This window comes from Lolium perenne, chromosome 4, assembly GCF_019359855.2.
Source record: "Lolium perenne isolate Kyuss_39 chromosome 4, Kyuss_2.0, whole genome shotgun sequence".
Lineage (NCBI taxonomy): Eukaryota > Viridiplantae > Streptophyta > Magnoliopsida > Poales > Poaceae > Lolium > Lolium perenne.
The window spans coordinates 18,494,953-18,567,041 of NC_067247.2; the positions used below are offsets into that span (position 1 = coordinate 18,494,953).

The 72,089-nt window shown below is 42.8% G+C and overlaps 1 protein-coding gene and 1 long non-coding RNA gene across 7 annotated transcripts; one reads left to right on the forward strand and one right to left on the reverse strand.

The window, feature by feature from the left end:
• Positions 1-25,652: 25,652 nt before the first annotated feature.
• On the reverse strand, positions 25,653-30,542 carry LOC127323665 (uncharacterized). 6 transcript variants are annotated; one of them, XR_011742373.1, is made up of 3 exons: positions 30,124-30,542; positions 27,955-29,310; positions 25,653-27,888 (listed from the first exon to the last, which is right to left on the reverse strand). It is a non-coding gene; the product is annotated as an uncharacterized lncRNA (long non-coding RNA). The 6 variants fall into 6 exon arrangements; XR_011742369.1 differs by having other exon boundaries at positions 27,955-29,051; positions 29,186-30,542; XR_011742370.1 differs by having other exon boundaries at positions 27,955-28,078; positions 28,250-30,542.
• Positions 30,543-48,398: 17,856 nt separating this feature from the next.
• On the forward strand, positions 48,399-50,328 carry LOC127323685 (uncharacterized). The gene has a single exon (XM_051351791.1). The coding sequence runs from the start codon at positions 48,434-48,436 to the stop codon at positions 50,072-50,074; it is 1,641 nt and encodes a 546-aa protein (XP_051207751.1). The 5' UTR covers positions 48,399-48,433; the 3' UTR covers positions 50,075-50,328.
• The last annotated feature ends 21,761 nt before the right edge of the window (positions 50,329-72,089 follow it).

Consider the following 72,089-nt stretch of genomic DNA (forward strand, 5'->3'; position numbering starts at 1 on the left):
GCATGATCATGCCCTAGTTTAATTAGTGGATCATATGGCTAGTTTAACTAGATGATATTGTCCAAAACTATTAAGTAATTCATAGGAAGTATTATACTTCATTTAAACTTTGTCTCAAATGAATTCATGTGATGTTTGGACCCCTGGCCAAACTCACTTATATGAATTACTTGGAGATTTAAATCATATGTAGCACTATTAAATAGTATGAGGTGGTCTACCTCATTTAAATCATTTTCTCAAATGATAATGATGAATATTGGACTTAGGTCAATATAAGTTCATCTATGATGGTTTGAGAAATTAAATCTTAAGAAGATTTCCATGAGAGGAAATTATTTGTCAAGAACCCTATGGAAACTATCATTTACATATTTAATAAAAAGAAGTAAATTCTCCTCAAAGCAACACACCCCATGCACCCTAATTAGATTATTTGTGTGCATAGAATAGTTGTGTGTTTGTATGTGATACATGGAATAGCCATTGAATTAGTGAGTAATTATACTCGTATTCAAATTTAGACGCTAGCACCGGAGAGTACACCGAAGAAGAAGGTTGCTACCAAGAGGAGGAGGAGCATTTTGAGAACTACCAAGGCAAGCTAATATTTTTGCAAAGTGCAAAGCCCCTTGGGGCAAGGCACCATGAATCTTACCTTTTCTTACATAAGCCTATCCCAAGTTTATACATTACAAGTTTTTACTTGTTTTCTCAAGAAGTTACTTTTATCGTTAACTTTGGTCAAAGTACAAGAGGTTATTAGAGTAGTGAAGTTATTCTCAACCAAGCTAAGCAAGATAGCACCCCTCATGAATTAGAGCTAGTGCTAATGAAATAAAACTTGACTACTCTAGATGGGAACAATGTGAATTGAAATGAATTTGAAACCTTGGAGTGATGATGCATTCCATTGAATGATTTTTGAAAGTGAATATGACCAAGAGAAGATAGTGATTTTTTGATAAACATGATATTGGTTTGAATGCGATACCTTTCCAATTAGTAAGTACCCCCCACAATACCTGATTATGGGTAGGGCTTAACTGGAAGTTTATGCATCTTAGTATGGGTTCCCTCTGAACACACGTCATAGGGGTTACGCTTGAGGCTGCCTCCGTTGTTGAAAGATGATGTGAAATTGAGGTGAATTGTACGGCCAAGCCCTGTGCAGTTCCCAGGTTGACAGTTGGTCTTCACTGGGAGGCCAAGCTCATGGGGAGAGGTGCTCATACTAGGGTTTGTAAGTGAAAGGTTGTGGTTGATGATCCGCGTACTGTGTTACGATGATTCGGGGTAATCCCGACGGATGAAATCAAATGTTGTGGCACAAGTGTGCAACCTCTGCAGAGTGTAAATCTATTCGAATAGCCGCGTCCACGGTTACGGATGGTTGGAAAGGCCATACAGTTTCCGATGTCATATCTTTGAAAATGATGTTAAAATAAGATGGTGAAATGACTTGTGGTGAATTGAATTGAAATCACCACTTGAATGGTGGGAATGACACTAATGTTTCCACTTGAGTTAGTTAGCACTTGAATAAGCTTTTTCTCAAATACTTGTGAACTAAAATTGGCTGTATGCAAATAAACTAGAGCTTAGCAAACCATACTAGAGATTGTCTAGCACTTACATTAGTATTAGTTTGCGAGTACTTGAAGTACTCACGGCTTTGTCCCTGGCTATTCAAATGGCCAGAGTATGAAGATAAACAAGGAGATGACCAGCAGGACGCCTACGACAACTAGGAGTCTTCCGACGTCAAGCGTTGGCCTGTGGACTAAAGAGTCCTTGTATCTTACGCTTCCGCTATGAACTTGTGTTTGTTCGTTGATCAATAGATCAACTATTCGTGTAATATGGATCATGTGATTCCAATTTGTATGACCTTATGGTTTGTAATGAATGATGACTGTGATACTTAACTATTATGCCTCGCAACAACAATATTCCTGGGATTGCGATGTATGACATAATAGGCATCCGGACTTAAAAATCCGGGTGTTGACAAGTTGGTATCAGAGCCTTTGTTTGACCTTAGAAGACCTTAGTTAGAATGGGCGTTCTAAAAAAAAAACTTAACTTTGAAATCAAATGAAAGAAAATATTTGTGAAAATTTACTTACACTCTTGTCTTTAAGACTTTGCCAAAATTTGATGAATCATGTTCTATCGTATTTGAATCAACTTAAAATTTTGCCACACTTTGCACTCTCTAACTTACTCATCCAATTCTCTTTCAGATGGAGCCGAATGAACCCATCAACACCAAGTTTTACCAGCTTGGGAACGGAGGGAGCTTGATCTTCGAGCACGACCTCAACGCCGTCTCTGACTTCCTTGGGCGCCCACACCCCGAGTTCCACGGGGTTCAGTTGGACGACACGCCCGGAGGAGAGTTGCAGTGGGTGATCACTGCCGACTTGAGGGGCAAGATGGAGCCTCCCATCAACACCAAGAAAGTTAGGTACTAAAGAGATCTGGGTACTCCTTCTTCATGAAGTCTTCGCGTTCCCATGTAGCTTCATCCTCGGTATGATTGCTCCATTGTATCTTCAGAAACTTGATGCTTCGGGTGCGGGTGGTTTGGTAAGCTTCCTCCAGGATGCGAATAGGCACTTCGCGGTAAGTCAAGTCCTTGTTGATATCCACCGATCGGTGATCGATGTTCTTGAACACTTCGGTCTTCTCGGGGACTTCAAGGCATTTCCGGAGGAGTGAGATATGAAACACGTCGTGCACAGCCGACATCTATTCAGGTAGCTCCAGTTGATAAGATACTTCTCCTCGGCGGCTGAGGACTTTGAAAGGTCCGACATATCGGGGTGCGAGCTTTCCTTTCAGTTGAAATCTCTGCATTCCTTTCAAGGGGGATACCTTGAGATAGACGAAGTCTCCGATCTCGAAGGTCATCTCCCGACGTCTCTTGTCGGCGTAGCTCTTCTGTCTTGATTGCGCCGTCTTGAGGTACTCTCGGATCTTGTGGACTTTCTCTTCGGCTTCACGAAGAACATCTGGGCCAAAGACTTGGCTTTCTCCGACTTCCGACCAGTTCAGGGGGGTACGACATTTCCTTCCGTACAAGGCTTCAAAGGGGGCCATCTGTAGGCTAGCTTGGTAGCTGTTGTTGTAAGAGAATTCTGCGTAAGGTAAGCAGTCTTCCCACTTGGATCCGTATTCCAGTACACATGCTCTCAGCATGTCCTCCAGTATCTGGTTGACTCTCTCAGTCTGTCCGTCGGTCTGAGGGTGATAGGCGGTGCTGAAATTCAGACGGGTTCCTAGTCCTTCGTGCACTTTCTGCCAGAATCTTGAGGTGAACTGTGATCCTCTATCTGACACTATCGATTTCGGGGTTCCGTGCAGGGCGACTATTCTGGAAATGTACAGTTCAACTAACTTTGGGCCTTGGTATGTGGTCTTGACGGCGATGAAATGGGCGACTTTGGTCAGTCTATCGACAACTACCCATATTGAATCATTGCCTTTCCTGGATTTGGGCAGTCCAGTGATAAAGTCCATTCCTACGGAGTCCCATTTCCATTCTGGAATCTGGAGGGGTTGTAACAGTCCGGCGGGTCGTTGATGTTCTGCCTTGACTCTTTGACAGATGTCACACTTGGTGATGTAGCTGCCGATTTCTCTCTTCATTCCATGCCACCAGAATTTCTCCTTCAAGTCTTGGTACATCTTGGTACCTCCGGGGTGGATTGAATAAAGGGTGTCATGGGCTTCTTGCAAAATGACCTGCTTCAAGTCTGAGTCCGATGGTACGCAGAGACGTTCTTTGTACCAAAGAACTTCGGCTTCATCTACGGTGAATCCAGGGGCTTTTCCTGCGGCTATCTGTTTCTTGATTCCGACAATGCTAGCGTTGTCCTTCTGGGCTTCCTTGATTTGGCTAACCAAGGTGGGTTGTAGTTCTATGCTGGCTAGGAATCCTTCACTAACAAGTTCAAGTCTGAACTGTTCAAACTCTTGATGCAAGCTGGGTTGTTCAGTTGCGAGCATGGAGTTCAACTGACACGGCAGCCGACTCAAAGCATCCGCTACCACATTGGCCTTGCCGGGGTGGTAGTGAATCTCCATGTCGTAATCCTTGATCAATTCAATCCATCGGCGTTGTCTCATGTTCAGCTCCTTCTGGGTGAATATGTATTTGAGGCTCTTGTGGTTGGAGTAGATCTCGCATCGATTACCCATGAGGTAATGACGCCAAACTTTCAAGGCTAAGACCATGGCTGCAAGCTCGAGGTCATGGGTTGGGTAGTTCTGTTCATGTTGCTTTAGCTGTCTTGAAAGGTAAGATACCACCTTGCCTTCTTGCATAAGCACACATCCAAGACCAGTCTTGGAGGCGTCGCAATATACGGAAAAGGGCTTGGCAATGTCTGGCATGATCAGGATTGGGGCTGTGGTCAGTCTACTCTTGAGTTGTTGAAAGCTCTCTTCACATTTATCGGTCCACTCAAACTTTCTATCCTTCTTCAACAATTGGGTCATTGGTCGAGCGATGCTCGAAAAGCCTTCTACAAATCTGCGGTAATATCCGGCTAATCCAAGAAAAGCGCGGACCTCGGTTTGGGTGGTTGGGGCTTGCCATTCCATAACAGTTTTGATTTTGGCGGGATCTACGGCAATTCCTCCTGCAGACAAGATGTGTCCTAGGAATCCAACTTCTTCCAACCAAAACTCACACTTGCTGAACTTGGCATACAACTGGTGATGCCTAAGGGTTTCTAGGACAGTCTCCAAATGTTGTTCATGTTCCTCTTCGGACTTGGAGTACACAAGTATGTCATCGATGAAAACAACGACAAACTTGTCCAAAAAGTTCATGAAGATCTTATTCATGAGATTCATGAAATAAGCGGGGGCATTGGTTAGTCCAAATGACATGACGTTGTACTCATACAACCCATATCTGGTGGTGAAGGCAGTTTTTGGAATGTCGGTGGCTCGGATTTTCAGCTGATGATATCCAGTTCTAAGATCTATCTTGGAGAAAACTCTGGCTCCGGTGAGTTGATCAAACAAGTCCTCTATCTTGGGTAAGGGGTATTTGTTTTTGATGGTGACATCGTTAAGCTTACGATAGTCCGTACATAAACGATTTGCACCATCCTTCTTGTCCACAAACAAAACGGGTGATCTCCAGGGGGATGCACTTGGTCTAATCAGACCTTTGGCTAACATATCATCTATTTGTTTCTTCAGCTCCACAAACTCTGTTGCGTTCATGTTGTAGGCTCTCTGGGCTATGGGTCCAGTTCCGGGGATTAACTCGATGATGAACTCGATATCCCTATCCGGGGGCATACCGGGTAGATCATCCGGAAACACATCAGGGTAGCGACAAACGACCCTGATTTGATCCAGAGTTGGCTTGGATACACTTTGGTTGCAGGTGAATTTTCTGGGTAGTTTTTCAGAGACGTGCTCTACTACGATACCGGTGCTGCTAGTCATGGTTATGGCTTTCTTGGCACAGTCTATCAATCCATTGTGCTTGGACGTCCAGTCCATTCCTAGTACGACTTCCAAACCTTTGGTTCCCAGAATGATTAGATTGGCATAGAAATCTACATCATGGATTTTGATAGGTACATTTTTGCAAAATTTTCTGGCTTTGGTGGTTGATCCGGGAATTTGAACTATCATGACATGCTTCAAACTGAGGGGTTGAATTTTACTTGTTGATGCAAAGTCTTCGGTGACAAAAGAATGAGATGCTCCGGAATCAAACAACACTCTGGCAGGGATGTGGTTGACAGAAAACATACCCAGTACAACGTCTGGTGCTTCCTGGGCTTCTTCGGCGTTCATGTGGTAGAGGCGGCCGTTGCGGTTATTGGGGTTGTTGGGGGAGAACTTCTTGCCGGTGGAGACACAGCGTTGCTGCTGAGCAGGTGCTGCAGTGTTGCCGGCGAGCTTGGCGAGTCGCTTGGGACACTCGTTGGAGTAGTGCCCCACTACCCCACACTCATAACAAGTGATGGTGGTCTTGTCCTGCTTGTTCGCAACGGGGACGGCGTTGCTTCCGGTCCTGGGAGCGGTGTTGGTGTTGTTGTTGTTGTTGTTGTTGGGGGCTCTGGGCGGAGCTCGGTTGTAGTTGTTGTTGTTGTTGTAGTTGTTGTTGTTGTAGCCTCCTGGCTTGGAGTTTGCTCCACTCCGGTTCTGATAACCGGGGCGCGAGTTCTGCATCAGGGGTTTGTTGTTTCTCGGAGTGAAACCTCCGCTTGAGCTGGGGCGAAACTTCTGAGTATGGCTAGACCCACTTTGATTCGCCATGCGGCGCTTGCGGTTCTCATTGGCTTGGTTCAGCTTGCCCTCCATCTGGATGGCGGAGTCAACAAGGGCTTCGAGGTCGGCGAAGGGGATGTTGACGAGGACAGTCTGCATCTCATCATGCAGTCCGTTCAGGAATCTCTCCTTCCTCTTCTCAACGGTGTCGGTCTCATCAGGGGCATACCTCGACAGGGTGAGAAACTTGTCGCGGTATTCTACCACCGTCATGCGACCTTGTTTTAGTTCACGGAACTCATCCCTCATCTTTTTGATAAGACCCGGGGGTACATGGTACTTGCTGAACTTGAGCTTGAAATCCTCCCAAGTCATGAACTGACCTCCGTTCATGGCACGGGTGCTTGTCCACCAAGCGCGGGCTGGTCCAGCGAGATAGTGGGTTGCAAACAAGACTTTCTCGTTGGCTTCCACTCCGGCTACTTCCAGGTTGTTCTCCATAGTTTGGAGCCAGTCGTCGGCATTGAGGGGCTCCTCGGTCTTGCTAAACACCGGAGGGTTGGTGTTCTGGAAGTTCTTGAGCTTGGATCCAGGGTGGTCATGATTTCCATGGCCTTGATTGGCGATGTTCTGCAAAGCGTTGAGGTTGGCTTGGCGTTCGGCTCTTTCTGTCTCCCTGTCGGCAAGCAAGGTTTGCAGCAGTTGCATCATCGCGTCGTTGGTGCGATTGGGAGGGGCCATCTGAAGATATAGAAGATCATGAGATGAGAGGGAACATTCTATGGTTCATTTTGGTTATGTTTGAAAACATTTGAAAACTTGTAATCTTTTCATGACAAACATAACATTCATTCATTCATTCAACACATAGTACAAACTAACACACACATACTCCAATGGTTTTAATAACCATTCTCATGCTACGATACAAGGGACGGGATACAACTCACACCTACATAAGTGAAACTAGTGCAACTACTCCTCATCCTCGACATCGATCGGGACGTAGTCGTCCGGTCCTGCCTCCAGGAACTCGTAGTCCTCCTCGGTGAACTCGTCCTCCTCAAAGTCGTCGTCGTCACTCAAGAAGGCTCCTCCTCCCTGAAGGTCAATGCCTCCGTCGTCATTGATACGTCTCCGACGTATCGATAATTTCTTATGTTCCATGCCACATTATTGATGATATCTACATGTTTTATGCACACTTTATGTCATATTCGTGCATTTTCTGGAACTAACCTATTAACAAGATGCCGAAGAGCCGATTCTTTGTTTTACGCTGTTTTTGGTTTCAGAAATCCTAGTAAGGAAATATTCTCGGAATTGGACGAAATCAACGCCCAGGGTCCTATTTTGCCACGAAGCTTCCAGAAGACCGAAGAGTCAACGAAGTGGGGCCACGAGGTGGCCAGGAGGGTAGGCGGCGCGGCCCCACCCTTGGCCGCGCCGACCTGTCTCCTGGGCCCCTCGCGACGCCCCCTGACCTACCCTTCCGCCTACAAATAGCCTTCATCGCGAAACCCCCAGTATCGAGAGCACGATACGGAAAACCTTTCAGAGACGCCGCCGCCGCCAATCCCATCTCGCGGGATTCAGGAGATCGCCTCCGGCACCCTGCCGGAGAGGGGAATCATCTCCCGGAGGACTCTACGCCGCCATGGTCGCCTCCGGAGTGATGTGTGAGTAGTCTACCCCTGGACTATGGGTCCATAGCAGTAGCTAGATGGTTGTCTTCTCCTCATTGTGCTTAATTGTCGGGTCTTGTGAGCTGCCGAACATGATCAAGATCATCTATCTGTAATTCTATATGTTGTGTTTGTTGGGATCCGATGAATAGAGAATACCATGTTATGTTGATTATCAATTTATATCTATGTGTTGTTTATGATCTTGCATGCTTTCCGTTATTAGTAGATGTTCTGGCCAAGTTGATGCTAGTAACTCCAAGAGGGAGTATTTATGCTCGATAGTGGGTTCATGTCTCTGTGAATCTGGGGGAGTGACAGAAACCTCTAAGGTTATGGATGTGCTGTTGCCACTAGGGATAAAACATTGATGCTATGTCCGAGGATGTAGTTATTGATTACATTACGCGCAATACTTAATGCAATTGTCTGTTGTTAGCAACTTAATACTGGAAGGGGTTCGGATGATAATCTGAAGGTGGACTTTTTAGGCATAGATGCATGCTGGATAGCGGTCTATGTACTTTGTCGTAATGCCCAATTAAATCTCACTATACTCATCATAATATGTATGTGCATGGTCATGCCCTCTCTATTTGTCAATTGCCCAACTGTAATTTGTTCACCCAACATGCTGTTTATCTTATGGGAGAGACACCTCTAGTGAACTGTGGACCCCGGTCCAATTCTCTATACTGAAATACAATTTACTGCAATACTTGTTCTACTGTTTTCTGCAAACAATCATCATCCACACTATACATCTAATCCTTTGTTACAGCAAGCCAGTGAGATTGACAACCTCACTGTTTCGTTGGGGCAAAGTACTTGGTTTGTGTTGTGCAGGTTCCACGTTGGCGCCGGAATCCCTGGTGTTGCGCCGCACTACATCTCGCCGCCATCAACCTTAAACGTGCTTCTTGGCTCCTACTGGTTCGATAAACCTTGGTTTCATACTGAGGGAAAACTTGCCGCTGTACGTATCACACCTTCCTCTTGGGGTTCCCAACGGACGCGTGATGTACGCGTATCAAGCTCTTTTTCTGGCGTCGTTGCCGGGGAGATCAAGACACGCTGCAAGGGGAGTCTCCACATCCCAATCTCTTTACTTTGTTTTTGTCTTGCTTAGTTTTATTTACTACTTTGTTTGCTGCACTAAATCAAAATACAAAAAAAAATTAGTTGCTAGTTTTACTTTATTTGCTATCTTGTTTGCTATATCAAAAACACAAAAAAATTAGTTACTTGCATTTACTTTATCTAGTTTGCTTTATTTACTGTTGCTAAAATGGGTACTCCTGAAAATACTAAGTTGTGTGACTTCACAACCACAAATAATAATGATTTCTTATGCACACCTATTGCTCCACCTGCTGCTACAGCAGAATTCTTTGAAATTAAACCTGCTTTACTAAATCTTGTTATGCGAGAGCAATTTTCTGGTGTTAGTTCTGATGATGCTGCTGCCCATCTCAATAATTTTGTTGAACTTTGTGAAATGCAAAAGTATAAAGATGTAGATGGTGACATTATAAAATTAAAATTGTTCCCTTTCTCATTAAGAGGAAGAGCTAAAGATTGGTTGCTATCTCTGCCTAAGAATAGTATCGATTCATGGACTAAATGCAAGGATGCTTTTATTGGTAGATATTATCCCCCTGCTAAAATTATATCTTTGAGGAGTAGCATAATGAATTTTAAACAATTAGATACTGAGCATGTTGCACAAGCATGGTAAAGAATGAAATCTTTGGTTAAAAATTGCCCAACCCATGGACTGACTACTTGGATGATCATCCAAACCTTTTATGCAGGACTGAATTTTTCTTCGCGGAACCTATTGGATTCAGCTGCTGGAGGTACCTTTATGTCCATCACTCTTGGTGAAGCAACAAAGCTTCTTGATAATATGATGATCAATTACTCTGAATGGCACACGGAAAGAGCTCCACAAGGTAAGATGGTAAATTCTGTCGAAGAAACCTCTTCCTTGAGTGATAAGATTGATGTTATTATGTCTATGCTTGTGAATGGTAGGACTAATGTTGATCCTAATAATGTTCCGTTAGCTTCATTGGTTGCACAAGAAGAACATGTTGATGTAAACTTCATTAAAAATAATAATTTCAACAACAATGCTTACCGGAACAATTCTAGTAACAACTATAGGCCATATCCTTATAATAATGGCAACGGCTATGGTAATTCTTATGGGAATTCTTACAACAATAATAGGAACACACCCCCTCGACTTGAAGCCATGCTTAAAGAATTTATTAGTACACAAACTGCTTTTAACAAATCCGTTGAAGAAAAGCTTGGGAAAATAGATATACTTGCTTCTAAAGTCGATAGTCTTGCTGCTGATGTTGATCTTTTGAAATCGAAAGTTATGCCTCATGAGAATCATAATAATAAAATTGTTACTACAGCAAATGCCATCCAAGTTAGAATTAATGAGAATATAAGATTGATGGCCGAATTGCGTGCTAGGTGGGAAAAAAAAGAAAATGAAAAAGAAGATAATATAGCTAAAGTTTGGACTATTACCACCACTAGTAATGCTAATGCTACACAAGTTGCTGCACCTCCTACTATTACTAATAAAAGAATTGGTGTTAGCAATGTTTCCACTTCTAATGCAAAGCGCGAAAAACTGCCTGAAACTGCTAAAACTGCTGAAACTGCCTGTGATAAAACTGCTGAAATTTTTTCCAACATTGGGGATGATGATCCCATTGCATTAGATTATAATGGTATGAATTTTGATGATTGCCAAATCTCTGAAGTTATAAAGTTCTTACAAAAACTTGCTAAAAGTCCTAATGCTAGTGCTATAAATTTGGCTTTCACGAAACATATTACAAATGCTCTCATAAAAGCTAGAGAAGAGAAATTAGAACGCGAAGCTTCTATTCCTAGGAAGCTAGAGGATGGTTGGGAGCCCATCATTAAGATGAAGGTCAATGAATTTGATTGTAATGCTTTATGTGATCTTAGTGCAAGTATTTCTGTTATGCCTAAGAAAATCTATAATATGCTTGACTTGCCACCATTGAAAAATTGTTATTTGGATGTTAATCTTGCTGATCATTCTACAAAGAAACCTTTGGGGAAAGTTGATAATGTTCGCATTACCGTTAACAATAATCTTGTCCCCGTTGATTTTTTTGTCTTGGATATTGAATGCAATGCATCTTGTCCCATTATATTGGGAAGACCTTTTTCTTCGAACTGTTGGTGCTATCATTGATATGAAGGAAGGTAATATTAAATATCAATTTCCTCTCAAGAAAGGTATGGAACACTTCCCTAGAAAGAGAATGAAGTTACCTTTTGATTCTATTATTAGAACAAATTATGATGTTGACACTTCGTCTCTTGATAATACTTGATGCACACTTTCTGCGCCTAGCTGAAAGGCGTTAAAGAAAAGCGCTTATGGGAGACAACCCATGTTTTTACTACAATACTTTGTTTTTATTTTGTGTCTTGGAAGTTGTTTACTACTGTAGCAACCTCTCCTTATCTTAGTTTTGTGTTTTGTTGTGCCAAGTAAAGTCGTTGATAGTAAGGTTCATACTAGATTTGGATTACTGCGCAGAAACAGATTTCTTTTCTGTCACGAATCTGGGCAAAATTCTCTGTTGGTAACTCAGAAAATTATGCCAATTTACGTGAGTGATCCTCAGATATGTACGCAACTTTCATTCAATTTGAGCATTTTCATTTGAGCAAGTCTGGTGCCTCAATAAAATTCGTCATTACGAACTGTTCTGTTTTGACAGATTCTGCCTTTTATTTCGCATTGCCTGTTTTGTTATGTTCGATGGATATTTTGATTCCATTGACTTTCAGTAGCTTTGTGCAATGTCCAGAAATGTTAAGAATAATTATGTCACCTCTGAACATGTATATTTTGATTGTGCACTAACCCTCTAATGAGTTGTTTTGAGTTTGGTGTGGAGGAAGTTTTCAAGGATCAAGAGAGGGAGATGATACAACATGATCAAGGAGAGTGAAAGCTCTAAGCTTGGGGATGCCCCGGTGGTTCACCCCTGCATATATCAAGAAGAATCAAGCATCTAAGCTTGGGGATGCCCAAGGCATCCCCTTCTTCATCGACAACATTATCAGGTTCCTCCCCTGAAACTATATTTTTATTCCATCACATCTTATGTGCTTTGCTTGGAGCGTCGGTTTGTTTTTGTTTTTGTTTTGTTTGAATAAAATGGATCCTAGCATTCTTTGTGTGGGAGAGAGACACGCTCCGCTGTAGCATATGGACAAATATGTCCTTAGGCTCTACTCATAATATTCATGGCGAAGTTTCTTCTTCGTTAAATTGTTATATGGTTGGAATTGGAAAATGATACATGTAGTAATTTGCTATAATGTCTTGGATAATGTGATACTTGGCAATTGTTGTGCTCATGTTTAAGCTTTTGCATCATATACTTTGCACCCATTAATGAAGAAATACATAGAGCATGCTAAAATTTGGTTTGCATATTTGGTCTCTCCAAGGTCTAGATAATTTCTAGTATTGAGTTTGAACAACAAGGAAGACGGTGTAGAGTCTTATAATGTTTTCAATATGTCTTTTATGTGAGTTTTGCTGCACCGGTTCATCCTTGTGTTTGTTTCAAATAGCCTTGCTAGCCTAAACCTTGTATCGAGAGGGAATACTTCTCATGCATCCAAATACTTGAGCCAACCACTATGCCATTTGTGTCCACCATACCTACCTACTACATGGTATTTCTACGCCATTCCAAAGTAAATTGCTTGAGTGCTACCTTTAAATTTCTATCCTCTACCTTTACAATATATAGCTCATGGGACAAATAGCTTAAAAACTATTGTGGTATTGAATATGTACTTATGCACTTTATCTCTTATTAAGTTGCTTGTTGTGCGATAACCATGTTCCTGGGGACGCCATCAACTACTCCTTGTTGAATATCATGTGAGTTGCTATGCATGTTCGTCTTGTCTGAAGTAAGGGAGATTTACCACCTAATGGTTAGAGCATGCATGTTGTTAGAGAAGAACATTGGGCTGCTAACTAAAGCCATGATCCATGGTGGAAGTTTCAGTTTTGGACATATATCCTCAATCTCATATGAGAAAATTAATTGTTGCTACATGCTTATGCATAAAAGAGGAGTCCATTATCTGTTGTCTATGTTGTCCCGGTATGGATGTCTAAGTTGAGAATAATCAATAGCGAGAAATCCAATGCGAGCTTTCTCCTTAGACCTTTGTACAGGCGGCATAGAGGTACCCCTTTGTGACACTTGGTTAAAACATGTGCATTGCGATAATCCCGGTAATCCAAGCTAATTAGGACAAGGTGCGGGCACTATTAGTATACTATGCATGAGGCTTGCAACTTGTAAGATATAATTTACATAACACATATGCTTTATTACTACCGTTGACAAAATTGTTTCTTGTTTTCAAAATCAAAGCTCTAGCACAAATATAGCGATCGATGCTTTCCTCTTTGAAGGACCATTCTTTTACTTTTATTGTTGAGTCAGTTCACCTATCTCTCTCCACCTCAAGAAGCAAACACTTGTGTGAACTGTGCATTGATTCCTACATACTTGCATATTGCACTTGTTATATTACTTTACATTGACAATATCCATGAGATATACATGTTATAAGTCGAAAGCAACCGCCGAAACTTCATCTTCCTTTGTGTTGCTTCAATGCCTTTACTTTGAATTATTGCTTTATGAGTTAACACTTATGCAAGACTTATTGATGCTTGTCTTGAAGTACTATTCATGAAAAGTCTTTGCTATATGATTCACTTGTTTACTCATGTCATATATATTGTTTTGATCGCTGCATTCATTACATATGCTTACAATAGTATGATCAAGGTTATGATGGCATGTCACTCCAGAAATTATCTTTGTTTATCGTTTACCTGCTCGGGACGAGCAGAAACTAAGCTTGGGGATGCTGATACGTCTCCGACGTATCGATAATTTCTTATGTTCCATGCCACATTATTGATGATATCTACATGTTTTATGCACACTTTATGTCATATTCGTGCATTTTCTGGAACTAACCTATTAACAAGATGCCGAAGAGCCAGTTGCTGTTTTCTGCTGTTTTTGGTTTCAGAAATCCTAGTAAGGAAATATTCTCGGAATTGGACGAAATCAACGCCGAGGGTCCTATTTTGCCACGAAGCTTCCAGAAGACCGAAGAGTCAACGAAGTGGGGCCACGAGGTGGCCAGGAGGGTAGGCGGTGCGGCCCCACCCTTGGCCGCGCCGACCTGTCTCCTGGGCCCCTCGCGATGCCCCCTGACCTACCCTTCCGCCTACAAATAGCCTTCGTCGCGAAACCCCCAGTACCGAGAGCACGATACGGAAAACCTTCCAGAGACGCCGCCGCCGCCAATCCCATCTCGGGGGATTCAGGAGATCGCCTCCGGCACCCTGCCGGAGAGGGGAATCATCTCCCGGAGGACTCTACGCCGCCATGGTCGCCTCCGGAGTGATGTGTGAGTAGTCTACCCCTGGACTATGGGTCCATAGCAGTAGCTAGATGGTTGTCTTCTCCTCATTGTGCTTAATTGTCGGGTCTTGTGAGCTGCCGAACATGATCAAGATCATCTATCTGTAATTCTATATGTTGTGTTTGTTGGGATCCGATGAATAGAGAATACCATGTTATGTTGATTATCAATTTATATCTATGTGTTGTTTATGATCTTGCATGCTCTCCGTTATTAGTAGATGCTCTGGCCAAGTTGATGCTAGTAACTCCAAGAGGGAGTATTTATGCTCGATAGTGGGTTCATGTCTCCGTGAATCTGGGGGAGTGACAGAAACCTCTAAGGTTATGGATGTGCTGTTGCCACTAGGGATAAAACATTGATTCTATGTCCGAGGATGTAGTTATTGATTACATTACGCGCAATACTTAATGCAATTGTCTGTTGTTAGCAACTTAATACTGGAAGGGGTTCAGATGATAACTTGAAGGTGGACTTTTTAGGCATAGATGCATGCTGGATAGCGGTCTATGTACTTTATCGTAATGCCCAATTAAATCTCACTATACTCATCATAATATGTATGTGCATGGTCATGCCCTCTCTATTTGTCAATTGCCCAACTGTAATTTGTTCACCCAACATGCTGTTTATCTTATGGGAGAGACACCTCTAGTGAACTGTGGACCCCAGTCCAATTCTCTATACTGAAATACAATCTACTGCAATACTTGTTCTACTGTTTTCTGCAAACAATCATCATCCACACTATACATCTAATCCTTTGTTACAGCAAACCGGTGAGATTGACAACCTCACTGTTTCGTTGGGGCAAAGTACTTGGTTTGTGTTGTGCAGGTTCCACGTTGGCGCCGAAATCCCTGGTGTTGCGCCGCACTACATCTCGCCGCCATCAACCTTCAACGTGCTTCTTGGCTCCTACTGGTTCCATAAACCTTGGTTTCATACTGAGGGAAAACTTGCCGCTGTACGCATCACACCTTCCTCTTGGGGTTCCCAACGGACGCGTGCTGTACGCGTATCAGTCATCCTCCAGCTCTCTGATCTGATCCTCCTGGGCCTTGACAGTGGCCTCGAGGGACGCGATCTTGGCGCGAAGGCGCACAATCGTAGCGTCCTTCTTGGCACGCTGCTGGCGAAGGCTCTTGCGGTCGTTGTTGAGTAGCTTGATCGCCTCACCCTGCTCGATGATGTGAGCATGGGTCTGGTTTGCGTAAGCGCGAGTGGTGTCGAGGTCCTTCTGAGTCTGATAGAGCATGAAGTCCAGGTGCTCAGCATGGTGCCTCAACTCCGGGTGCGGCTGCAGCTCCATGGGCACTCCCATGGCATCACGCCTCCCGAGATGCGTGTAGCGCGAAGCGAGGATGCGCACCACGTTCTGTCCACAGAGGCGCGCAAGTGCCTCCTGAAGGCCATGTGCGAGTCCGTCGAGCCAGTTGCTCTCGCGGAAGGAGAAGAGGATCCTCTCCATCATTATCATTTGAGAAAATGATTTAAATGAGGTAGACCACCTCATACTATTTAATAGTGCTACATATGATTTAAATCTCCAAGTAATTCATATAAGTGAGTTTGGCCAGGGGTCCAAACATCACATGAATTCATTTGAGACAAAGTTTAAATGAAGTATAAGACTTCCTATGTATTACTTAATAGTTTTGGACAATATCATCTAGTTAAACTAGCCATATGATCCACTAATTAAACTAGGGCATGATCATGCAAAGTGACCACACCATTTTATTGCATAAACAATTAGTGTAAGTCAAATGTGAGCTATTAGAGTTGGAATTAACTTAATATCTATTTTGGTTTATTTTTAATAATTATTTGAATATGGAAAAGTCCCTGCCTTCTTCTTTTTATCAAATTAATTCTACAACTCATCTGGTCATGGGAACAGTGGCATTGTGTAGATATTTTCCATAGCTTTCCAACCATATAAAGTTCATTGAATTTGGTTAAGCCAATTTAAATCTATTGAATTTCAAAGTTTGGGCAGTATTGAATTTGTTTGGAAATGTTTAAATCGAATTTGAATGAAAAAGGCCGGCGGGAAAACTAACTGGGCCTAACTGATTTAAAACGGCCCAAGGCCAGCCCACCACGCATCTGTGCCCGCGTGGGCTGCCTGACAAGGGGCTCCACCCGTCAGCGACGTTTAAATGCCGAAGCGGTATGTTTCAACGTGGAGCGTAGGATTAGATCAGGATCTAACGGCTCAGGTTCATCGTCTCGCCGGCGAGAGAGGGAGTTCGCCGGCGGCTCAGGTAGGGGGTGGGAGAGCTTACGGCGGCTCCAGCAAGGGTTGGCAGTATGCGTGACGAGGTTGTGGACGACGGCGAGTCTCCTGGTAGCAGTGGCGTCGCCTGGGGTGGTCGGGATCGTCGGAGATTGCTGCAGAGCTTCCGCGGCGGTGAGCTTCCGATTGGCCTTGCACCGGCGATGATTGAGGTAGCTAATGGTGCTGGGCGAAGCGGTGGTGAGTGGTGATCGTGATGGTGTGCTTGGATTGCTCAGGGGAGCTTGGTATTTATAGGCGCGAGAGGGTGCTGCGGGGCAGTGAGGTGGTCGACATGCTCGCGGCGTCTCCGGTGAGCTAGCAAGCTAGGCGAGGGTGTGGCGCTGTTCTGCGGTTCCTGGCGAAGCGTTTGGCGGCGACAGCTTGGTCGGGCGGTGGCTAAATCGATCGCATTGTTTCCATGTCTGTCGCGTCCGCGGCGGATCGGGGTCTCCTTCTCCGGCGACGGCGGGCATGGGTCGCGGTCGAGGGCATGTCTGGTGGCTTCCTGGTCGCCAGGCGATGCTCAACATGCAGCGAGGTGGTCCAGGGCGTGCGTGTACGGGCGAGGTGGCGCGTGGCCAGTGCGCGTCTGGGGCGCGCCACGCGTGACATGAGCGGCATACTGGCCGCCATGGGCGCGAGCTGGTCTGGCGCGTCCAGTGCTCCTCTTTGACAATGCCGGTTGCTAGGTGGCGTAGGAGTGCGAGGTGGCACTAGAGGGCATGGTGGCCGTGGCTGAGGGAGAAGGGAGAGAAGGGGAGCTCGACGTGTGGAGCATGGCCGGCATGGCCATGTCCAGGCATGGTTAGCTCCCTTGCTAGGGTTTCTATTTGGCATTGATTGGTTAGAGGGAACCAGGGGACAATTTGGTGTAGGTTTGATGTAGATTAGATGGGTAGATCACTATTTGCAATAGTGTCAAATAGTGCCATATTTGTAATTTGCCAAATTTGTCCAAATTTGATTGAATTCACATGGTTGCAAGTTTTGAATTGTAAGCATCTCAATGAGTTAGAAATGACCAGAGGTGGTGAAGTGGGGTGGTGGCATTGTTGAATTCATGTTTTTGCAAAATTGGCTAAGTGTGAGATTGTTACATATGTTAAAATGTTGCAACTTTGGTTGAGCATAGCTAATGATCCAGAAATAATTTGGCATGGTGACCTTTACAAAAAAGTGTTCACCTTGATGTTGACTTGGATGTGGTGCAAAGAGTTAGCAAGGTTTGGTTTGAAAAATTTGAATTGCAAAGGCTCAAAGTAGTGATCAGACTATAATTGGCAGTTTTGACCATTATCATATGTGAGCAAGTTTTTCATTTGAACTCCATTTGATTTGTGATTCTTTTGTTCCAAAAGTTGTAATAAGTGTTTAGTAACATTATTCAACTAATGGTGAAGACCAAATAGGTCTAGGGTCAAAATTTATAAAAATGCCATAGAGCATATGTGAGGGTTTTTAGGGTTTTGCATTTATTTGATTTTCTTCCTCTTTGTGATTTAATTGGTTTGTGATCTTCTCATGATCACCTTAGGGTTTTAGGGTTTAACTTATACTCCTAATAACAATCATCATGGCATATCAATCAAATGCACAAATCCTATGCATGGCACTATATGTAATTTAAAAAGTTTTGTTGGTTTGAAATTTTGCTCTCTGGAATTCTTCTAACTTTCTTTTATTGAAATTGAATATTGGACTTAGGTCAATATAAGTTCATCTATGATGGTTTGAGAAATTAAATCTTAAGAAGATTTCCATGAGAGGAAATTATTTGTCAAGAACCCTATGGAAACTATCATTTACATATTAAATAAAAAGAAGTAAATTCTCCTCAAAGCAACACACCCCATGCACCCTAATTAGATTATTTGTGTGCATAGAATAGTTGTGTGTTTGTATGTGATACATGGAATAGACATTGAATTAGTGAGTAATTATACTCGTATTCAAATTTAGACGCTAGCACCGGAGAGTACACCGAAGAAGAAGGTTGCTACCAAGAGGAGGAGGAGGAGCATTTTGAGAACTACCAAGGCAAGCTAATATTCTTGCAAAGTGCAAAGCCCCTTGGGGCAAGGCACCATGAATCTTACCTTTTCTTACATAAGCCTATCCCAAGTTTATACATTACAAGTTTTTACTTGTTTTCTCAAGAAGTTACTTTTATCGTTAACTTTGGTCAAAGTACAAGAGGTTATTAGAGTAGTGAAGTTATTCTCAACCAAGCAAAGCAAGATAGCACCCCTCATGAATTAGAGCTAGTGCTAATGAAATAAAACTTGACTACTCTAGATGGGAACAATGTGAATTGAAATGAATTTGAAACCTTGGAGTGATGATGCATTCCATTGAATGATTTTTGAAAGTGAATATGACCAAGAGAAGATAGTGATTTTTTGATAAACATGATATTGGTTTGAATGCGATACCTTTCCAATTAGTAAGTACCCCCACAATACCTGATTATGGGTAGGGCTTAACTGGAAGTTTATGCATCTTAGTATGGGTTCCCTCTGAACACACGTCATAGGGGTTACGCTTGAGGCTGCCTCCGTTGTTGAAAGATGATGTGAAATTGAGGTGAACTGTACAGCCAAGCCCTGTGCAGTTCCCAGGTTGACAGTTGGTCTTCACTGGGAGGCCAAGCTCATGGGGAGAGGTGCTCATACTAGGGTTTGTAAGTGAAAGGTTATGGTTGATGATCCGCGTACTGTGTTACGATGATTCGGGGTAATCCCGATGGATGAATTCAAATGTTGTGGCACAAGTGTGCAACCTCTGCAGAGTGTAAATCTATTCGAATAGCCGCGTCCACGGTTACGGACGGTTGGAAAGGCCATACAGTTTCCGATGTCATATCTTTGAAAATGATGTTAAAATAAGATGGTGAAATGACTTGTGGTGAATTGAATTGAAATCACCACTTGAATGGTGGGAATGACACTAATGTTCCCACTTGAGTTAGTTAGCACTTGAATAAGCTTTTTCTCAAATACTTGTGAACTAAAATTGGCTGTATGCAAATAAACTAGAGCTTAGCAAACCATACTAGAGATTGTCTAGCACTTACATTAGTATTAGTTTGCGAGTACTTGAAGTACTCACGGCTTTGTTCCTGGCTATTCAAATGGCCAGAGTATGAAGATGAACAAGGAGATGACCAGCAGGACGCGTACGACAACTAGGAGTCTTCCGACGTCAAGCGTTGGCATGTGGACTAAAGAGTCCTTGTATCTTACGCTTCCGCTATGAACTTGTGTTTGTTCGTTGATCAATAGATCAACTATTCGTGTAATATGGATCATGTGATTCCAATTTGTAAGACCTTATGGTTTGTAATGAATGATGACTGTGATACTTAACTATTATGCCTCGCAACAACAATATTCCTGGGATTGCGATGTATGCCATAATAGGCATCCGGACTTAAAAATCCGGGTGTTGACAACTAGTTCGGCAAAGAGATAGTGAAATACAGGTGGTATGAATATGTATGAGCAGTAGTAACGGCGCCAGAAAAGTGCTTTGCTGCCCAGGACTGGCGTGTAGTTGATGGTGGTAATATTGCATGCAGTACAAATACAGTAGAACAGTAAACAAGCAGCGATAGCAGTATTTAGGAACAAGGCCTAGGGATCATACTTTCACTAGTGGACACTCTCAACATTGATCACATAACAGAATAGATAAATGCTATACTCTACACTCTCTTGTTGGATGATGAACACCACTAATTGTGTAGGATTACACGAACCCTCAATGCCGGAGTTAACAAGCTCCACAATATTCGATATTCATATTTAAATAACCTTAGAGTGCATGATAGATCATTGCAATTACACCAAGTACTAACATAGCATGCACACTGTCACCATCACACTATGAAGGAGGCATAGATCACATCAATACTATCATAGCAATAATTAACTTCATAATCTACAAGAGATCATAATCATAACCTACGCCAAGTACTACACGATGCACACACTGTCACCATTACACCGTGCAGGAGGAATAGACTACTTTAATAACATCACTAGAGTAGCACATAGATGAATTGTGATACAAAACACATTGCAATCATAAAGGGATATAAATAAGCACTTCAATATGCTATTCATAACAGTGAATAAGTATTCTGTGAAATATAGCCTAAGAGACCCACACGGTGCACACACTGTCACCTTTACACACGTGGGACAAGGAGTCTCCGGAGATCACATAAGTAAAATTCACTTGACTAGCATAACGACATCTAGATTACAAGCATCATCATATGGATCTCAATCATGTAAGGGAGCTCATGAGATCATTGTATTGAAGTACATATGAGAGAGATTAACCACATAGCTACCGGTACAGCCCTTAGCCTCGATGGAGAACTACTCCCTCCTCATGGGAGACAACAGCGTTGATGAAGATGGCGGTGGTGTCGATGGAGGAGCCTTCCGGGGGCACTTTCCCGTCCCGGCGGCGTGCCGGAACAGAGACTTCTGTCCCCCAGATCTTGGCTTCGCGATGGCGGCGGCTCTGGAAGGTTTCTCGTACCGTGGCTTTTTTCGTGTCGAAGACTTAGGTCAGGGGCTTCTTATAGGCGAAGAGGCGGCGTCAGAAGGGGTCTGGGGCCACCAGACACTAGGGCGGCGCGCCCCCCCTGGGCCGCGCCGCCACCATGTGTGGGCCCCCTGTGGCCCCTCTCTGGCGGCTCTCGGGTGTTCTGGAAGCTTCATGCAATCCTAAGATGCTGGGCGTTGATTTCGTCCGATTCCGAGAATATTTCCTTACTAGGATTTCTGAAACCAAAAACAGCAGAAAACAGCAACTGGCCCTTCGGCATCTCGTCAATAGGTTAGTTCCGGAAAACGCATAAATATGACATAAAGTATGCATAAAACATGTAGATATCATCAATAATGTGGCATGGAACATAAGAAATTATCGATACGTCGGAGACGTATCAGTTACTAAGAGCAAGCCAATCGTTGATGGTTACGAAAAGCAACGCTCGTAGGTCAAATTCCTCTTCTTTGTGCTCATCCCACACACGTACACCAGGTCTGCCCCACAACTGTAAAAGTTCATCAACTAATGGCCTTAGGTACACATCGATGTCGTTGCCGGGTTGCTTCCACTACAAGAAGAACCATCCTACAACAACACATGCTTTGCAACTTGTTTCGTATACGTTGTAAGAATTTATCTTAGATACACATGTATGCATTGCAAACTGTATTTGTTGTCTGGTATGTAGACTAGACGGAAAATTGGTACACCGCGGTTTGCCTGCGCATTAGAATATGTTTGGCGCTAAGTATATGGATATGGGCGGGCAATTTTTTTGGGGGGAAGTTGGAACGTGAGAGGGCCTTTATACACAGCCAGTTTTTCCTCTACCGATCTATTCATCCGCCGTAGTCTTCTTCTCTCCTCATCTCTTATCCTGATGCATGATCGTTTTCTAGTTCCGCCGCCGCTCCAATCTCTGGTTAGCGACTAATCCCGCAGCTGAAGCTCCTGGATCCTACCTCCTCCCTGCTTTGCCTCTCCGTTCCTACGGTCCTACCAACATCCTGAGATATATCCGGAGCAAACCCTAGATCGTTGACCATCATGGGCGATCTACAAGGTGCGGCGGTGAGTTTGAGAACTAAGGGCATGGCGGAGGTCAAGCAGTCTAGGGTGCGATTTCTTCTATCCCTTATATTAGTTTCTTCTTTCCTTTTCCCTTGGCTTGATCTGTTTACAATTTTTCCTAATTTTTTTGTGCAACCTTGCTGCATCACCTGACATGGTCGCTCATCAGCTGCAGTAGGCCTTCGATGTTTCCTGATGCCTAGGGTTTCACCGCCATGCTCCCGCTGATCACAGAAGTCTTTGTCGACCTACAGATCTCGGACCGTCCTCTTTGTAATGTATTTTTTATCTTCAATTTACTTCTTTCAGTTTTGGATCTGATTCTTTTTGTGCAAGAAGTCTGATTGTCTGTCTATCATTGTTAATTCTAGAAGATCATGTGCATCCTCTAAGTGTTGCTTTGATCCATTATGTTTTAATTTTTTGCTGTTGGGAATCAGGATTTTCAAGTGAAGCTGATCATCACAAAATAGTCCAGTCCGGACCTCTTATGGTATCTCGTGGATACCTGAAACCATAATCAATATTGCAGAACGATCAGTAGGTCAGCACTATTATGGATCTTTGATATCATTGATTAGCCTCGGTCTCACATGTGTAATACTGAATGATTATGCCCCACATGCATGATTCACTCATCATACTGCCCTAATTTTCGTATATATTCTGTACTTTTCGATTTTCTATCCATTCACACAATCTGAAGTTGTATTTTACTTCAGGAAAGTTGTGTTCCCTTATGATGTTTGTGTCCGTGAAACTGTTTTTGTTTCAGTAATTTGGCATTCTTGGCAAGGTGATACTGTTGCTGTTCTTCGAAGTGCTCAAAGTTCTGAATTTTGAATCTTTTAATTCTTCAGTTAAACCTTGGAATAAAACACATACATACCAAGTACCTAGCTAAACCTATTTCTTAGATGTAATAGTTTCATACAGTGCCATATTCTTATATTTATGTACACCATAGTCTGGTTTGTTATTCAGAAATGAAGGATGGAAATAGTTATTGCATTCATGTTCTGATAAACCGCGGCAGAATTAAATAAATGTGTAGCTGACATGCAAGAATATCATAACCTGCTTCATTTTCCTTGGATTTATATGTATCCTAGTTTTGACATCTCACAAATTATCAGCATGGATAATATTACCTAGTCTTGACCTCTCGCATTTGACCTTAGGCTCATGCAATTATTTTACTTTCAACTTCAGGTATATGCTTTTTTGTTAAGAAGGCAGAGATCAAGTACGCTGTTTTCCAACCGTCATTGATCTGTACCAGGGAACAAACAACTGGCAGGAAGCTAATTTTCATTGATGTAGGTGCAGTTAATTGAACGGATAGCATTTTTTTTTTTGCCTCCTGCTGATTGCCTGCAAGTTTGTTTAGTAAATAAAGTGATTCTTACGTGGTACTTGAAATGGCTACCAGCAGGGTCTTATTATTGTTAAATATGTGGTCTCTATATTCAGTTTATATCTTGGAAAGAAGTATTTTGATCGGTGCTTTGCATGGTGAAGATATCCCCTGTTTCAGATACATGTTTTTTGATATTTTCTCATGGTGAGTAGTAGAGCAACTACGTAGTATAATTTACTACTATACCACTCCAACTGTTCTCTCCATATTGATTATGAAATTGAACTTTGTTTTGTAGGACCAGAAGGTCAAAAGGAAGATAACAAGGAATACTACATTATCCTGATATCTGCTCAGTATATTAGAAGATATGATATTAGAAGGAACATATGTAGGATTAGCTAGAGTATCATATTTTGAAGAAAGATTGCAAGTCATGTGCTATTAAGATATTTTTCATGTATGAGATGGTGATTCCAATAATAAAAATTAAATATTTCTTTCTTTTCTTTCTGCGACCTATTAATATGTTTCTCTTCACGAATGTCTTGAAAGCACAGCATGGACCCAATTCTCGATAATTATGGAAAATAATAGTATGAATGTTAAATGTGGACCACCACTTGCAAGAGCTACAAATATTTAATTAGTAAAATTAATATTATGCATGAATTCAATTGGGCAGTGTAAGCACCAACGTATGTAAGTGTATCCCACCCTTAATTCTACTAGCAAACGAAGGCGCGGCGGCACGCCGCGCCAGAGTCTGATAATTACGTTGCAATGATTTATCGAGGTGATGATGGTAGATTGACTGATATTATTAGTCCCTTGGGGTACGTGATTGTTTGCGTGTCGGGCTGTGGTGTGTTGCATGGAGTTTTGTTTTTGTTTGAGTGGTGGTAGCGAGCTGATCTTGGCAGGCTGGGAGGTCTTTTGATAACGCAAGGCGTGCTTGATTCGGTGCTGACCATCTGAAGACCTATCTACTCGTTTGCAAACGGAATCTATATATTGCATCTCTGATATCAAAGAGGTTACATTTCACTATTATTACAATCCTGATAGTTTTATGTATGAATAGATGACTATTATTAGAGATGACTATTATTAGAGAAAGATGACTGCACCATGTCATATGCTAGATATTGTTATTAAATGAGATTAAACAAAAAATCTCACTACAATATTGAACAAGGGCAACCTAATATCACTTTTTCCTTCTATGCATCTATTATTATGCACTCTTAGAATGCAGAACAGAGAACCAAAAAACCTATATATTAATTTTGAGAAGCCTCTGAATTGGAAGTACATGATGATAGGTTTATAGCAAGTCCGCAAAACTTTTTAATATCTAGATCACACTGGGTAGAGAGCCACATCACAACACTGTATGCTATCTAAATCACAATGGATAGAGAAGCACAGGTATCACTCGCATATGAACTGAAATGTTTACTTTTATTCAGGCTATTCATATAGCCCCTCAAGCCATTGTCCTAGAACAGGCATCCATTTCTAATGAGGTGTCCCTCTTTTCGGTAGACCATTACACATGTTTCTTCTTTATATCATTTCTACACTGTACACCTTTATCTTTTGTACATACCATGCTTCTATTTTTCTCACCTAATATTTTAAAATTCCACTTTCCAATGTCATTTTGTACAACAACTATTGCCAGTTCTCAAATTCATTTATATTTTTACATAATCCATTTGAAATAAAAGTAACGTTTTTCACCATCTGTGCATGAACTGAAACATTTTATTACTAAAACTGTAATCTATCTTCTATTCTGTCTTTTGAAAGATTTGTAACTCAAATACCAACAAACTCATGATTTATTGTAGAATAATCATTTATTCTATATCTAATTTAGGCTGCAGGATGAACATATAAATTAATTGAACTTCTTCCATTCATATACTTCGAGCCAATTCTTCTATGTAAGATTCAAAAACAAGTATCTGACCATTTTGCACGGAAAATATATTTCCACTTTCCATCATAAATAATAACTTGAAGGGATAACTACAAAGCAAAGCCCAATGGTCAAATACACATGTGTTGTTGGTGCTGGCCTGCCGGGGGTCTGAACCTGGAACAGGAAAAATGCTTGCGTATCAAAACAAGAAATATGAAGAAATAGCATTCTAGAAATTCGAAAGATACACTAAACGGAGGAGCATATCAGGGCAAAATATATGAACTAAAATCACCATCACTCTTATGTTTATCCACGAAGATCTGTAACTCTCTCAAACATGAAAGAAGTAGCAGCAAGAACATATCAGGCAGCTCTGTGGTGGTTAGATATCTCAAGGAAGAATCCTAGCAAAAGCAACAACCACCGTCCTACTCCGATTGCCCCCCTCCATTGCCGCTTCTAGGAGCAGGAGAAAGTGTAGTTGGCTTGGACTCCTGTAGCAAGAACAGCCTGGCTAGCAGAGGATTAACAGATATTTCTATCTACAATTTTCTTCTGCTAAGTTTCTTTTTGGGGACACACTCAGACACATCACATTAATAATTCAGAAAAATTGCATTAAATTGACAATCACATGTGCTTACTGCTCGGTCTATGTCTCAATCAAACTCCAAGCTAACAGAAATAGTATAATTGCAAAAACTGAATTAAACTCCATGGTATCAGCCAAAACAAAGAGCACAAGTAAAGTTTGCAATAATTAAGTTGCCTAAACAAAAGTTCACAGAGACATACTGTCAATTAATATGCAGCATTACGCTTAATCCATTTCATATCCTCTTTCAATATAGTTACATATTCATTGTCCTTCACCAACTATGTCAGATTTTCCTCAATTATTTGGTTTTTCTCTTCAACTTTGACTTCCTCCATCTGCAGCACAGAATAAATTACTTTAAACAGAACAGTATGAATTGTAAGTGGCAATTTCTATTTGGTAATCAGTAAAAAAATCTCAACTCGCCCTGCTAAATAAAATCTAACAGTTTAAAAGAGAACTTAATGCAAAGGCAGGCAAGATTTTGATGCATTAATTCCAGCAGGAAATATTCACCTTTTGAGAACTAAAAGAGGAAGCAAAGACTGACAAAAAATTAAAGCGATCCTGTGAGGACATGGCCAATATTTTCTAGGTATATAAATACTAATTTTCTCTTACTGTATTGTTCAGTATTTATCTCAACATATAATATGTATAGAGATATGGTAATAGATATTCTAATGTATGTGCAAATCTCGATGGTATACTCTGCAGGAGATGCACTGCTTATATTCTGTTGCCTTCTTGGGAGCACATTCAATCTTCGGAGGCTTCCGGATCTTTCGATCGCCGTGGGCGGCGGCTGCTGAAGGTACTGCTCACTTGTTTAGCAATTCTAGAAAACAACAAAAGGATGTTTGTTTAAGGGAATGGAGACACATACCATGCCTCAAGATAGAGATTAACCTGCCTGCAAATAGTTTGGTATAGTACAAACCTCTATGACAACAACGACAACAGAAACCTGATATGCAAAAGAAGCAAAGTAGATCTCTCAACAGGCATACAGTAGATGGGTTGAGTGTTTTACCCCTGAGCTTCTTGTTGATCTCTAAAGCTCTAAAATACTGAATTTTCCGTGTCAAAAATGCAATAAAGATGGTGGAAAAAATTCTCCCACAGTCCGAAATATCACATTATAAAATATGCGAGCAAACGGTGGATTTAATTTCAATGTGACCCAGGACATGAACCAACAGGCAAACACATAAAAACAAATTGGCCAGTCTTAACCGGCAATGGTCACCGTCTAACTAAGTTACTTTTGTTTGTGAATTATAACTTAAACATCTGTATCCAGACCAAGATGAACTATCCATAACACTTGCTTTGCTCCAGAAGAATATATATTTAAACCAGTCATGCACCATTATAAGTGATTTTGTCTGAACATTCCAAGCAGAAGGCAGTTTCCTTGGTATTAATTTAAGCAACAACTTGAGTACTAATTCTTATCACAGGAAGCTCTGCACGTCCACGCTGGCTCCCGGTGCCACGCGCCAGTGGTGTCGTTTGCCGAGGCGATTGCGATGTACTCCTCAGCAATCAGGCATGGGGCTTTCCTAACCTAGACCGTGGATTCTTGAATTGAATGAACTGAAAAAATAAAGACTGAGAAATTAAAAAGATGAGTGGAGGGGAGCATCATCCATAGCAACATACAGAGGTGGTGAGCGGCCGATGGCAGCGTCTGCAACAGACAGGCGCGAGGGAAGAACCTCTCGCCTTGGCCATGTCCACCTCCGCTGCAACCAGTGACGGGCCATCGCCGAGGATAGACCTTTTCCTGCACAGATTAGCACGGGTCATGATGGCCACCTGTCCAACCTCTCGACGTGCTGACACGACGCCGCCCACCTGCCACAGCCACCGCCTCAGGGGCAGGACAACTTATGATGAGGAAGTGTGGCAGAGAAGCCAGAGCAGGGGCGCGGCGGGAAGGCATTCGGAGTAGTACCCGACTCAGGCCACGACCGTCGGTAAGGGGGGAGCTCGGCCAGGGGGGGGGGGGGAGGATTGCAGGGTGGAGCTCCGGTGGGGATGACCTCCTCGTCACATCCGAAAATGCCCTGTTCTCCAAAAAACAAATCCCCAAATTTACAGGGAAAACACGAACAGAAAAAGAAAAGCCTTGTAAGAAAGAGAAATCTAACTGCGCGTCGCGGCCATCTCCATCCTCGTCGGCCACTCTACTCTCATTGTCTGGCGTGGTCAATGCGTCCGTATGCGTCCTCACTGCACCTGCTGTTCGATGAGAGAGAGAGGATGCCACAGAGAGAAAACCGAGAGGAAGAGGGAGCAGTCAGGCAGCATACCTGCTCCTCGACGCGCCTCATGCCGCCTGCAAGGCTCCCGTGCGCCGAGGCCGCTGAGACCTTGACTTTCTCTGGCGACAGCACTGACTTGAGCATCTTCACTGTTGTGGCGTCGCGGAGGCGGACAGCGAAGGCGAAGCCCCGGTCTCCAACTCGGGATGCAGAATGCAGTACCGATGTCCTCCTGCGTGCCGCCAGCCGAGCCGGGAGGAAGAGACGGCCTCCACCGTCATCAGCAGCATGGAGATTGCGGTTGATGAAATTGCGCCAGGCTGAACCATGGAACCCTCTAATGGACGTGTAAAGTCCAAAACGGAATAGCATATAGTAGACTTGATTCGGAGCAGAGTTACTGAAAACATATTTACCAGGCAGCTGCTTGCAAATTGCAATACTGCAGTTCACTTTCCCATCCACCCCATGCTTGAAGAACCTACTGAACAACTATAGCAAAACATTATTATAACCTACATTCTCTTGATACTACATGGCATTGCTTAGTACAGTATCCAAGTGTAATTCGACCCACTTAAAGGATATCAGCAACCAACGTGTACTCAACGTAAAAAGGAGCATACCTGCCATGTGACCAAGCATGATAATCCGTAGCAACCATATCAGGTCTTCGTTGTTAATTCATGTCGAACATTTGCAACATCTGATCCTAATTCATCAGCAAGCCATCTCTTGTGAATTGTGATGCCTGAGGAGAAAAGATCATTTGTGAAAGGGTGCTTGTGATTTCCCCACAAAGAAAAATGAAAAATGCGCTTTAATTATGAAATGATAAATAAATAAATAAATGCTAGTAGCTCATGCAGAACTCCACAGCCACCAAATGTGGCATTCGTTTCATGTAAATCATCAAAAGTAATATAAGTTAATTAATGGGAATCTGCAGACTTTGTAAAAAAATTGCAATGCAATCAGCTATTTGGTACACAATATTTATTTCTGCAGCAAATCTGCATCTAGTGCCTGTAGGACATGTGAAATACCATCCGTATCAAGCAAAAAAGAACTCACGAATTTTTTCCCATTGAGAGAACTGATTTGCATTAAAAGAAAATGCAAGACAGTTCCTACAAATATGTGGCTAACTATACAGACTGAACCTTCCAAAATCGATCTCAAACTACAACTCAATCACGTATATCTCATACACTGAACCGGAAACAGTACAACTGACTTAAATAACTGAACAGAAAGGCAGGATCTTTTCCCTAAATTTGGTTCCATGGTTTACTTGTAAACAAGGTTATGATGTCGGTAGTTGGATCTCCCTCAACATCACGCTCCCCCAACACACTAATTCGAGAGCTTCATCTATAATAAGTCAGCATCAATGTCATAGTTGAAGAAATCACCATGAAACAATCAAAGATCCAATCCCACAACACCCAAATAGAATAACGTCAAAGTGGTGTTGGCTTTCAGCCCAGCAAAAATATGGAGAGAATGAGATAATAGGGATGAAATTCTTGCCGTGTAGTTGCTGGGAAGGGGAATGGTTCACCTGAAACCTGGAGTTCCCGCGCCAGGACTCGCTGCCACAAACCTGGATTCACCTGAAGCTCCTGCGATGGACGACCGCGGGCTCGCATCTGCAGCAACTCTAGAGCACCATTGAGCGACCGCCAGCGGACCAGTCGTCGGGGCCGGGACCGGGGCCGCTTCCAGCTGAGGAGCTACATCGGAGCTCCTCGTCGACGGCTGCGACACCGAGCCACACCACGACCGCGGAAGAGCTCGGCCAGGGGATCTCACGGCAGGGAAGAACTCGACAACCGCCGCTCAATGTCGCTCTCCAACTCATCGATCCTTTCGGCGTCGAAGCTCCATCAGCCAATAATCTGGAACGTGCTCCACTTGAATCCGGGGCGCCCCTGGCCGTGCCGCCCCGAGCTGCGCCGCGCCTCGCCCGCCCCTGGCCTGGCCGCAGTCGCCCCTGGCAGCCCCGCGCCCGCCCCTGGCCGCGCCGCCCTGAGCCGCGCCGCGCCCGCCCCTGGCCGCGCCACGCCTGGCCGCGCCCGCCCCGGCCGGCGCGCTCGGCCGCGCTTGCTCCTCGCCGCGCTGCGCCCCTCGCCGCCCCGCCTAGCGCAGGCCGCTGCGCTCGGCCGCGTGCCCGCCTGCGTGAACGCGATGCGCGGTCGACCTCGCCGCGCTGCACGCCCGGCCGCGCCGCCCTCGCCCTGCCATCGTTGGCCTTGCGCTCAGCTGGCCCGTGGCGGATGAAGAAGATAAGGAGGAGAACTAAAACAGACCACGTGTGGGGACATGGGCACCCTCGCCGCTTTGACCATCCGGCAAAGTTACAGAACAGAACTGGCCTACCACCGTTTAAGACTATTGCAGCTATGGCCACACCAAAAATGCTCCAAAGCAGGAGAAAAGAACTCCCAAAATTTCAAGACGGCCCCGAAATAGCACACAAGAAAACCACTACGGGAATTAACTGCAAAAGAGTTGACGTGTCAGAACGCAGTAAATCCAGAAAAAAATTCAAAATTCTAGCAAAAATCGAAGTTGATTGCAACATGCCTATATGTGTTGCATTGTACGCTTGCAACGGCCAAAAATGCAACGCATTATTATCCGTTGGTAGAGTCGCTAGCAACGCCTATATTGGCATTTAGATACAGATAAATGCGTTGTTGTAGGAGGGGTCCTGTTGTAGTGTTCGGACCTTGGATGAGCACTGGCATCATAATGAACTTCCGCTTCATGCACAACCAAGGAGGAAGGTTGTAGATGCATAGAGTCACGGGCCAGGTGCTATGGCTGGAGCTCTGCTCGCCAAAAGGACTCATGCCATCTGTACTTAGACCAAATCTTATGTTCCTTGCGTCAGCTGCAAAATCTTAAACTCTCTGTCGATCTTTCTCCATTGCGTTCCATCTGCGGGGTTTCTCAACTCCCCGTCCGACTTACGGTGCTCTTTGTGCCATCGCAACAACTTGGCATGCTCTTTGTTCCTGAACAGACGTTTCAACCGTGGTATTATAGGAGCATACCACATCACCTTGGCGGGAACCCTCTTCCTGGGTTTCTCGCCCTCAACATCATCACCAGGGTCATCGCCTCTGATCTTATAACGCAATGCAGTGCATACCGGGCATTCATACAAATTCTCGTATTCACCGCGGTAGAGGATGCAGTCGTTAATGCATGCATGTATCTTCGAAACCTCTAAACCTAGAGGGCAGACAACCTTCTTTGCTTCGTATGTACTGGTGGGCAACTCGTTATTCTTTGGAAACATATTCTTCATCATTTTCAGCAAATTTTCAAATCCCGAGTGAGATAGACCTTCATGTGCCTTCCATTTCAGCAAATCCAGTGTGCAGCCCAGCTTTTTCACACCATTATCGCATCCTGGGTACAGCGACTTTTTGTGATCCTCTAATATGCGATCCAAATTCTTCCTCTCCTTTTCAGTTTCGCAGCCTCTCCGTGCATCAACAATGGTCCGACCAAGATCATCAGCGGGCTCATCACGTGCCCCTTCTTCACCTTCCCCTTCACCTTCCCCACCTTCAGCATCCTCCATGAAAGTATCACCGAAATGATCAAGATAGTTGTCATTGATGAAATCATCCCCTTCTTCATCTTCTTCCATTATAACCCCTCTTTCTCCATGTTTGGTCCAACAATTATAGCTTGGCATGAAACCCTGCCGAAGCAGGTGCATGTGAACGTCTCTTGAGGAAGAGTAACCCTTCTGATTCTTACAGGCAACACATGGACAGATAACAAAACCCCCCTGCTTGTTCACATTAGCCACTACGAGGAAATCTTTCAAACCCATAATGAACTCGCCGGAGAGTCGGTTACCGTACATCCATTGCCGATTCATCTTCATTATTATAATATAAAATATATAATTAACCATCATGCATTTGTTAAACTAACTAGCTACAAACAATAGAAATTAAACAATGAACTACACACATGCATATTTTATCAATGACACATGAAAGGTTCAAGTTGCTAACCGCGATCGAGGAGGAAAAAATAAATGAGGAAGCTCAAGTGTGGCTTCGACACTTCATATCATGTTTGTTTCATGCTCTTGGGGCATTTCATCAAACACCTTGTGTGCATAAGAGGAACCAAAAGCAAACCTAACACCCCCTTGTGAAGTTTGTGAAGAGAAGTGGCATCAAATGGCTAAGTGCAGTGAGCTGAGGTCCTTTTATAGGGATGGGCCTTTAGTCGCGGTTGGCCTGGCCAACCGCGACTAAAGCTCCCCCCGTCCACCAGCTGGCCACCGAGCGCGCTGGGCCCAGGTCTTTAGTCGCGGTTCGCCTCCCGAACCGCGACTAAAGACCCCATTAGTCGCGGTTCCTATATTTTGGCGACTAATGGGGCTGGACGGAAGCCTCTTTTTCTACTAGTGTTGTATTAGGTATCCATAGTTAATCGGGCTACAGGAAAAAAATTCAAAAGTTACATGTTACATCCATGGCCCATGATTCTTATGCTAGTGGCTAGGTTACAACACATACATCCCTACATGGTTGCACCCAGCTTAGCTTGAGTCTTTTTAATGGTCACGGATTAATCTGAATTTGCCTGGAGTGGTACCTGTTTCAGAAACCCCTCCTTGCCGTACAATTGCAGCCCAATCTTATCATCCCGATTTATTCTTCTGAGCGTCTGTCATCATTCTCTTTGTACATTCTTCTCCCACTGGCATGCCCCAATACGGTCTTTGATGTGCAACCTCTCAGTCAGCCGCTTCATCAAGTCACGGGAGTTACCTGTCTTGGACCATCGCATGCCAATCTTCTTGTCCGTCTTTCTAGGAAACTCATCCCATCATCATCAATTAGTTCTGACAAAATGGGAAAACAAAAAGGCCCAATGTTTTCAATCCAAATAATGCAAGGAAGAACAACCAAACTTCATCTTTACTCAAATGCTAGCCAAAGATAACAAGGCCACCAAATGAAGATATATAGTGTCGGTGGCAATATCCTGACAAGTAAACGGAAGATATTACTAAACAACATACCTACTTCCATTTTCCATGGGATGTAGGTGAAATAAGATTAGCAATACGAAAAACAACCTACCAGCTCAACAGAGAATAACCCTCACACATTCCCCGGTTCCATTGCCTCCCTGAAGGTAGAAGATACAAACATCCAATATAATAAATGGTGAGCTCAATGCAGCAAGGCAACTGTCCTTCTGATCTATATATAGCACATATAGATTTGTGTCACTTGAAAAAGTAGTGGTTGAAAATGTTGAATCTCTTACCATTACAATTTTTCAACCTCGTCATTTTCGTGGTACAACTCCACACCATGTGACAACTAACTACCCCTAAAATATTTTCTCAGAACCCTGAGGAAAACAGTTAGCTACGTGATCAGTCAAATGAGATGGCATATAAGATTTATAGTGAACTTCCAAATTGTGTAGCCACAAAACTGAAAGATCCATAGAGAGAGAATGTTAATCACATTAAAAAGAACGTACCCAGTGCTGAGAGCTCCCGCAATGTGCGGGGTCTGGGGAAGGTGTTAGTGGCAAGCCTTACCCTCACAAAGTGCAATGTGACGAGACCGCGTCTCGAACCTTGGACCTCTCGGTCACAGGTGGTGAGGCTCTACCGCTGCACCAAGCCCGCCCTTCAATGTTAAATATTTCAAGTTGTGAACCTCCCATAGAAACAAGATACGAAAACAGATTGTGATCCAAATTCTTCCTCTCCTTTTCAGTTTCGCAGCCTCTCCGTGCATCAGCAATGGTCCGACCAAGATCATCAGCGGGCTCATCACGTGCCTCTTCTTCACCTTCCCCTTCACCTTCCCCTTCACCTTCCCCACCTTCAGCATCCTCCATGAAAGTATCACCGGAATGATCAAGATAGTTGTCATTGATGAAATCATCCCCTTCTTCATCTTCTTCCATTATAACCCCTCTTTCTCCATGCTTGGTCCAACAATTATAGCTTGGCATGAAACCCTGCCGAAGCAGGTGCATGTGAACGTCTCTTGAGGAAGAGTAACCCTTCTGATTCTTATAGGCAACACATGGACAGATAACAAAACCCCCTGCTTGTTCGTATTAGCCACTATGAGGAAATCTTTCAAACCCGTAATGAACTCGTCGGAGAATCGGTTACCGTACATCCATTGCCGATTCATCTGCATTATTATAATATAAAATATATAATTAACCATCATGCATTTGTTAAACTAACTAGCTACAAACAATAGAAATTAAACAATGAACTACACACATGCATATTTTATCAATGACACATGAAAGGTTCAAGTTGCTAACCACGATCGAGGAGGAAAAAATAAATGAGGAAGCTCAAGTGTGGCTTCGACACTTCATATCATGTTTGTTTCATGCTCTTGGGGCATTTCATCAAACACCTTGTGTACATAAGAGGAACCAAAAGCAAACCTAACACCCCCTTGTGAAGTTTGTGAAGAGAAGTGGCACCAAATGGCTAAATGCAGTGAGCTGAGGTCCTTTTATAGGGATGAGCCTTTAGTCGCGGTTGGCCTGGCCAACCGCGACTAAAGCTCCCCCCGTCCACCAGCTGGCCACTGAGCGCGCTGGGCCCAGGTCTTTATTCGCGGTTCGCCTCCCGAACCGCGACTAAAGACCCCATTAGTCGCGGTTCCTATATTTTGGCGACTAATGGGGCTGGACGGAAGCCTCTTTTTCTACTAGTGTTGTATTAGGTATCCATAGTTAATCGGGCTACAGGAAAAAAAATCAAAAGTTACATGTTACATCCACGGCCCATGAAGAAGCTTGCATTTGCAAGAAATTAAGTGGGAGCACGGAGACATATTTATAATACTTTATGTGGATGACATATCATTGATTATAGATAATGTAATCATGCACTTGATATAATTAGAAGGTTTCATTGAAAATCAACTTCAATGAAAAGATATGGACTAAAACATATTTAGCGTCAAGATCTATGAAGAAAGATTGAAACGCATAATAAGTTTAAGTCAAAGTACATAGAATGAATATTGAAGTAGTTCAATATGAAAATGAGAAGAATGTGTTCTTTTTCCATGTGGAGGTTTACACAAGACTTGAGTGTATTTGACACTCAATGAGTAAAAACACATGAGTTAATTTAGGACACGAATAATATGTAAACAATTAGATGTCCTATGCTCTAAAAGTGTTACAAGCATATATCAGAATGATTCATAAGATGATCATTGGACATTACTAAAAATACCCCTGAGTGCTTTGTCAGAGCCATAAATTTGTAGTTTTATATGGGGTAATAACAAAAAAATCGTTGTAAGGTGTTACACCGATATTAGTTTGGTCACATATAAAATAAATTTCAATCTCAATTAGGCTAAATGTTTTAATTAAAAGGTATTACAATGGGCTAGAAAGAATCTATGCTAGATTTAGATGAGTTCTAAATATTGTGACGGATTCTACAAACGAAGGCAGAGCATCTCATTGTTTTGACAATGACCGAGGGTGTTTGAGTCGAGGAGTTCTTTGAGAACTTGGTGTAGTTCCGGTAGTGTCAGAACTATGAAACTATATTGTATGTGAAAATATGGGTAACATATTCCAGACCACGGAATTAAGGTTCCACTAGAAGACCAAACATATACGATTGATGCCGACTCATTTTAAAAGCTGAGTAATGCGTAGAGACGCAAATGAATTTAAAAATACATACATTTCTGAGTACGTATGTCAGATTCGTTGACTGAAACCTCTCCCATAGGCAAACATGGTAAGCACCAGAAGGCCAAGGTGTTATATCTTTACAAATGTAAACTAGATTATTGACTCTAGTGCAAGTGGGAGACTGTTGGAGATATGCCCAAGAGGCAATAAAAGTTTTCATGATAAATGTTTACATCTCGTCCTATAATTGTATTAACCGAAAACATTAATACATGTGTGTTATGTAAACATAAAAGAGTACCTAGTAAGCCTCTTGTTAAACTAGTTTGTTGATTAATAGATGATCATAGTTTCATGATCATGAACATTGGATGCTATTAGTAACAAGGTCATATCATTAGGTGAATGGTGTGATGGACATACACCCGTAGTAAGCGTAGCATATGATCAAGTCATTTACTTTGTGCTTCAAGCTTTAATATGCATAGTAACTTAATCCTTCGACCATGAGATCATGTTAATTACCAACACCGGATGGATGCTTTGATGACACCAAACACTAATGCGTAAATTGATTGTTATAAAGGTGGCATTAAGTGTTCGGAAAGTATAGGGTTGAGTCACTTGTATCAATAGTGGGATTTGTCCATCCTAATGACGGATAGGTATACTCTGGGCCCTCTCGGTGGAATGACATCCAATTAGCTTGCAAGCATGTGAATGGTTCACAAGGGATATTATATCAATGTATGAGTAAAGAGTACTTATCAGTAACGAGGTTGAACTAGGTATGGAGATACCGACGATCAAACTTCGGATAAGTAAAATATCGCGAGACAAAGGGAATTGTTATTTTTTGTGAATGGTTCTTTCGATCACGAAGTCATCATTGAATATGTGGGAGCTATTATGGATCTCCAGGACCCGCTATTATTTTTGATCAGAGAGGAGTCTCGATCATGTCCGCATAGTTCTCGAACCGTAGGGTGACACACTTAAGGTTCGATGTCGTTTTAAGTAGATATGGAATATGGAATGGAGTTCGAATGTTGTTCGGAGTCTCGGATGGGATCCAGGACATCACGAGGAGTCCCGGAATGGTCCGGAGAATAAGATTCATATATAGGAAGTCACTTTCCAGTTTGAAAATGATCCAATGCATTTATGGAAGGCGCTAGAATGTTCTAGAACCTTCCGGGATAAATCACCATGGAAGGTGGAGTCCCGGATGGACTCCACTAACCCTAGGCCGACCAAAGGGGAAGGTGGAGTCCATGGTGGACTCCACCACCATGGCCGGCCATAGGGGAACGAAAGGGAGGAGTCCCACTTCCCCTAGGTTTCACCCATATGGAAGGTTTTGAGTTGGACTCTTATTCAGATTTTGGGCAAACCCTTGGGGGTTCCACCTATATAAAGAGAGGGAGAGGGAGAGGGCTGGCCACCTCTTGAGCCGCAACACCAAAGGGCACCCAAGGCCGGCGCCCAAGTGCCCCTCCTCTCTTCCAAACCCTAGCTACTCCCTCCTCCATCTTCTCCCGCGGTGCTTACGGTGAAGCGCTGCCGGAGATCTCCACCACCACTGTCACCACGCCGTCGTGCTGGCGGGATTCCGAGGAGGATCTACTACATCCGCTGCCAGCTGGAACGGGGAGAAGGACATCGTCAACAACACTGTACGTGTGACCGAGTGCGGAGGTGCTGCCCGATTGTGGCACCGTCAAGATCTTCTACGCGCTTTTGAAAGTGGCAAGTGATCGACTACATCCACCACGAGATTTATCTCGTTAACGTTTAGCGATCTTCGAGGGTATGTTGATCTTCACCTCGTTGCTACCATCTACTAGATTAGATCTTGGCTTGTTATTCATTCTCGCGGTAGGAAATTTTTTGTTTTCTATGCTACGAATCCCTACAAGCATCTCCATCTGCACCCCACACCGCCCTCTACAGCTGCATCCCATGATGGCGCCTCCATCTACACCACCATCGATCCGCCGCACCTCCGTTCTCTGTGAGTACCACGCCACCGTATCCCCTTATTTTGTTAGAAATATTTGTAATATGTGTACTGGTAACTGTCAGATGTGTGGATTTTGTTAGTTGTTAAATTTGAAATTAGTATATAATTTTTTTTCACTACATGCCACTAGCTTGTGTAGGAGGATGGCCTCCGGTGTGGGACAACAACGCAACCATGATGATGAATAGTTCACCAACTCTGACGATGATGATGGCACTGCCGATAACGATAGTAGGAACTTCCCCTCGCGAAATTGTTAGAGTTCTTTAGAGATGTTTAGATAATGTCTTATATTAGTGTGGTGTGTTGAAACTTATGGCGCTATAAGTTTGAGGTGTTCAAAATGTCATGTGTTCTGTATAAATGGATCATGCTAGGCTTCATGTTCTTGGTAACATGATTGATCATACCAAAAAATTAATAACCCGTGCAAACGATGGCCACATCGTTGTATACTTATCGATGGACTATTCCCCCGCAAAAAAAAAGGATCTATTAACTATGATATGTGTTCTGCTAAAAAAAAACTATGATATGTGTAGGTGCAACTATATGTTTTATTTCCTATGATTTATTTACCTTATGAAGATCTATTTCTTGTTATTTCTCTAGTTACAATTATGATGATTGTTGTGATATATGTAGCTGCATATCTGACTGATCTCTCGGATTTCATGTACTAATAAAATAGATTTCGCAGATTGACAGGCACATGGTTTCTTATTAGAATTTTTGCACATCTCATTTGTTTTATCATGATCATAATCTAAGAAAAATTAACATGTGACTTCTCATAAATATTTCATAATAACATTTTTATTTATAAATATTTATTGCTTACATTAACAACATTTATGTGGATGCAGCTAATCAACGCACTATGGTTTGGACAAGAAAACGAATACTTCAGATTCACATGGATGCTCCCTCAAAGAAAAAACGAATCTAGTGCATGGATGCGTTGGAGCTGAGCAGACCAATTAGCATATACATTAACTTAGAAGAATATTAAAACATGGTGTAGTGGCGCTGGTGGACTCCTTCCTAGAGTTGACACATGACGTGCATATATGCATAAATCTGTCAAATCGTGTTTATGTACATGTGCTGGGTACCGGATCAATTCGGCTCGAGAACCAACCTGAGGTTGGGTGGTTAGGGCATCTCCAACCCCGCGACCCAAACGGACGCGCTGGGCCGTCCGTTTTGGGCCGTTTGGGTAGCCGACCGAACACGTGGACGGAGCCCCGCGTCCGCTCGTCCGTTTGGGTCGCGCGGTGCGCCCAACGCTGCAGAAATGGGTCGCGTCCCCGTATTGTATGATTTTGCTTGTAAATTGGCTATAAACGTCAAATAAATTATAGAAAATGTTTCAAATGCTCAAAATTTATTACACAGTACATTGTCCACGCAATCAATGATAAAGTATTATTCAAATAACATGTAAAAACGTTACAAATGCTTTAGGCTTCGGGATTTCCTTCACCATTGTTGTTTGCAGCATTGTTGCCTACATGCTGCCACATGTGCTCGATCAAATCAGCCTGCAGCTGGTTGTGTACAGCTAGATCTCGAATTTCATGGTGTGCATGAAGAATGTCCTGGAATGATGCTGGACCACCTTCAGGAGTAACCAACTCTCCCTGGCCCTCCCAGTCATTATCAAAGAGTGAATCATCCCGCTCCACCTCAACAATCATGTTATGCATGATTACATAAGCGGTCATCACCTCCCACAGAGTTTGCACATCCCAGGCTCTGGCAGGGTGTCGGACAATAGCCCAACGAGCTTGGAGGATGCCAAACGCCCGCTCGACATCTTTCCGGGCTGCCTCTTGCTCTTTGGCAAACCTTGCCTCCTGCTCTGAGTTGGGTTTTCGGATTGTCTTCACGAGTGTAGCCCAAGGTGGATAGATACCATCAGCAAGGTAGTACCCCTTGGTGTAGTGGTGGCCATTGATCTCAAAATCCACATCAGGGGACTGACCGTACGCTAGCCTATCAAACACCGGAGAGCGCTGCAGCACATTGATGTCATTGTGCGAGCCAGCCATTCCGAAGAATGAGTCCCAAATCCATGTATCATGTGAAGCAACAGCTTCAAAAATTACTGTGCACCCCTCAGAATGACCGCTGTATGCCCCCTGCCAACCAAAGGGGCAGTTCTTCCACTCCCAGTGCATGCAGTCTATGCTGCCAAGCATCCCAGGAAACCCCCTGGAAGCGTTGATTGACAACAGACGAGCTGTGTCCTCTGCAGTAGGTTGCCGGAGGTACTGTTCTCCGAATGAACCGATCACTGCTCTGCTGAACCTGTACATCGCTTCCAAGCTGGTAGACTCACTCATGCGCGTGTACTCATCTACGAAATCACCGGCAACGCCATATGCGAGCATCCTAATCGCTGCCGTGCATTTCTGGTACGAAGAGAGGCCTACCTCGCCAATTGCATCCACTTTCGCGCAGAAGTAGTCGTCGTAGAGCTTGACGCCATCCATTATCCGGCGGAACAACAGCCTGGACATCCGAAAACGCCGGCGAAACAGGGTCGGCGTGAACAATGCCTTGGGTTGGAAGTAGTCGGTGAAGAGCTGGTCGTGGCCGCGTTCTCTTTTGCGGTCCAAGGCGGCCGCGCGCCCCGGCTAGGACCCCCGGTGCATGGGGATCTGCGAGACAATGTGCTCGTGGATGATCAGCGCAGCATCCGTGAAAAATTCGTCGTCGGAATCCTCGTCGGACGACGTGTCGATGAAGTTCTTGAAGAAGTAGTCGTCGTCGCTGTCCACCATGGTCTACAGATGAAAAGGGACAAATTTTAGATCGTCCATTTCATCGAACACCTCGCAGGCGGAGGCCATCCAATGCGTCCGTAGGGACCTGCAGGCAATGGCCGTCCCGGCCGACTTGCGGCCTGGAAACACGGTGCACGAGAGCTCACCTCCGGCGGCAACGGCGCAGCTGCTAAACGGCGGGAGGTCTCGCGACGGTGAGAGGACAACAGCGTCGGCGACGGCGTCCTCCGAATCTGCTACGAAGCGGCGAAAGCAGCGCGGGGCCGCGACCTATGCTTCCGCCCCGCTTGCCGGCGTCTCGACGACGGTGGCCGGCGTCGACGCCGCTCACAAATCGCCGGTCCTTGGCTGGCGGCGGAGCGGCGGGAGATGTGTGCGAGGGGTTTGTGTTTTGGGAGATAGACAGGCGGGCCAGGGGCGGACAAGGGGAGGACGCGAGCGGCCAGCATTCGGCGTCCACGGTCACGCAAACTCGTCCCAGATTTGGACCGGGTTTGGGTCGTCCCGGACGCCGCGGCCATCCGTTTTAGGGATGGGTCCACGCGCTGGGCCGCGTTTTTGTCCGGCTCGACCCATCCGGACGCGCGGGCGCGGTTTGGGTCGCCCCGTTGGAGATGCCCTTAGGAGGGTGGCCCAGGCCACTAAAGTTCAAACCCCAGGTTTGACATCTGTGTGTCTCATAAAGGAGGAATATTCATTCAGTGGGAGGCGACGTTCCCGTCGACAGCGAGGCGCCTGTGGTGACTTCGTCAATTTCAAGATCCAATCCACTGGCTCAGTCTTCCGGAGGTGCTCATAGGGGTTGGGTGTGCGTGTGTGCGTTCATAGGGGTGAGTGTATGCGCGTGTATGTGAGTGTCGGCGTTTATACTGTGTTTCTCAAAAAAAAAATCAATTCGGCTCCCGGGTGCGTATGCCTCCTCTACCAACAAAACATATTTCGAAATGTGGAAATATTTTGAATTTTTTTTTCTACATGTACATATCATATATGTGTGTTCATCAAGTTTGACAAATATATAATTTTTTTGTGGCCTATGTAAAAAAAAAAAAAAACTTATCATGTGAAAAGCCTTATTTTTAGCACTGAATTTTGTATTTTTTACACACGTCACATGATAAGTCTATTTTTTATGAAACGACTTTATAAGCGCATATCACGTAAAGATGCATTCCAAAATAATAGGAGCATACGCTCCCATGTTCTAAAACACCACTCCCGGTTGGGTACACATCTATCTTATCTATCTATTTGTATGCTAAAAGTAATACACGAAACTAGAGTAGAGCTGCCATGTTAATCGGTAATCCACATAAGTTAAAAAGAAATATAACGATCATTTTACTACTAACGGTTAAGATTTAATGGATCTAAGAGTTAAGCCAAACTAAAACACGTGACACTCCATTGCACATCTACACATTTTAAGGTATAAACATAAGAGATGTTAAAACAAAGGGAGCGCCTAGATATCAGGCGATTGATTTCTATTAAGTCTAAGTTGATTTCTTAGCTATTCAATTTGCATACGTAACTGTGCGCAACCGAGAAAATATGATCACATATATAACTGAGAAAATATTAGTTGCAACTTATGCGCAATTGAGATAATATCAGTTGCGACTAGTACGTAACTGAGAAAATATCAATTACATCCCGTGTGAAATCGGAAAAAATACAAGTTGCGGTATATGCGCAACTGCGTAAATACCAGTTACAACTCATGTGCAACTGATAAAATATCAGTTCTAATCTATATATAACTAAGAAAATATGAGTTGCAGCCCGTGTGTAACTGAGAAAATATGATTTGCTTCCCACTTGCGCTTCTCATATGAACACGGATCACGAGACAAATCAAATGGCTAAAAAATCGACTTATACTTAATTAAAAATCAGGTGCCTGATTTCTAGTAAAATTCGTAAAATAAAAGGTATAAACATAAGACTAGCCACAATGGTAGTATCATAAGTAGTATCATGCATGCCATGTTGGCAAAAATCTGATGTGGCACACCAATTAGTGAGGTGAGAGATGAGAGTGGTATCATAAGAGCAATTCCAATAGTGCAGCCGGGTACTGGCTATAAGACCAGCTATAGTCAGCTTATAGCTCACTTGTACAATAGTTAGCTTTAAGGATTGATAACTTTATATGTAAAAGGCCCACCACACATACTCACAAAGTGCCTATGAGCACGTGCAAGAGCTGGCTCTTGCATGAGAGCCCATCTCTCTTCTCTCTCCACTTCTCTCTCATCCACCTAAGCAAAATAATATTATTTTAATTTTTATAGCCTGCTGAGTCAGCCTTATTGTACTTGCTCTAATATGATACCGTATCATAGCACGTAAAACTAGAAAACTTAATGACAAAACACATCATGTACACACATTTGCATTGAGATTTTACAAAATATTAAATATGATGATACTATGATACTATCTTATGATACTATGCATTGTGGGGTTAGTATCATTAACTAATATCATATGCATGATACTAGTGTATGATACTTCCCATTGTGACTAGTCTAAGACGTAGAGAGTACAAACTAATTTTTGCCTGGGCCATTATTCCTTGTAATAATTGTAACATGATGTACACAAACAGAATACGACGGGATTAGCTGGCGGTGCCGCACCTGATTCAAACCGTGCAGCGGCCTAAATATGCGTGTTGCGCCTTTGGAAACGTGCGCGCGGAATATGATAGGACGTGACAAGAACAGAAGAACCAGACCAATATCACCTTTTTTTTAGGGTACACGAATGAGTACCTGAATTTTATAAAAGGTAGAAATATGTACATTAATTAGCGCCAAATGAAACACAAAAGGCGTGAAACACTCCAAAGAGGGAGGGAAAAAACTCTTTCACACACCACTAGAACTCCTACTCCCGCTCTACTCTGTGCCCTCCAAATCCTCCTCAGCATCTTGAATTCCTCAACAATATCATCAACGGTTTATGTTGACCTGCGACTTCTCGGTGAGTTCCGGAAAACTTTAGCATCCCTGTTCTTCCAAAGGGCATATCTAGGGGTGCGTTTGGATGTCAGCCAAAGTTAACCCTACCAAAAAATTGGCGAGCCCGTGAGATTTGGCTGTTGTTTGGAGTGGCACCAAAAAATCGACTCACCAAACGTGCGGATTGCGCGCCCGTGTAAATTTAGCCAACGCGCGGGCGAGTCGTGGGCGAGCAAAAGCTACGCCAAAAAATTGGCAGCCCGACTTGCCCTCTCTATCTGAGTGGGCCCCATGTGTTTTCCTTTTTAAATTGTTAGTAATAGTTATTGCATGCAGCGGGTGTTTTGACTGCTTAGCTAGTAGTAATTAATCGGTGGGTCCTACAGAATTAGCAAAGGCACACAACCAGGATATTCCGCGAACGGCTGCTACTTTTTTGTGAGTTTTTTTTTAGCTTTGACAGTTTCACTGCACCGTAGTATTGTTCTACTATGTATCTTGTCAAATTCAGATAATAGATGTGTAAATCCTTTTGAAAACTACCCCCTCTATTTTAAAATATAATAAAATTTTAAAAATAATTATATTTTAAAATGGAGGTAATTATTTTTCAGTTGGCTGCAAACCAAACACCAGGCTACCTTTGCCAACATTTTGGAAAGGATCCGTTGGCAACAAACCAAACAAGAGCCTTTTACCAAAATATTGGTCATGCCCTTGTGTTGGTCATGCCAAAAAATTGGCGGGGCTAGTTGGGGCTAAGGGGCCGTTTGGATTGTGCCTATGCGAACCCTGCCAAATCAGGGCGTGCCAATTATTTGGCGGAGGAATTTGCCGCCGTGGGCTGGCCAAGAAGTTGGCGCAAAAACTGAACCGCGTGACCAAATATTTGGCGCTGATCCAAAACATTGGATTCCAACCAAACGCATGCCCATGCCATCGGTCAACCCAAAATTTTGGTTGGGCAGCCCATGGCTACAATCCAAAGAGACCCTAAAACCAAACATACCCTAGCTGCGCAAATAAGCCCATCGATCCACTTCCTGTCTTGTTGTTGATGACATCTCTGTCTCTCCGACGACCACCAGGCCTCGATCATATCATAACTGTCAGGCCTATATCACCTTTTCAACCCAGAAATGGAAAGAAGCTAGAACCCTGGCTAGCTCTAGCCAAATAGGAATATGCTTTTTAATCAGCCGCGTTATCTTGATAGGCAGTCCCAGTATACATATCAGCTTTTCGTCGAAATTTTGACAGATCAGACCACCTGCCCAGTGAAATGCCAAAAAAAACCACCTCTGAGTGCAAATGTAAAACTATCGTGGCGGCACGCTGGCCAAGCGATACGTCGCACATGCCGCCGTAGCCGGTGGCGGCAAGACTTGCCACCGTGAGTGGTGGCGGCACGTTGGACGAAAGCTGGGTGGTGGGCCACGCTGACGTGGCATGTCAGGCCACGTCAGCGTGCCGCCACAGCCGGTGGCGACATGTTGCCACATCAGCGTGCCGCCACAGGTGGTGGCGGCAGGGTCCACCACCCGGCGTCGCGGACGAAGCTGCCAAATTTTCCCACCTGCCCTCAGATTATTGTAGAACAATGATTGATTTTTCGAAATCAACTACCAAATTTAGATGCAATTACATATGCTTATATAGAGTAACTAGGTTTCCCAAAAACTACGACCAGATTATCTATGAAAAGTTACACGGTTTTTAGATATAATTACCAGGTTTGTTTTACGAGTTCTCGGTTTTGAGGTTCTCCGGGTACAACTGTGAAAATATTTGCCAGATTTTCCAATATTATACTTGTCACCAAACTTTTTAAAAACAGCAAGCTAGGTGTTTATAAATAACTTTCTTTTTTCAAATTCCCCGTGGCCAACTAAGACGACTAAAACGGTCCCTATAAGACACTAACTATATAAGAAAGGTATTTCTTTGAGCTTCCAACTTCCAAGAGCCCAAAACAGTGGCATCAAGCATATATTACTAAACTAGTATGAGACGTACTAAATCATGCATGTTAAGGGATCAATTCCATACCGACTCTACCATTATATTACACTAGGAAGTTTGCAGCGTGCGCCGCGCCCTTGTTGTCTGCAGTGCGACATTATTTTTTTAAACGACGTTTTTAGGCTTAAGAGTGCGGGATTCCTTTTGAAAAACAGTTGAAGAAACATCTAGAAACTTGACCGCACCCTTGTATCAAGATCGTTGGTTACAATTTTGTAGAAAGAATACAATATGTGGGTTGCTGAAGTACCGTCGGAGTGCCAGTGAAATAGGCGGTTGATGGTGGAATGCTTTTGTTTCTAGATCGTTGGTTAAAATATTATAGAAATAAAACAAAATCTGGGTTGCCGAAATATCACAGAAGTGCCAAATTTTTACACCTAATACTCCATAGATAGTTCGAATTGGATAGCAGCAATAATCAATTTTAGCGTGAATTGTTTTTGGAGGGGAAGTCCGCCGCAAGGCCGGCTAATCGTACGCAGCAGGAGCAAGGGAACTCCCCTGGTTCAGGAAGGCACATGAGTCCGAACGCTATTATGAATGTGCGACCGACACTACACTACGTAGGTACCTGCGCATGCAGAATCTATCTATGGCAACCACCCCTACTTTTAGTAGATGGAGATGCGCACCTAGAAAAGACGGATGAAAGAGAACCCGCCCTTCTGACTTCTTCTCTTGTCTGTCCTTTACGCAAAGCGATCTATGGTCTCAACAAGCCTGTAAAATAGGCGGCGGATGGTGGAGTGCTTTAGTTTTCGGTGTTGCTACAAAAGAAAATGGTAGATTTCTCCAGCCGAAAGAGGCAACGGGTGATGGAGTAAATCTATCTTTCTGAAGTTTCTTAGAAGAAAGCCATCCCATGTGAAAATGTGACGGATGGTGGAGTAAGTATATTTTTCGATGTTACCGTAGAAGAACACAACAATATTTTTCGTGAGTAAAAGAGGGGGCGGATGTCGGATTTTTTTATCACCGTTGAAGCATTATGCACGACAAAAGAAATATCGGTGGGTAATTACTATACAGAACCATGATTGACGTTGAAGGTTTGTGTAAAAATTACTACCCTTATGCGTCATTGCAAAATGACCGGCGGAAAAATATGCGGCCTTAAATAATTAATAGTAGATAGTTAACACTATGCTTCATAGTTGACACCAACAATGTTCAACATGTCTACTAAGAAATTGCTTTCTAGGAAAACATAGGTTGTTGCTGCCTCACCAAAAATTACTACTGAAACTAAACTTGAGGTTGAAAGTACCACGACGTTGCACCGTTGAGAAATTATTGTCGTTGGAATATGTGCCGTCAAATAATTAAATATTAGGTAATCGACGATCTATTTCGTAGTTGACACCGGAAAATTACTGTTGACGTTCAAGGATTGCACCGAAAATTGTTTTTTGGGAAATTATAGGTAGTTAGCGTCTTGCAAAAAATAACTGCTATATTGTTAACGCGATAAATTATTACGAAAGCTAACTATTTCAACCGATGATCTACCGCAAGAAATTACCATTAGAGTCTTTAAATATTGTTAGCTTGAGAAATTGTTACGAAATCCGATGATCTACTGCGAGAAATTACCATCAGATTCTTTTAAAAATAGTATGAGAAAATTTTCAAAATCCAAAGAAGCAAAAATACAAGGTGTGCACTGTTGACTGTTCATGCAGGTGAACAGTACCCAAATGAATGTGGTGAGGGCAAACCCATCGTCTTTTATATATAGTGACGATATACTGCGAGAAATTACCATCAGATTCTTTTAAAAATAGTATGAGAAATTTTTCAAAATCCAAAAAAGCAAAAAAAAACATGGAGTGCACTATTGACGTGCACTGTTCATGCAGGTGAACAGTACCTAAATGAATGTGGTGAGGGCAAACCCCATCGTCTTTTATATATAGTATATATATATATATATATATATCTTACTAGTAAGAGTGGCAGGATAACAAAATTCTGTATACGTAAAAAACTAGGTAGAGAATGATGTAGGGTCCTACCTTTACTGTCAAATGACCGTGTAAGAGTGTGGCAGGATCTATGCCAACACGTGTAGCAGACTAGCAAGCCCCAGCTCTTGAAGCCCATAGTCTACTGCTAGTCGGACGAGCGAACGAGACCGCCGCACGCCAAGAAGTTTGTGCGGCGCGCGCTTACGCATCCAGGAAAAAATGGCTTGTCCCTGTGAGTCATCCGTTAGTCCAGTTGGAACTAGTCCTTGGCAAGTTCACACTCACTGCATATGCCATTGGCTAGCAGCTTAATTCATCACCAGCTCTGCAGCTGGCTGCTATATAAGCTGAGGAATACTACAATGGGTAGCACAACGTAAGCTGAGCAATACTAGCTAGAATGGCAAGCATGGTCGTGGGCGCATCATCCTTGCCTCGATGGGGTAGCTGCTCTCTCCATGGCCTCAACACTGAGGTCCGCACGGGGCTAGACAAAGACGCTCTCCCAGGCGTTACCGGCGGCGGCATTAGAATCCCTCCGTATTTCTGGGGCGAGGGTCCGGTGGCCGACGCCGAGCTTGGCTTCCCGGTGTACACAGGCTACTCGGAGGCGAGGGCCCTGATCGGCGAGGGAGCCACGGAGGATCTGGCAAGGCTGTCACGCCAGGCCCAGGACATGGTGGCCGAGATGTTTGCTAGCATCGGCAGGGACCAAGAGGAAGCGGCGCGCGGGCCCAGGGTGGTGCAGCTGCGGCTATCGCCGGAGCTCGCCCTGTGGAAAAGCATCCAACACGCAATCGGCAACGTGCTTCCCCCTAAGGGCAAGGGGCTGAAGCAAGCCTCACCGCAGGTGCTCGCCCAGCTGGGCGCCACCGACTGGCCCGAGGCCATCACCACCAACAATGCCCTGTTCGGCGGCGGCAGCACTGCCATGCTCATTGGCGCCGCCGACCTGCACACCATGTTCTCCAACTATGTGACCGACATGGCCGTTTACTACGAGTATGGGTACAACCATGTGTTCCCTCACCTCCACGGGATGCTGCAGGATGGGCTCGCCGACGCCCACGCGCTGGCCACCCCTTGCGGCCAGGAGCGCCGGGAGGCCGTCGCCGTAGGCCTCCCCTACATCCAGGGCAAGATCGCGATGGAGGTGGCGGACAGAACACGTCTCAAGGACTTCTCCGCGCAGATGGATCGTCGTGCCGCCCAGATCATTTTCCTCTTTGACTGCAGCGTGCTGGGCATTGGAGCCGAGGCCACGGCCCGGGGCTTCGACGCCGGCGCCGTCATGAGCGACCTCATCTTGAGTGTCAACAGCCACGACGTCCTCGACGTGGGCTCCGACCTGGTCAACTCCGAGATCATGAACTCATTCCTCAACGTCGCCGACATCGCCGCCTCGGGCGTCGTGAGCGAGCCGGCGCTCCGGGCCATCTACGACGCATACGCTGCCACGGGCGCCCGGCTGTTCACCCAGAGGTGGCACGAGCCCTCGGCCCGGATGGTCGCCAATGAATACATCTGGCACATCGCCAACGACCGGCACATGCTCTTCCGCCGCGCCCTCCTGGGATGGCCCATGGCCCGCAAGTCGCCGGCGTCACCCCAGCGTGAGGCCGACTTCGACGAGGTATTCGACGCCGACTTCCACACCACCGGCTTCAGCAGGCCCATCGACCCCGAATACGCCTGCGACGGCGAGGAAACCTGCAACCATGTGCGCCGGTTCCTCGACCGCCAGGATGAAGACCTGCTCAGCAGCTTCTGGTGGTCCCTCGTCACCGGGCCGCTTGAGTACATCCGGCAGGGCGAGGTGGACGAGAAGCACGAGGAGCACCTCATCGAATCCTCGCGCATGCAAATGGCCCAGCTCTTGTCCAAGGGCCTTGTCCTCGAATTGACCTGGCTCCTCGCCCATGCGAGCCACCATGCCTGGCAGGTGAACTACATGTACGAGGCCGCCATGTTTGGAAGCATCTTGGATGGGGGCGCGTTGATAGGCAAGCTTGACCGGGAAGAGAAGGGCTCCATCGGCTGATCCAGGCAAGCTTCTCCGTGATTTCGCTGCCCTACCCAACGCCGACACTGTTATCTACATGCTATCCTAAACCCTAAACTTGGTTACTGCACCAGCTTTTGCGGATGAGATCCGCCAAGCTGTTACCGTATGTCATCTTCACGGCCATGTATTTCGTCTTTTTTATGTGTTTTTTCTATTTTCCCATGTAACCGTCTCTACGTTGTGCCCTCCTTTATCCAGTCATCAATGGTATGTCAAGTTTGTTTCTCGAATCGTTCATCTTGTATTTGTTATGTTAAAAAGTATAAGGTGTCAGTGCGGTGTTAGGGCATCTCCAACCATGCGACCCAAACGGACGCGCTGGGTCATCCATTTTGGGCCGTTTGGGTGGCCGCGCGGACACCCGAACAACGCCCCGCGTCCGCGTGTCTGTTTGGGTCGCACGCTACGCCCCAGACGCAGCGCAAATGTAACAAAATAAATGAAAATGAAAATGAAAAAGGAAAACAACAAAAAAGTAAATTTAAACTAGTGATTCATTAAACTTAGCCCTATTTTGGGCAATTTTTACACACAAAAAAAGCCCTATATGGGCTTTAAACTTAAAAAAAAGCAAACCCTAGGCCAGGGTTTGGAAGCACGGTAGCCGCCGGCAGTACTACTCCCAGTAGTACTAGTCGTCGTCACCATCGATGAGGACGACGCCCCCCGGCGGCGACGCGCTGTTCCGGCTGGACACGCCGGAGGGCGCCAATGAGATGGCACCCTCTTTCGGAGTTCACATTGGCCGGCGGCAGGAAGAGGTAGATGACGCCAGCATCCTGCTCCGTAAGGGCATCTCCAACCGAGAGACCCAAACCCAAAAACTGCACCCAGCGGGGCAACCCATCCTAAAAGCGGATGCTCCCGGCATCCGGTTTGACCCAAAACTGACTCAAATCTGGGAGCGATTTGGGTCGAGGCGGACACAAGCGCGCGTCCATTCTGTCCGGCCGGACACGCATTCTGGCCCATTTGACAGAGAGACAAAGACAACCAAATGGACCCCGCAGCATTCTCTCTCCTCTTTCCTCCTTTCTCCCATGAAAATCCATGGTACAGCCGCCGGAGTTCGGCTCACCTCGTGGACTGCCGCCGTCGCCTACTCATGGAGGCACCCGTCGCCGCCTCCTCCTTTTTTTCACACCTGCCGGAAGTCGTCCGAGGCGAAACAAGCTCCGCGGCCGCGGCGAGTTTGGAGCCACGCCGGCGATGATGAACGGGGCAGCGCGAGCACGGGCGGGGCCAGCCGCGTCGGCCACGGGCGCGCACGGGCGGGGCGGCCACGGCCGGCCCACGGGCGGGGGCGACGCGCGTACGACGGGCGCGGGCGTGGGTGGAGCTCGCCGCGTCGGCCACGGGCGGGGGCGGCGCTCGCCGCCACAGGCGCGGGCACGGCCGGTGATACGTCTCAAACGTATCTATAATTTCTTATATTCCATGCTAGTTTTATGACAATACTCACATGTTTTATATACACTTTATATCATTTTTATGCATTTTCCGGTACTAACCTATTAACAAGATGCCGAAGCGTCAGTTCCTGTTTTCTGCTGTTTTTGGTTTCAGAAATCCTCCACAGGAAATATTCTCGGAATTGGACGAAATAAAAGCCAAACCTTCTATTTTACCGAGACGGACCCAGAGAGCCAGAGAAGTGCCGGAGGGGGGCCAAGGGGGCCCCACACCATACATGGGCGCGGGCCCCTCCCTGGCCGCGCCACCAGGTGGGGAGCCACCCCCTGGCTCCTCTGACTCCGCCCTTTCGCCTATATATTATGTCCGTCGCGAAAACCCTAACACGATCGACGATATTCCACGAAGAGTTCCGTAGCTGCCGCCATCTTGAAGACAAGTTTCGGGGGACAGAAGTCTCTGTTCCGGCACGCCGCCGGGACGGGGAATTGCCCCCGGAGTCATCTCTATCGACACCACCGCCATCTTCATCGCCATTGCTGTCTCCCATGATGAGGAGGGAGTAGTTCTCCCCCGAGGCTGAGGGCTCTACCGGTAGCTATGTGGTTCATCTCTCTCTCCCATGGTGTGATCTTTATGTGATCATGAGCTTTGTATCACTATTAATCTATGTGCTACTCTAGTGATGTTATTAAAGTAGTCTATTCCTCCTCCATGATGTAAAGAGGACAGTGTGTGCATCATGTAGTACTTGGCGTAGGTTATGATTGTAATCTCTTGTGGATTATGAAGTTAACTATTACTATGATAGTATTGATGTGATCTATTTCCCTTTCATAGCTATTGTTGACAGTGTGTATGCTATCTTAGTACTCGGTCTAAATTGCAACGGTATTATCTTGGATTATGATTTGATGAGGATATCCCTATGAGTGGTGTTTGTCAAGTACTTGATGAACTTTGAGTGGAGCTTTTGTATCCACTACGTGATGATTAGTGATTCCAATAGGAGAGTAATTCAGAGTAGCACAAGTGAAGAGAAGTTATCTAATTGTTCAATTATGTGGTCATTGTTGAGAGTGTCCACTAGTGAAAGTATGATCCCTAGGCCTTGTTTCTAAGCATTGAAACACCGTTTCCAACAAGTTCTGCTACATGTTCGCTTGCTGCCATTGTTATTTCAGATTGCAATTACTACTTATAATCATCCATATTACTTGTATTTCACTATCTCTTCGCCGAACTAGTGCACCTATACATCTGACAAGTGTATTAGGTGTGTTGGGGACACAAGAGACTTCTTGTATCTTAATTGCAGGGTTGCTTGAGAGGGATATCTTTGACCTCTACCTCCCTGAGTTCGATAAACCTTGGGTGATTCACTTAAGGGAAACTTGCTGCTGTTCTACAAACCTCTGCTCTTGGAGGCCCAACACTTTCTACAGGAATAGAAGCGTGCGTAGACATCAAGCTATTTTCTGGCGCCGTTGCCGGGGAGGTAAGGTAAAAGGTATCCACATCATCCGACTACTAAGCTATTTCCTAGCACTGTTGCCGGTGTGTGAGTGCTCGAAGCTATTTCCTTTAGATCCTGCAATTGCATCTTTTTGTTTCTTGTTTTTATTTCACTAGTTAGGCTTAATGGAAAACAACAAAAAGTTAGAGATCTTTATAGTATCTATCTTGAGTTAGGACATGAGGTGTTTGAAGAGAAAATTAAAACACCTATGGAAGTTTGTCTGCATAATAATGGTAGTAATGTTATTAGTATAAATTCTTTGGACACCATTATTTTTAATGCTATGGAAAAACCCAAGCTTGGGGAAGCTAGTTTATCTAAAAATCCTTTTTGCTCCTCAGCTTTGGAAGAAGTCCTTGATAATGCTTTGTCTCCAACATGTGGTAATTCGAATGATGCTTGTGATATTCCAAATCCACCTGTTGAAAGTATTCCATATAAAATACCTATGAAAATTATTGAACGTGTTGTGGATAACCGCTATGAAGGGGATGGAATTGTCCATCCTGGAGATCATTTACTGTTTTTACATGAATTATGCGGGTTATTCAAGTGTGCAGGTATTTCTATGGATGAAGTTAGGAAGAAACTATTCTCTATGTCATTTGTCAGTAAAGCAGCGCATTGGTATAAATTGCTGAAGAATAGGCATTCTCTTGATTGGAAGGATATTATGCCTCTATTTTATTCTAAATTCTATCCTCCAAGTGAAATTCACAAAGACCGAAATCGCATATATAATTTCTGGCCTCATGATGGAGAGAGTATTGCCCAAGCATGGGAAGATTGAAGTCTTTAATGCTCAAATGCTCCATTCATGAGCTTCCTGGTAATATCATCATTGATAATCTCTATGCAAGACTTTCTTTTCAAGATAAAACCTTGCTGGATACTACTTATTCTGGATCATTCACACGCAACAAAGAAGAGTTTAAATGGGACCTTCTTGATCGGATTCAGGAGAATACTGAAGATTGGAAGAACGACAAAGGTAAAGAATCAGGTATAAACTATGAATATGAATGCATTAAGTCTTTCGCTCAAACCGCTGATTTTCAAGAGCTTAGTACTAAATATGGTCTTGATCCTCAAATTATGGTCGATTGATATAGAGCCTTTGCTTCTCATATTAGTGTTCGTAAAGAAAATTGGTACATGTATCATGAACCTTTTAAAGACACTTGCATGGAAAATGAAATTGTTGTTAATGATTGCAATGAACATGCTCAAACTCCTGAGAATGCTATTTCCTATAAGCATGTTAATTTTTGTGGAGTTCATAGACCTTGTGAAAAGAATAAAATTGAAGAAGAATATTGTATCCATCACATGAATGAAAAAACTAGAAAGTGGTCTAGGGCTCTAGATGATCTTGGTGAAAAAGTTTGTGCCCTCTATCCTTTTACTCCCTCCGTTCCTTTTTAATTGACTCGGATTGCTTGACGTAAAACCAATAGTGGATTTGTTTCTGTCTTTTGTTGAATCTTTTTCACGGCTCGATAGAGAATTTGATAAGCCAATGATTTTTTTCCGTCTTTCATAATACGGTTAACCACCATGTTAACTAATCGATTACGAAAAATAGGATCGGATTTTGCAGTTCTTTTTTCTGCAGTACCTTGACGTGACATGAGCGTGAAAGAGGTTCAAGAATCCGTTTTCTTTTTATAAGGGCTAAAATCACTTATTTTTTTGGCTTTTTGACCCCATTAAAAAAGAACGGAGGGAGTATTTGTGAACTTGCCATAGAGTGGGTCATTTTAATTTTCAATGCTCCTCCAATGATAATTTGAACCTCATAAGTGCTGCAAATTTGTATTGTGATGATGAAATCACTCCTAATCAGCATGATGAACTTACATTATTTTTGGAGTGTGAAGAGTTATTGAGAAAAACTTCTTTGGTGGATATGAGTGCTCTTGATATTAATAGTGTCCTGCATGGGTGTCTTTCTTATTGCATTGATAATTGCCATACAAATACTTACATATAAAATATTTTAGAATATGACACTTTGCCAAAATATGATAGGACCGCGGTGTGTTTTGAACTTATTAATGAAAAGGATGAATCCTCCCAAGTTTCTTCTATTGTTTCTGGAAATAAATCAGGTTATGTGGAGAAGCCTCCCTTCAAGCCTCTTCCTCCTAAATAAGGGAACGAGGAGAAGGAAAAGAAGAAGAAGAAGAAGGAAACGAAGAAGAAGAAGGAAACGAAGAAGAAGAAGAGGGGGAATAAAAAGAAAGAGGTAACGGCATATCCCCGCGTGTATGAGATAACGATAGGTAACCGTAAGTATGTTGCTCCTAATAATTATTATGATAATGAATCTGAGTACAATGATCTGCCTATGCTCTTTACCTACATTAGTGATCATGATTTAGAAGAGCACACTACTTTTGATATTGAAAATCTCTGGGAAACTAATTCTGAAAATGATGATGTTAATAATTTCCATAGTATTAGTACTATCCATGCTTCTTCCCATAATGATATAGAAAGCTCTAAGCTTGGAGATGAGGTGTTTGAAAATCCTTTTGCTACTGATGATTATATGTTTGATACATCTCCTTCTAGTAACAATGATGGTATGATTACAAATGAACACACTGTGGAAGATAACTATTATATTTCTTATGATGACACTATGCCTCCAATCTTTGACAATTATTATAAAGAATGCTATGACATAGGTTATAATTATCCTTATAAAACTTGTCATAGTTATGATGGGATTGCCAAAAACATTTCCCTTAGTATGCAACTTGTTTACCATGTTCAAATTCTTGATAATGATCCTGCTCCAATTACTATTAATGAGAAGAGTTCTTCTTATGCCAAAATTAATAATAATTTTATGCATATGAACCATGATAAGAATGTTTTAAGTGATGGTTATATTGTGGATTTCATCAATGATTCTACTGAAAGTTATTATGAGAGAGGGAAACATGGTTATATGCATCTTAATAATATTAAGTTTCCCCTCTTTATGTTGAGAATCTTGAAGTTGTGCTTGTGTTGCCTTTCTATGCTTGTTGCATTATGCTTACATGACTTGTTTATTTACAAGATTTCTTTTCATAGGAAGTGGGTTAGACTTAAAAGTGTATCTTATTTACTTTTGATGCTCTCTTTTGCTTCAACTCTTATTTCTTGCGAGTGAATCATTAAATTTACTGAGCCCATCTTAATGGCTATAAAGAAGGCACTTCTTGGGAGATAACCCATGTTTTTATTTTGCTACTGTTTTGTTGTGTCTTGGAAGTTGTTACTACTGTAGCAACCTCTCCTTATCTTTATTTTATTGCATTGTTGTGCCAAGTAAAGTCTTTGACAGAGAGTTGATACTAGATTTGGATTTCTGCGCAGAAACAGATTTTTAGCTGTCACGAATTTGAGCTGTTCTCTCTGTAGGAGAATCTAAAAATTCTGTAAAGATTCATGAGTAATCCTCAGATATGTACGCAACTTTCATTCAATTTGAGCTTCTTCATCTGAGCATGTTAAGTGCCTCGAAAAAATTCATCTTTACGGATTGTTCTGTTTTGACAGATTCTGCCTTTTATTTCACATTGCCTCCTTTACTGTGTTTGAGTGGATTTCTTTGCTCCATTAAATTTCAGTAACCTTGGGTAATGTCCAGAAGTGTTGGGAATGATTGTGTCCTTGCTGAACATGTGAATTTTTGATTATGCACTAACCCTCTAATGAGATTGTTTTGAGTTTGGTGTGAAGGAAGTTTTCAAGGATCAAGAGAGGAGGATGATATAATATGATCAAGAAGAGTGAAAAGTCTAAGCTTGGGGATGCCCCCGTGGGTCACCCAAGCATATTTCAAGAAGACTCAAGCATCTAAGCTTGGGGATGCCCAAGGCATCCCCTTCTTCATCAACAACTTATCAGGTCACCTCTAGTGAAACTATATTTTTATTCGGTCACATCTTATGTGCTTTACTTGGAGCGTCTGTGTGTTTTTATTTTCGTTTTGTTATCTTAGTTCTCTGAATAAATTGGATCCTATCATGCTTGTGTGGGAGAGAGACACGCTCCGCTTTTTCATTTGAACACTTGTGTTCTTCGTTTTACTTTTAATGTTCATGGCAAAAGTTGAAAGAAAATTCTTGCATTTATTGCTATTTGGTTGGAAACAGAAAATGCTTCATGTGGTAATTGGTATATTGTCTTGAATAATTTGATACTTGGCAATTGTTTTGAGCTCTCAAGTAGATCATGTTTAAGCTCTTGCATCATGTAGTTTGAACCTATTAGTGGAGAATTACTGTAGAGCTTGTTGAAATTTGGTTTGCATGATTGGTCTCTCTAAAGTCTAGATATTTTCTGGTAAAAGTGTTTGAACAACAAGGAAGACAGTGTAGAGTCTTATAATACTTACAATATATTCTTATGTAAGTTTTGCTGTACCGGTTCATAGTTGTGTTTGCTTCAAACAACCTTGCTAGCCAAAGCCTTGTACTAAGAGGGAATGCTTCTCGTGCATCCAAAACCTTGAGCCAAAACTTATGCCATTTGTGTCCACCATAACTACCTACTATGTGGTATTTCTCTGCCATTCCAAAGTAAATTGCTTGCGTGCTACCTTTAAAACTTCATTCCTTGTCTTTGCAATATATAGCTCATGGGAAAGTAGCTTAAAAACTATTCTGGTAAAGAATATGTCGCTTATGTATCTTATTTCTTATAAGTTGCTTGTTGAGCGGTAACCATGTTTCTGGGGACGCCATCAACTCTTACACTTTTGTTGAATATCATGAGAGTTGCTATGCATGTTCGTCTTGTCTGAAGTAAGGGAGATTTGCCATGAGTTGAATGGTTTGAGTATGCATATTGTTAGAGAAGAACATTGGGCCGCCAACCAAAGCCATGTATCATGGTGGAAGTTTCAGTTTGGACATTAATCCTCAATCTCTTATGAGAATATTATCTGTTGTTCAATGCTTAAGCATTAAAGAGGAGTCCATTATCTGTTTTCTATGTTGTCCCGGTATGGATGTCCTCAAGTTCAGATCTATCAAAAACGAGAAATCAAATGCGATCTATCTCCTTGGACCTTTGTACAGGTGACATAGAGGTACCCCTTTGTGACACTTGGTTGAAACATATGTAATGCAATGATAATCCATGGAAATCCGAGCTAATTAGGACAAGGTGCGAGCACTATTGGTATTCGATGCATGAGGCTTGCAACTTATAGGATGTTTTATGCATAACACATATGAATTATTACTACCGTTGACAAAATTGTTTCTATGTTTTCAAAATAAAAAGCTCTAGCACATGAGTAATCCCTGCTTCCCTCTGCGAAGGGCCTTTCTTTTACTTTATGTTGAGTCAGTTTACCTACTTCCTTCCATCTTAGAAGCAAACACTTGTGTCAACTGTGTGCATTGATTCTTACATACTTGCTTATTTGCACTCATCATATTACTTTGTGTTGACAATTATCCATGAGATATACATGTTGAAGTTGAAAGCAACTGCTGAAACTTATATCTTCCCTTGTGTTGTTTCAAAACCTTCTATTAAGAATTTATTGCTTTATGAGTTAACTCTTATGCAAGAATTATTGATGCTTGTCTTGAAAGTACTATTCATGAAAAGTCTTTGCTATATGATTCAGTTGTTTAGTCATTATCTTTACCATTGCTTTGAATCACTTCATTCATCTCATATGCTTTACAATAGTATTGATCAAGATTATGATAGTAGCATGTCACTTCAGAAATTATCCTTGTTATCGTTTACCTACTCGAGGACGAGTAGGAACTAAGCTTAGGGATGCTTGATACGTCTCAAACGTATCTATAATTTGTTATGTTCCATGCTAGTTTTATGACAATACTCACATGTTTTATATACACTTTATATCATTTTTATGCATTTTCCGGTACTAACCTATTAACAAGATGCCGAAGCGCCAGTTCCTGTTTTCTGCTGTTTTTGGTTTCAGAAATCCTACACAAGAAATATTCTCGGAATTGGACGAAACAAAAGCCAAACCTTCTATTTTATCGAGATGGTCCCAGAGAGCCAGAGAAGTGCCGGAGGGAGGACAAGGGGGCCCCACACCATACCTGGGCGCGAGCCCCTCCCTGGCCGCGCCACCAGGTGGGGAGGTGATACGTCCATTTTGCATCACTATTTTATATCATAATTTGCTGTTATTCACTGATATATTTCATATTTAGAGATGATACTTATGTTATTTCACCTATTTTGCATGTTTCATGATTATTGGAGAATTACTCACCGGAGTCAGGATTCTGCTCGAAAAAGCATCGCCATGATACAATATTTCTGAAGATCAACAATTGACGGAAAATATACCGAAGCTCTTATTTTTCCGGAAGAAGGAGCCAGCCAAAATGGGAGGCCGAGGAGGGCCGCCATGGGCCCTCCCCATAGGCCGGCGCGGCCACCAGGCCAGGCGTGCCGCCACGTGGGGAGGGGGCCCGCGACCCCCTCGACCATCTCCCTTTCGCGTACTTCATCTACCCGAAAACCTAAGGTGCAGAGGATGATCGGGAAGAGACACAGCCGCATCTGCGGGGCGGAAAACACCAGAGAGAAAAGAGCTCTCCGGCAGGCTGAAATCTGCCGGAGAAATTCCCTCCCGGAGGGGGAAATCGTCGCCATCGTCACCGTCATCGAGCTGGACTTCATTGGGATCATCATCATCATCTCCACCACCGACACCATCATCTCCACCGCTGCAACTCATCTCCGCTGTAACATCTAGGGTTGAATCTTGATTATTTCATAGGGGAAACTCTCCCGGTGTTGATTACTCTTTGTTATTGATGCTATTGAGTGAAACCGTTGAACCAAGGTTTATGTTCAGATTGTTATTCATCAACATATCACCTCTGATCATGTCCCATATGATGTCTTGTGAGTAGTTCGTTTAGTTCTTGAGGACATGGGTGAAGTCTAAATGTTAGTAGTGAACTATGTTGAGTAATATTAATGGTTTGATATTTAAGTTGTGGTGTTATTCTTCTAGTGGTGTCATGTGAACGTCGACTACATGATACTTCACCTTTATGGGCCTAGGGGAATGCATCTTGTATTCGTTTGCTAATTGTGGGGTTGCCGAAGTGACAGCAACCTGAACCCCCGTTGGTATATCGATGCATGAGGGATAGCAGGTGATGGCGTGTAACTCACACGTTCGTTGGGAACCCCAAGAGGAAGGTATGATGTCGTATAGCAGCAGGTTTTCCCTCAGTAAGAAACCAAGGTTTATCGAACCAGTAGGAGCCAAGAAGCACATTGAAGGTTGATGGCGGCGGGATGTAGTGCGGCGCAACACCAGAGATTCCGGCGCCAACGTGGAACCTGCACAACACAACCAAAGTACTTTGCCCCAACGAAACAGTGAGGTTGTCAATCTCACCGGCTTGCTGTAACAAAGGGTTAACCGTATTGTGTGGAAGATGATTGTTTGCAGAAAACAGTAGAACAAGTATTGCAGTAGATTGTATTTCAGTAAAGAGAATTGGACCGGGGTCCACAGTTCACTGGAGGTGTCTCTCCCATAAGACGAACAGCATGTTGGGTGAACAAATTACAGTTGGGCAATTGACAAATAAAGAGAGCATGACCATGCACATACATATCATGATGATTATAGTGAGATTTAATTGGGCATTACGACAAAGTACATAGACCGCCATCCAACTGTATCTATGCCTAAAAAGTCCACCTTCAGGTTATCATCCGAACCCCTTCCAGTATTAAGTTGCAAAGCAACAGACAATTGCATTAAGTATGGTGCGTAATGTAATCAACAACTACATCCTTAGACATAGCATCAATGTTTTATCCCTAGTGGCAACAGCACAACACAACCTTAGAACTTTCATCACATCGTCCCGGTGTCAATGCAGGCATGAACCCACTATCGAGCATAAGTACTCCCTCTTGGAGTTACAAGCATCTACTTGGCCAGAGCATCTACTAGTAACGGAAAGCATGCAAGATCATAAACAACACGTAGATATAACTTTGATAATCAACATAACAAGTATTCTCTATTCATCGGATCCCAACAAACGCAACATATAGAATTACAGATAGATGATCTTGATCATGTTAGGCAGCTCACAAGATCCAACAATGATAGCACAATGGGGAGAAGACAACCATCTAGCTACTGCTATGGACCCATAGTCCAGGGGTAGACTACTCACTCATCACTCCGGAGGCGACCATGGCGGTGTAGAGTCCTCCGGGAGATGATTCCCCTCTCCGGCGAAGTGCGGAGGCGATCTCTGGATCCCCCGAGATGGGATCGGCGGCGGCGGCGTCTCGGTATGTTTTCTCGTATCGTGGCTCTCGATGCGGGGGTTTCGTCACGGAGGCTTTAAGTAGGCGGAAGGGCAGGTCGGGGCCACACGAGGGCCCCACACCACAGGTCGGCGCGGCCAAGGGGCAGGCCGCGCCGCCCTAGGGTTTGGGCGCCTCGTGGCCCCACTTCGTCTCTCCTTCGGACTTCTGGAAGCTTCGTGGAAAAATAGGACCCTGGGCGTTGATTTCGTCCAATTCTGAGAATATTTCGTTACTAGGATTTCTGAAACCAAAAACAGCAGAAAAGAGCAACTGGCACTTCGGCATCTTGTTAATAGGTTAGTTCCAGAAAATGCACGAATATGACATAAAGTGTGCATAAAACATGTAGATAACATCAATAATGTGGCATGGAACATAAGAAATTATCGATACGTCGGAGACGTATCAGCATCCCCAAGCTTAGTTCTGCTCGTCCCGAGCAGGTAAAACGATAACACAGATAATTTCTGGAGTGACATGCCATCATAATCTTGATCATACTATTTGTAAAGCATATGTAGTGAATGCAGCGATCAAAACAATGTATATGACATGAGTAAACAAGTGAATCATAAAGCAAGGACTTTTCATGAATAGCACTTCAAGACAAGCATCAATAAGTCTTGCATAAGAGTTAACTCATAAAGCAATAATTCAAAGTAAAAGCATTGAAGCAACACAAAAGAAGATTAAGTTTCAGCGGTTGCTTTCAACTTGTAACATGTATATCTCATGGATATTGTCAACATAGAGTAATATAATAAGTGCAATAAGCAAATATGTAGGAATCAATGCATAGTTCACACAAGTGTTTGCTTCTTGAGATGGAGAGAAATAGGTGAACTGACTCAATATTGAAAGTAAAAGAATGGTCCTCATAGAGGAAAAGCATCGATTGCTATATTTGTGCTAGAGCTTTGATTTTGAAAACATGAAACAATTTTGTCAACGGTAGTAATAAAGCATATGCATCATGTAAATTATATCTTATATGTTGCAAGCCTCATGCATAGTGTACCAATAGTGCCCGCACCTTGTCCTAATTAGCTTGGACTACCGGATCATCACAATGCACTGTTTTTACCAAGTGTCACAAAGGGGTACCTCTATGCCGCCTGTACAAAGGTCTAAGGAGAAAGCTCGCATTGGATTTCTCGCTATTGATTATTCTTCAACTTAGACATCCATACCGGGACAACATAGACAACAGATAATGGACTCCTCTTTTATGCATAAGCATGTGACAACAATTAATAATTTTCTCATTTGAGATTGAGGATATGTGTCCAAAACTGAAACTTCCACCATGGATCATGGCTTTAGTTAGCGGCCCAATGTTCTTCTCTAACATATGCATGCTTAACCATAAGGTGGTAGATCTCTCTTACTTCAGACAAGACGGACATGCATAGCAACTCACATGAAATTCAACAATGAATAGTTGATGGCGTCCCCAGTGAACATGGTTATCGCACAACAAGCAACTTAATAAGAGATAAAGTGCATAATTACATATTCAATACCACAATAGTTTTTAAGCTATTTGTCCCATGAGCTATATATTGCAAGGGTGAAGAATGGAATTTTAAAGGTAGCACTCAAGCAATTTACTTTGGAATGGCGGAAAATACCATGTAGTAGGTAGGTATGGTGGACACAAATGGCATAGTGGTTGGCTCAAGTATTTTGGATGCATGAGAAGTATTCCCTCTCGATACAAGGTTTAGGCTAGCAAGGTTTATTTGAAACAAACACAAGGATGAACCGGTGCAGCAAAACTTACATAAAAGACATATTGTAAACATTATAAGAATCTACATCGTCTTCCTTGTTGTTCAAACTCAATACTAGAAATTATCTAGACCTTAGAGAAACCAAATATGCAAACCAGATTTTAGCATGCTCTATGTATTTCTTCATTAATGGGTGCAAAGCATATGATGCAAGAGCTTAAACATGAGCACAACAATTGCCAAGTATCACATTACCCAAGACATTTATAGCAATTACTACATGTATCATTTTCCAATTCCAACCATATAACAATTTAACGAAGGAGAAAGTTCGCCATGAATACTATGAGTAGAAACCAAGGACATACTTGTCCATATGCTACAGCGGAGCGTGTCTCTCTCCCATAAAGTGAATGCTAGGATCCATTTTATTCAAACAAAACAAAAAACAAAAACAAACCGACGCTCCAAGAAAAAGCACATAAGATGTGATGGAATAAAAATATAGTTTCAGGGGAGGAACCTGATAATGTTGTCGATGAAGAAGGGGATGCCTTGGGCATCCCCAAGCTTAGACGCTTGAGTCTTCTTAATATATGCAGGGGTGAACCACCGGGGCATCCCCAAGCTTAGAGCTTTCACTCTCCTTGATCATGTTGCATCATACTCCTCTCTTGATCCTTGAAAACTTCCTCCACACCAAACTCGAAACAACTCATTAGAGGGTTAGTGCACAATATAAATTAACATATTCAGAGGTGACACAATCATTCTTAACACTTCTGGACATTGCATAATGCTACTGGACATTAGTGGATCAAAGAAATTCATCCAACATAGCAAAAGAGGCAATGCGAAATAAAAGGCAGAATCTGTCAAAACAGAACAGTTCGTATTGACGAATTTTAAAATGGCACCAGACTTGCTCAAATGAAAATGCTCAAATTGAATGAAAGTTGCGTACATATCTGAGGATCACTCACGTAAATTGGCATAATTTTCTGAGTTACCTACAGAGAGGTGGACCCAGATTCGTGACAGCAAAGAAATCTGGAACTGCGCAGTAATCCAAATCTAGTACTTACTTTTCTATCAACGGCTTAACTTGGCACAACAAAACACAAAACTAAGATAAGGAGAGGTTGCTACAGTAGTAAACAACTTCCAAGACACAAAATAAAAACAAAGTACTGTAGGTAAAAACATGGGTTGTCTCCCATAAGCGCTTTTCTTTAACGCCTTTCAGCTAGGCGCAGAAAGTGTGTATCAAGTATTATCAAGAGATGAAGTGTCAACATCATAATTTGTTCTCATAGTAGAATCAAAAGGGTACTTCATTCTCTTTCTAGGGAAGTGTTCCATACCTTTCTTGAGAGGAAATTGATATTTTATATTACCTTCCTTCATATCAATGATAGCACCAACAGTTCGAAGAAAAGGTCTTCCCAATATAATGGGACAAGATGCATTGCATTCAATATCCAAGACAACAAAATCAACAGGAACAAAGTTATTGTTAACGGTAATGCGAACATTATCAACTTTACCCAAAGGTTTCTTTGTAGAATGATCAGCAAGATTAACATCCAGATAACAGTTTTTCAGCGGTGGCAAGTCAAGCATATCATAAATTTTCTTAGGCATAACAGAAATACTTGCACCAAGATCACATAAAGCATTACAATCAAAATCTTTAACCTTTATCTTAATGATGGGCTCCCAACCATCCTCTAGCTTTCTAGGAATAGAGGCTTCACGCTCTAATTTCTCTTCTCTAGCTTTTATGAGAGCATTTGTAATATGATGCGTGAAAGCCAAATTTATAGCACTAGCATTAGGACTTTTAGCAAGTTTTTGCAAGAACTTTATAACTTCAGAGATGTGGCAATCATCAAAATTCAAACCATTATAATCTAAAGCAATGGGATCATCATCCCCAATGTTGGAAAAAATTTCAGCAGCTTTATCACGAGCAGTTTAATGAGTTTTAGCGATTTGGGCAGTTTCTCGCGCTTTGCATTAGAAGTGGAAACATTGCTAACACCAATTCTTTTATTAGTATTAGTAGGAGGTGCAGCAACATGTGTAGCATTAACATTACTAGTGGTGGTAATAGTCCAAACTTTAGCTATATTCTTTTCTTTAGCTAGTTTTTCATTTTCTTCTCTATCCCACCTAGCACGCAGTTCAGCCATTAATCTTATATTCTCATTAATTCTAACTTGAATGGCATTTGCTGTAGTAACAATCTTATTATGATGATTCTCATTAGGAAAAACTTTTGATTTCAAAAGATCAACATCAGCGGCAAGACTATCGACTTTAGAAGCAAGTATATCAATTTTCCCAAGCTTTTCTTCATGATTTGTTAAAAGCGGTTTGCGTACTAATAAATTCTTTAAGCATGGCTTCAAGTCCAGGGTGAACTCCTATTATTGTTGTAAGAATTCCCATAAGAATTACCATAGCCGTTGCCATTATTATAAGGATATGGCCTATAGTTGTTACTAGAATTGTTCCGGTAAGCATTGTTGTTGAAATTATTATTTTTAATGAAGTTTACATCAACATGTTCTTCTTGTGCAACCAATGAAGCTAACGGAACATTATTAGGATCAATATTAGTCCTATCATTCACAAGCATAGACATAATAGCATCAATCTTATCACTCAAGGAAGAGGTTTCTTCGACAGAATTTACCTTCTTACCTTGGGGAGCTCTTTCCGTGTGCCATTCAGAGTAGTTGATCATCATATTATCAAGAAGCTTTGTTGCTTCACCAAGAGTGATGGACATAAAGGTACCTCCAGCAGCTGAATCCAATAAATTCCGTGAAGAAAAATTTAGTCCTGCATAGAAGGTTTGGATGATCATCCAAGTAGTCAGTCCATGAGTTGGGCAATTTTTAACCAGAGATTTCATTCTTTCCCAAGCTTGAGCAACATGTTCAGTATCTAATTGTTTAAAATTCATTATGCTACTCCTCAAAGATATAATTTTAGCAGGGGGATAATATCTACCAATAAAAGCATCCTTGCATTTAGTCCATGAATCAATACTATTCTTAGGCAGAGATAGCAACCAATCTTTAGCTCTTCCTCTTAATGAGAAAGGGAACAATTTTAGTTTAATAATATCACCATCTACATCTTTATATTTTTGCATTTCACATAGTTCAACAAAATTATTAAGATGGGCAGCAGCATCATCAGAACTAACACTAGAAAATTGCTCTCGCATAACAAGATTCGATAAAGCAGGTTTAATTTCAAAGAATTCTGCTTTGTAGTAGCAGGTGGAGCAATAGGTGTGCATAAGAAATCATTATTATTTGTGGTTGTGAAGTCACACAACTTAGTATTTTCAGTGTTGGCCATTTTAGCAACAGTAAATAAAGCAAACTAGATAAAGTAAATGCAAGTAAACTAATTTTTTTGTGTTTTTGATATAGCAAACAAGATAGCAAATAAAGTAAAACTAGCAACTAATTTTTTTGTATTTTGATTTAGTGCAGCAAACAAAGTAGTAAATAAAATAAAGCAAGACAAAAACAAAGTAAAGAGATTGAGAAGTGGAGACTCCCCTTGCAGCGTGTCTTGATCTCCCCGACAACGGCGCCAGAAAAACTGCTTGATGGCGTGTAACTCACACGTTCGTTGGGAACCCCAAGAGGAAGGTAGGATGTCGTATAGCAGCAGGTTTTCCCTCAGTAAGAAACCAAGGTTTATCGAACCAGTAGGAGCCAAGAAGCACGTTGAAGGTTGATGGCGGCGGGATGTAGTGCGGCGCAACACCAGAGATTCCGGCGCCAACGTGGAACCTGCACAACACAACCAAAGTACTTTGCCCCAACGAAACAAGTGAGGTTGTCAATCTCACCGGCTTGCTGTAACAAAGGGTTAACCGTATTGTGTGGAAGATGATTGTTTGCAGAAAACAAGAGAACAAGTATTGCAGTAGATTGTATTTCAGTAAAGAGAATTGGACCGGGGTCCACAGTTCAACTGGAGGTGTCTCTCCCATAAGGCAGAACAGCATGTTGGGTGAACAAATTACAGTTGGGCAATTGACAAATAAAGAGAGCATGACCATGCACATACATATCATGATGATTATAGTGAGATTTAATTGGGCATTACGACAAAGTACATAGACCGCCATCCAACTGCATCTATGCCTAAAAAGTCCACCTTCAGGTTATCATCCGAACCCCTTCCAGTATTAAGTTGCAAAGCAACAGACAATTGCATTAAGTATGGTGCGTAATGTAATCAACAACTACATCCTTAGACATAGCATCAATGTTTTATCCCTAGTGGCAACAGACAACACAACCTTAGAACTTTCTCATCCTTTGTCCCGGTGTCAATGCGGGCATGAACCCACTATCGAGCATAAGTACTCCCTCTTGGAGTTACAAGCATCTACTTGGCCAGAGCATCTACTAGTAACGGAAAGCATGCAAGATCATAAACAACACGTAGATATAACTTTGATAATCAACATAACAAGTATTCTCTATTCATCGGATCCCAACAAACGCAACATATAGAATTACAGATAGATGATCTTGATCATGTTAGGCAGCTCACAAGATCCAACAATGATAGCACAATGGGGAGAAGACAACCATCTAGCTACTGCTATGGACCCATAGTCCAGGAGTAGACTACTCACTCATCACTCCGGAGGCGACCATGGCGGTGTAGAGTCCTCCGGGAGATGATTCCCCTCTCCGGCAGGGTGCCGGAGGCGATCTCCTGGATCCCCCGAGATGGGATCGGCGGCGGCGGCGTCTCAGTATGTTTTCTCGTATCGTGGCTCTCGGTACTGGGGGTTTCGTCACGGAGGCTTTAAGTAGGCGGAAGGGCAGGTCAGGGGGCCACACGAGGGCCCCACACCACAGGTCGGCGCGGCCAAGGGGCAGGCCGCGCCGCCCTAGGGTTTGGGCGCCTCGTGGCCCCACTTCGTCTCTCCTTCGGACTTCTGGAAGCTTCGTGGAAAAATAGGACCCTGGGCGTTGATTTCGTCCAATTCCGAGAATATTTCGTTACTAGGATTTCTGAAACCAAAAACAGCGAAAAACAAAGAATCGGCACTTCGGCATCTTGTTAATAGGTTAGTTCCAGAAAATGCACGAATATGACATAAAGTGTGCATAAAACATGTAGATAACATCAATAATGTGGCATGGAACATAAGAAATTATCGATACGTCGGAGACGTATCAGCAGGATCTCAGAGTTTAAGGCTGTGGTTAGATTTATCTTAATTACTTTCTTGTATTTGCGGATGCTTGCAAGGGGTTTAAGCACAAGTATGTATTAGTCCTAGGAAGGGCGGTGCGTTAGCATAGGTTCACCCACACAACACTTATCAAAACAATGAAGATTAATCAACTATATGAAGCGAAAGCACTAGACTAAATCCCCGTGTGTCATCAAGAACGTTTGGTCATCATAAGTAAACAAACCGGCTTGTCCTTTGTGCTAAAAAGGATTGGGCCACTCGCTGCAATTATTACTCTCGCATTTTACTTGCTTGTATTTAATTTATCTGCTATATCAAAACCCCCTGAATACTTGTCTGTGAGCATTTACAGTGAATCCTTCATCGAAACTGTTTGTCAACACCTTCTGCTCCTCGTTGGGTTCGACACTCTTATGTATCGAAAGTACTACGATACACCCCCTATACTTGTGGGTCATCAAGACTATTTTCTGGCGCCATTGCCGGGGAGTGAAGAGCTATTGGTAAGTGGAATTGGTAAGGAAAACTTTTACTGTACGTGCTGTTTTTATTTCTGCCTGCTGCTATAATTCATTATGGAGAGATCTTCTCTTGAATTCCTATTTGGAAAATCTACTACTACTGCAAAGGTAGTGGATGAGGCGCCATGTGAGAAAGAGGTTCCATATAAAATACCTATGAAAATTATTGAACGTGTTGTGGATAACCGCTATGAAGGGGATGGAACTGTCCATCCTGGAGATCATTTACTGTTTTTACATGAATTATGCGGGTTATTCAAGTCTGCAGGTATTTCTATGGATGAAGTTAGGAAGAAACTATTCTCTATGTCGATGTCTGGTAAAGCGGCACATTGGTATAAATTGCTGAAGAATGGGAATTCTCTTGATTGGAAGGATATTGTGCCTCTATTTTATTCTAAATTTTATCCTCCAAGTGAAATTCACAAAGACCGCAACCGCATATAAAATTTCTGGCCTCATGATGGAGAGAGTATTGCCCAAGCATGGGGGAGATTGAAATCTTTAATGCTCAAATGCCCCATTCATGAGCTTCCTGGTAATATCATCATTGATAATTTCTATGCAAGACTTTCTTTTCAAGATAAAACCTTGCTGGATACTGCTTGTTCTGGATCATTCACGCGCAATAAAGAAGAGTTTAAATGGGACCTTCTTGATCGGATTCAGGAGAATACTGAAGGATGGGAGAACGACGAAGGTAGAGAGTCAGGTATAAATTATGATTATGAATGCATTGAAACTTTTATGGATACTGATAAATTTCGTAATATGAGTGCTACTTATGGTCTTGATTCTCAAGTTGTTGCAAACTTTTATAAAGCTTTTGCCTCTCACTTTGAATTACCTAGGAAGAATTTTAATAAGTATCATGAACCTTACAAAGATAAAACTGATTCACCTATAGGTAAATGTATTGAAGTTAAAACTGTTGATCACATTCTTCCTGAAGCTTATATTGAAAAAATCTCTTTTCCTGCTAAAATGAAGGAGTATTCTGTTATAACTAGTGTGGTTAACAAAAGTACAAAGAAACCTATAGAACCTGAGGAACAAATAAATGTTGAACCTGCTGTTGCAATAGTTAAAGACCTTGTGACTGAAAATGTAGAAGATGGTCACATCATTTTTTGTGAAGATGCTTCTAATATTGTTTCACATCCTAGTAAGTCTAGGAAAGTCAGTGTTCCTATGCTCTCTGTTAGAATTGGTGATCATTGTTATTATGGTTTATGTGATATTGGTGCAAGTATTAGTGCCATTCCTTATGAGCTTTACAGGGAAATCATGCATGAAATTGGTTCTTGTAAACTTGAAGATATTGATGTGGTTATTCGGCTAGCTAATAGAGAAACTATCTCTCCTATTGGTATTGTTCGAGATGTGGAAGTTTTATGTGGTAAGATTAAATATCCTGCTGACTTTTTGGTACTTGGTTCTGCTGCTAGTAAGACTTGTCCTATCATTTTTTGGTAGACCTTTTCTAAATACTTGTGGAGCTATTATAGATTGCAAGAAAGAGAAAATTGTGACTAAATTTGCTGGTGAATCTTATGAGTTTAATTTCTCTAAATTTGCCAAAGTTCCTTATGAAGCTGAATTGCCCAATAATGACTTTAGAGTTGAACAGCTTGCATCTATTGCTCTTGCTCCTAATAATCCTTTGCAGCAACATTTGGAGGATCATGAGAGTGAAGTCTTTAGGGAAGAAAGGAATGAGCTTGATGAAATTTTCCTTCGTCAACCTATTCTTAAACATGACTTACCGGTTGAAGATCTAGGTACAACACCACCACCAAAGGAAGATCCTGTTTTTGATTTGAAACCATTACCTGATAATCTTAAGTATGCTTATATAGATGATAAGAAAACATATCCTGTTATTATTAGTGCTAAGCTTTCAGATTTTGAGGAAGAAAGGTTATTGGAAATATTGAAGAAACACCGAGGAGCTATTGGCTACACTCTTGATGACTTGAAGGGGATTTCTCCCTCTATTTGCCAACATGCCATCAACATGGAAGATGATGCAAAGCTTGTTGTTGAACATCAGCGTCGTCTAATTCCTAAGATGAAATATGTGGTAAGGAATGAGGTATTAAAACTTCTTCTGGTATTATATATCCTATTGCTGATAGTAGATGGGTTAGTCATGTGCATTGTGTTCCTAAGAAAGGAGGAATAACTGTTGTACCTAATGATAATGATGAGCTCATCCCTCAAAGAGTAGTTGTAGGGTATAGAATGGGCATTGATTATCGAAAAGTTTATAAAGTTACTAAGAAAGATCATTACCATTTACCTTTTATTGATCAAATGCTAGAAAGGTTGTCTAAAAATACTCATTTCTGTTTTCTTGATGGTTATTCTGGGTTTTCACAAATTGATGTTAGAACTAAAGATCAAGAGAAAACCACTTTCACTTGTCCCTATGGAACTTATTCTTATAGACGCATGCCTTTTGGTTTATGTAATGCTCCTGCTACTTTTCAAAGATGCATGTCTGCTATTTTTCATGGCTTTTGTGAAAAGATTGTAGAGGTATTCATGGATGATTTTTCTGTCTATGGGAACTCTTTTGATAATTGTTTGCGAAACCTTGATAAAGTTTTACAGAGATGTGAAGAAACTAACCTTGTTCTTAATTGGGAGAAATGCCACTTTATGGTTAATGAAGGAATTGTATTGGGACATAAAATTTCTGAGAGAGGTATTGAAGTTGATAGAGCTAAGGTTGAAGCGATTGAGAAGATGCCCTATCCGAGGGATGTTAAAGGTATTTGTAGTGTTCTTGGTCATGCTGGTTTTTATAGGAGATTTATTAAAGATTTCTCTAAAATTTCAAAGCCTCTTACTAATCTTCTTCAAAAAGATGTACCTTTTGTTTTTGATGATGAATGTAAGGAAGCTTTTGAAACTCTAAAGAAAGCCTTAACAACTGCTCCTGTAGTTGAACCTCCTGATTGGAATTTACCTTTTGAAATTATGTGTGATGCTAGTGATTTTGCTGTTGCTGTTGTTCTTGGACAGCGAGTAGATAAAAAATTGAATGTTATTCATTATGCTAGTAAAACTCTTGATGCTACTCAAAGAAATTATGCTACAACTGAAAAAGAATTATTAGCTGTGGTTTTTGCTTGCGACAAGTTTAGACCTTATATTGTTGATTCAAAAGTCACAATTCATACTGATCATGATGCAA

What these genes read in the sequence shown, in the direction of transcription:
- LOC127323685 (XM_051351791.1), top strand. Translation starts at nt 48,434, where the DNA reads ATGGCAAGCATGGTCGTGGGCGCATCATCCTTGCCTCGATGGGGTAGC.